The sequence below is a fragment of the Arachis stenosperma genome, chromosome 5, assembly GCF_014773155.1.
Source record: "Arachis stenosperma cultivar V10309 chromosome 5, arast.V10309.gnm1.PFL2, whole genome shotgun sequence".
Lineage (NCBI taxonomy): Eukaryota > Viridiplantae > Streptophyta > Magnoliopsida > Fabales > Fabaceae > Arachis > Arachis stenosperma.
The window spans coordinates 122,250,666-122,322,754 of NC_080381.1; the positions used below are offsets into that span (position 1 = coordinate 122,250,666).

Genomic DNA, 72,089 nt, shown 5'->3' on the forward strand with positions numbered 1-72,089 from the left:
TCAAACTTATTTCATATGAAAATTGGGTTCGTGAAGTTTATAACATTCGAAGAACGGATGAAAAATATTTTAAAATGAGAAAGTTATGCACGTTGGAAGTTTGGTGTGCAAAATTGAAATTCTGCAGCACTTAGCATTTTTACCTATTTTGCAGAACTTGTGTACGCGGCCACTTGCACGTGACGCGACCAACCCTTTCAAGTTTGGTATCTTGTGTACGCGAGCAGGGGCATGCGTATGCGAGCAGGGATCTTTAAGGGGTTGGGTACGCGACCAATTGCACGCGACACGACCAACCCTTCCGAGTTTGGTATCTCGCGTACGTGAGTAAGGGGGATTCGTACGCGAGTAGGGTAAAATGATCCCTTGCGTACGCAAGCAAGGTGCTGCATACGTGACCTCCCTGTTTTCAGCAAATGAGTTTTTTGTGTTTTAAAACTAATTTTGAATTTCTAAACCTCTATTTTTACTCCTTTAGCCCTAGACCTTAGTGGTATGCCTAGTGATAAGGTGAAGCTAGAAAGGGATGATAGCTTGGGGGAAGTAAGCTTGGAAAATGACTAATTAAGAATGAAAAGTGCGTAGATGTGACTGAATTGAGGGGTGAATGTTGAGACTGGCAATGACTGGGTATGGCCGGAATGGTCAAGATGGAAAGGTTTGGGTGCGAACCCGCTTGCGTGTTAACTTAAAAATGTGTTCAGATGGTAAGTTGAGGACGGAGGATTCCCTCTCTTGTCATGATGGGGATGTAGAGAAGGTGGAAAGACACTCTCCTTCGTATTATTTCTCCCACATTCTTCTCTGGTTGCAAGGTGGAAAGGCACACTCCTTTGATGGGGAATGACACTCTCCTTCAAGAAACCTCCAGGAGAAGGTGAAAAGGCACACTCCTTCGTTAAAGTTCTTCCTGGGGATGCGCAACCTAGGGACAAATGTTTGGGTTAGCTACCATATGTGTCGGGTTTTGGCAAAGTAACCGACACGTGAGCTCACGGCCAGTAGGATAGACTTTCATCATATGCATATGTATGTTTTGTTTGCTTGTGCATTAATTGAGCTTGCCTATGTGATTATTATGCTTACTTGCTATATTTGCTACCTGCTATATCTGTAATATACTTGTGTCTGCTTTGTCTGTCTTGTCTATTTGTGTGGTTCTACTGGTGTCTTGGAGGATGTGGAGGAAGGGGATAGTTGAGGGTTTTAGTGAGAATTTGGTTAAGTTTTAAGAACCTTAGAAAACCACCCCTGTTTATGATTTTTGTTCTAATTTTTTAAATCTTATAATCTAAGTATTGGAGTTTCAGGATTGTCTTTAGCTTTTCCGGGACCTTATATCTTATGTATACGGCACCATTATCATGCTGAAAACATCTGATTCTCATTCCATACAGATATTTGTGCTTTTCAAATGCAGGTCGCAAGGCACCTCGTTAGGCGTCTGGGGCTCTTGCAGCGAAGTAGGTCTTTTGGGGTATGAACATTTGGCACTGTCTGTAGGGATCTTATTCTGTTGGAAGCATGCTAATCAGAAAATCCATTTGATGATCAACTCAACCACTCCTTTTAAGGAATGGCATCAAGAAGATGGGCACGAAACGGATGACACCCCGCCTACTCATGAGCAACATCAAGTTCCCCCAGGTTACGAGAACCGTGAAGTACCCAATTCGGAGCTCGTAATGCTGGAGCTCAAAACTCTGAGGTTCGAAATTTTGGGGATTAAGGGATGACTACCATCATGCCGTGCTGAAAATGTGTCATAGAATGCAAGAGCTGAAATGCCATCAGGTTGAGTTAGAGCGTCGGTTGGCAGAACGATCACAATCGAGACAATTTCGGTCTCGAAGTCATATGACCAGGGGCCATGATGGTCATAGTTGAGAAAAGTTGTAATTGTAGCTTGACGGTTCACATATCGAGGGAAGTTACAACTGCACAAAGAAAATTAAAATTTTTTTTAAAGGTCTTTGCGCTTTAAAAATGTAAAACTCATTTATTTAGACTCAATCTCGTAAATTTTGACACTCGTGACAAAGCCCTTAAGTCAAGAGATTTAAATTGAGATACTGTTCTAAATAAGTATAATACTCATAATTACAATTAAATGAAAATCTAACGTTACTAAATAATAAATACGACACAACAATTAATAAAATTATTAACTCATAAAATTGTCAAATTATGACATTAAAAATGTATAATAAAAACAATAAATACTTAAAAAACGAAAAACAAGAGAATAAGAAAAAGAAAACTTAAAATAAAATTTAATACTTAAAAATATTATTGACCTAAGTATTAGAGTGATTTACAAGTTGTTCTCGTGACCTGATTTTGCAGCTAATTAAATTAAGATCTCCAATTTTTTAATCTCACACGCTCATATCCACTCTTAAAAGTACAAACAATTATATATCTCTCTAATAAAAAATGTTAAAATATAAGATAGGTACTATTTTAATTAGTTTTATATATTTAAAATAAATAAAACAATTAATTAATTAATAAGCCAGTCAATATAATTAATGCACCCCAGTCTAGTAGGAAGCGGGGGAAATTTATATTAAACAGTGCCAAGTGATTGGAGATTGAAGTGCACGAGCCAAAAGAGCGTTTGCATGGTGGGGAGTATTAAATTGTTTGTTTTCATATTTGTGCTTTACGTTTTCAAGACTTGGAATTTACTAGAAGGTCTCCATGATGGTAACCCATAAAACTTTATATCATTTCACAATATATAGTAACCTCAAATGGCTAGCATTTGCCTTGAGGACTAAGTTAATCATTAATAACGGAACTAATCATAAAAACGTTAAAAATTGGAAAGTTTTTATTATCGGTTCATTTTTTATTTTATTTAGTTGTTGTATGATCAAAGCTAGTATTTACTAGTGAGTGTTGACTACTTTTTTGTTGCTTTCTTGGAGCCTCAAAAGATAAGATAAATTGGCTTAGATTTTTGTTATTATTTAGAATGAATATCAATAACTAACATGAAATAGTTAAGTGTTTCATTTACTCGTCTATTAAATAAATAAATAAATATTAAAAATTTAAATTTCATCTTGTGTATGTAATAATTTATTAATAAATACAGATTCTTAAATAAAATTTAGATCTATAATAAATTAGTTTTTAATCTATTGCATTAAAAAATATCATAAAAAAAATATCATCAGGCGATGATAAATAGATGACAATGGTGTACCTTGATTTAATTTTAAGACAAAATTCCAGCAATGAACTTGAGATTGATTAAAATACATAGTAAATATCTTTGTCTTTGAAACCAAGTATCTTAAATAACTTGAGCCTTGAAAATAGAAAGAAAAGTCTCACTAGAAGATCCAATGGCTATCTCCCTTTGAATTCTTTATGCCCACATTATATTTGTTGAGCTTAGTAAATAATCGGTAAACTTAGAAAAATTGAAAAGATAGACTTACCTCTTTTAAAATTTTAATTAGTATGTGTAAGATATCTATTAGTAAAAATTCTTTATGCACTATATTGTGACCATAATAACGCCTGGTTAGAGGTTCAATTAACTTTCTTTATCCACATAGACTATGTGGATGAGAACTAACGAAGTTAAAGAAAGAAGAAAAGGGACATTTGGCCATAACTAACCACCAACGAGGTAAAAAACTATATATAAAAACATATAAATTAAAGCACAGTTCTCAAATAAAATTATTATCTTGTCAATTTCAAATAAATATCCGCCATGTCTCCATAAAATAAATAAGATATTTTAGTCCAGAATTATTGGTGGCACTGCACATACATTATGCATGGCACTGATGATATATGTAGTTGCAAGTTTCAACTTCAAGTCATTCTTTTGAAAATTAAATGATTGGTTTAATGAACAACTTTTAATTTTAGTGCTTCTGCTTTTTTAAAACTTTTTCCAATTAAAATCCTTTGCACTTAAGTTCTTGTTCACTGTGGGCTCAGTTCATCACTTAGCAGGTGCTTATCGGTAATGCCACATCAACGATCTTGCCTCCCATACATAGAAAAAATATATATATACACAAGACAATCATTTGAATATTATTAAAATTAATTACTAAAATTAATTATTGTTATAAAATATAAATTAAAAAATAAAAAAATATATATCTATATAAAATTATATAATAATTTATTTTTATAATTAATTTTAATATATAAATAATATTTTTGATATATAAATTGAGAGAGGTTAATTTAACCTAAAAATTAGTGTAATACAAATAAACTCTCACGTAATATTATAATTATTAAATAAGATTAATTCAATTTTAAAAATTATTTTAAAAAATAAAAGTTATCTCATATTTATAAATGAGGAGTGTTAGGGATTAGCACTTTTGTTAAATTTTAAACAATATTTAATCATAAAAAAATTGAATAATTTTACATCATTAAATATAATTTCACATTATTAAAAATAATATTGATGGTTAATTAATGACTAAAAACTACAAATTCCCTCAACTTTCTCTTTAGGAATTATATAATGATTTTATTATTGATAACGTAGTACTAATAATACACTCTTTTTAACATAAAAATAGTTATTTGGAATGTGAACATTAATAAGAATGTGCATATATATTGTATTTACTCAACTACGTTCTACAAATCTATGAAGCACAGATATTTCATTAAATTATTGTATTTACGTATTTGATATATTTTGGACATAATATTTATTGATATTTATTCAATATACGTGTCTATTATATCCAACTGTGTCTTAATAAAAAATAAAAAATTTTTATCCGAATATACTTGGACATACCTAAATACTATCACGTGTCAACGTGTCGACTGTGTATTCTGTGTTCAGTCTTATTATTAACATATATTTTTAAAATAAATTTAAATATAATATATATTATTATTTATTAAAACAAAAAAAATTAAATATTTAATATAATTAAAATAAAACATTAAAAATAATTAAAAAATTAATTTATATTTTAATATCAATAAAATATTAAAATATCATTACGATTTATTTAAAAAAATACTTTATATTTAATATGTATGCATGTTCTCGTATCTTATAAGATTTTAAAATTCACATATCAGTATGTTCTGTGTCGTATCGTGTCCCGAATCCGTGTCAATATCCATACATAATAGATACAAACACATTTTTCTTTCTTCTTTTCCGCTTCAACCATTCGAATTCAGAAAAAAAAAATAAAATCTTATCAAATCCAAGTGGTTGCAAACTAGATACGGAAGTCTGAAATAAACACAAGACAGTAGAATTCTAACAGCAACTTTCACTAAATAAATAACTACTACTTATAATAATACTACAAGACTCATATGTCAAGTATGTTTTCTAACCCTAACTAATACCTCAATTCAAGAGTAAGACATATCTAAGAATTAACATCGATCATGCCAAAAACTTTTAGGAAGACGGCTCAAGAGGTTATTGAAAAAATTTCGAGAAAGCTTTCTAATTAGAAAGAATGCCTGTTGAATAAGGCAGGAAAGCTTTGTCTTGTTAAATCAGTTATGGCTTCTATCCCGATTTATGAAATGCAAATTTCTCTTCTCCCAAAGTATGCATGTAATAAAATTGATTCCTTGTCTTGATGAGACAGTTCTTATGGAAAGGCCAAGCGACCGACAAAGGGTTGCCTCTGGTCAGGTGAGAGATCGCCATAACTCCTAAAAGAGCAGGAGGATTGGGTATTAGGGATACTACCTGTGCTAATATGGCGCTTCTAGAAAAGTTGGTATGGGATTGTCTAAATAATAGTGAGAAGTTGTGAGTGCAGGTTTTGAAGTATAAATATCTCAGGAATCAATATGGTATGAATGAAAATAGTAGAAATTCTTCATCAGCTACCTGAAAGAACATTGTTAGTGCCTATGAACATCTCAAGGAAGGGCTTCATTGGAATATTGGGAATGTCCACAAATCAGTTTGATATGATGAGTGGACTCCTTTTGGTAAGCTTTGCAACTTTGTTCCTTATATACATATTTCTGAATCAGATTTCATAGTGGTTGACTTGTGGAAATAGGTGTCTTGGAAGGTTGATAGTCTTACCACACCCATTCCGTATGAGATTAAGCAGTTTATTTGTGGTCTGAGATATCTTAGTTCGACTGAGTTGGAGTCACAGTGGAAGTGGTGGTTTGCAGCAACAAAAAAGTATAGTGCAAGGGAGGGTTATAGATGGTTATTAGAGAAAACATTAAATTGGAATGCCAATAGTAACTGGAACTAACAAAAAAGTATAGTGCAAGGGAGGGTTATAGATGGTTATTAGAGAAAACATTAAATTGGAATGCCAATAGTAACTGGAACTGGTTGTAGAATACAAACATTTCGGAGAAATTCAAATTTATTATGTGGCTTGGCTTACATGATTCTCTACCAATTGAGACCTTTCGATTCAAGTAGCATTTAGCTTCTTCAAATATATGTAAGAGATGTAACAAGGCACAGGAGACTATGGAGCATTGCCTTAGAGACTGTGAACAATCAAAGGCAATTTGGCATATGTTGGATTCTAGTATCCTAGATCCGACGGCGGGTACTGCTCTTGAAGAGTGGTTTCGGAAGACCTTGGCTAACAATGAGGCATCTTTTGGTGCAGAACTTTGGTGGATATGGAGACATAGGTGCAATGACATATTCAATACTGAAAACCCTTGGACAGACCACAAGATTGTTGCCTTGGCTAGAATTATCGCCAAGGACTTACAGGTTTACAAGAATCGAAACAATGCCTTTAGGTCTCTCCGAAATTGCCTGTGTTAGGAACCACCGGTAGGCAATAGTTTTAAAGTTAATTGTGATGGAAGCTTGTATCTGGATTCAAATTTAGCGGAATTTGGGTGTATTATTAGAGATTCTAAGAGAGATTAGATCTCGGGCTGCTCTGGAAGCATTCCCCCTGGTCTATCATCAGATGTGAATTATTTGCTGTTTGGAGGGGGCTAGTTTTAGCTTGGAATTGCGGTTTGAGGGATATTATATGTGAAACGAATTGCCTTGACATTCTGCCCATCATGCATGAGCTTACAAGTGGGTATTCATCTGAAGTAACAGATTTGGTTCACAAGATTCAGGAGCTTTTATCTCGTCCTTGGCTTGTTCACGTTGAAGGAGTGTCCCGAGAAGCAAATAGAGTTGCGGATTGAATGGCTAGATATGATGCCAAGAGTAACTCTAATCATGTTATTTGGTCTGAGTCTTATGCTAATCTCCAGCAAATCATTCGCTTGGATATAGGATAATGTTTGCTTTATTTTTTTCTATGTTTAAGCACCAAAAAAAACTCTTTACATTTTACAATAATATACACCTCATACCACACTACTTAATTGGAAGTTTGGAACTAGGCAAATTTTTTAGTGCTTTTTAATAGAAAAAGTTTAGTAACAAAAAATTTTCAGTTATAATTAGTCAAAAGTTTCTATAATTTACTTCATTTATATCACTTAATAACAGTTTTATTTTTTATCTCATTCTCTTATCGTTTTACTTATCATATTCTTATCAATTCTACTTATTAATGATATTAATTATAATATCATACTCCTTACTATTAGACATTCTTATAATCAATATTTAATATTCTTTTTATAATTAAATTTTTATATTTAAGAATACATTAAATATTAATAATAATAATAATAAGAATGGACAGTAATGATAATATACATTAATTGAGTTAATTACACTTGATTCTTTGTTTCCCTTAAGACATTTAATATCAATCAATGGAAATACGAAAAAATCATTAATTCTTTATTTTCGTTAAGGCATTTACTTGCACTTGATTCTTTGTAATATATACCTTCCATTAATTTAATTATGATCATTCAAAAATCATGACTCTAATACCATTGCAAGCACAATAATGTATAAGTCAATAAATTTTACAAGAAGTCGCGTTTATCGTTGCAAATAGTATGGCATATGAATTCGACCTTAATACAGTACCTATGGTAGAAGGTGCTGATGAAGAATTTGAACAACAGATGGACTCACCCGACGAGGTTATTGTCAGTTAACCAATTCTCGATAATATGAAAAACCACACTAGTTTTGATGAGGTATGGTAATAAACTGATTTTTTTTGTGCTTTTATATGCATTTATAATTATATTATATACTAACTAAGTTCATACACATAACATTCATACGTACATATACATAACATTCATAATTACATACAACTAACATCTAAAAACTAAATTCATGTTTATTAGATATTAGTCCATACACATATCATATTTTAGTTATTGCATATGTAAATATAAAGTTAACACAGATGTTTTTTAAATTTTATCATAATTGAATTTAAAAAAATATCAAATTCTTAAATTAATTTATTCAATTGATAAATTTACACATAACATCTATAAATTCCTACGCATAACATCCATAATTTCATGTTAATAACATCCATAATTTGTATTCATAATATTTATAATTTTATACCTATAATATTTATAATTAATAAATTTTTATAATTAATATTATCAAATTCTAAACTATACGTCACAACTAGAAAATGGATTAATACAGACAGATTTACAGACGGATTTAGTCTTTATTACAGACGGATTTTTGGTTACCGACAAAATTACCGACGGATTTTGTCCCTCTGTAAAAGCCCCGTCGGAAATTATTTACCGACAGATTTTTTTTCCGTCTGAAAATTACAGACAGATTTTTAGCAGTTACCGACGGATTTTCCCTCTGTAAATTTTCTACCAATTTCCCAAAGGCGACGCACTTTCAGACGGATTTTCCGTCTGTAATTACAGACAGATTTTCAGACGGATTTTCCGTCTGTAATTACAGACGGATTTTCAGACGGATTTTCCGTCTGTAATTACAGACGGATTTTCAGACGAATTTTCATACGAATTTTTCGTCTGTAATTACAGACGGATTTTCCAAACTTTGAATACAGACAAAAAATCCGTCTGTAAATCCATCAGTAAGGTAATTTTTTTTTAGATTTTTTCTTTACAAAATACACCTTTTTTCATACAAAATAAATATAAATTTAATAAATAAAATTTTTTATCTAATTTATATTCGAATATTTATAATATTTCAAAAAATAAACAAATTTATTATATTATCGAACTAAAAGAAAAATACTATAATCAAGGAAGCCAATATAATTCAAAAAATAAACAAAATGTATTGATACATCAACTATAATAATAAATAACTATACATCAACAAAATGTGTTGATACATCAACTATAATTCAAAACATATACTCAGTATATTGTTCTTATAGCATCATATAAAGAGGAAGAAGTTACATTAAATTAATTAATTATTTGACAAATGCATCCTTGCTGGGAGTTACATTATTTGTAACTCATTCTTGTATATTTTAATCTCAGCTTCAAATGGAGTAATGATGCTGTCATTTGGGAGAATATCATCATCCTTTTGATTTGCATGTACCCTTCTAAGAGCTGCTTCTGCCGCATATTGTGTAGCCAATGCACATTTCTTTTCATCTGTCAGTTTCTTGATTTTCAGATTCTGCATGGCAGTAGATTTAAAAACATGCATTTAGATATACTGAACATGATTTCAAATTCCATGAAATAACAGGACCAGACTATACATCACCTTTTGTTTGAGATGATCATCAGTAACTCCAAGCCTTTCCTCCAGTTTATTAACTTCATTTCTCAACTGGCAGACTCCAAAAGAATATGTTTTGTAATTATAATGCAACTGAAATACACAGAGACTAAAACTTAAATGCCAAAATTAGTTGATGATACCTTGAACATTATCACACTAGCTAGGATTGTAAGTGTTGTGAACATGACATAGTATATAGGAGAAACTACTGCAGTGTTGAAGGTGTCAAGAGCCTGAAATATTACAATTATGTTACATTAGTTAAGCATAGTTGATTTTAAATTGCGAAAATTGTGTCTAATTCTCAAAACAAATATGAAGTATGGCAATTATTCATGTTCCACTAAATAAAATTGAGACAACATTTTCAACAAGATATATGAATACAAACATTGATGTAAATAATGATAATTGATATTGAAATTCCAGGAGATCCCTACAAAAACAACACCATCCAAAAAATTCCCAAAATCAGAACACAACTAATAAAAAAATGACACATAAAGCTACCCCTCCCTCAAAACAGATTAAACATCAGATAAGAATTACGAATAAGCAACCGCACCAGCACACAACATAGCAATCTCAAATTCAAATGAATCTTGATCTTGATTGGCTCAACAGCTATGATCGCACAGCATTTCCTCATTGATCTTGATTTCTTGTAGGTTGGCAGTTAATCTGTAAGCCATTGCTACTCCTTGGGGCATGGTGATACCATTGCCATGACTTAGTGGCCAGCCAGCCTACCATACAGCCAAACCACTAATCTTTTTTGTACCGAAAAAGGGGCTCCTGATAGGAGAGTAGCACCTATCCTAGCCATTAACTGTAGGCTAGAAAACTAACCAGAAGCCTTCGAACAACATAACCAATAATAAAATAAGTGCCTCGACTAAAGCTATGACCGTGATAATTAAAGCACGTAAAGGCAAGATTTAACTAATTGAAGTACACATCACAGATTCTCAACTCATGCTGAAAATAGAATGTTTTAGTTTCACCTAGGAGCAAGCCATATAAACAATAAGATGAAAAGAAATTCGAAAAACCAACCTTGATTGGGTATTTAACTTCCCCCTAGCATTGGTCATCTTACAGCTTGCACTACCTCTACAACCTGTGTAAATAACCATGCAGCCAGAGGTTTGTCCTGAGACCTGCCAAATCATATAAGCCAACAAAACTAATCAGCATTTGCAATCTTTGCATGAAATGCATACCTCTTGTACCAAACAGAAAATAAAAACCTAAACCAAACAGATCCAAAAAGTGAAAATCAAATTCATTTGCAGTATATATACCAAAAACAAAAACACCTTCGAAAAGAAAAAAGGAAATAAATCATGTTCCTTATTAATTTGAAACCAACCTTAACGTGGTAGTGACATTATACTTGGGCAGCATCCTGCCACCAAAATAACCAGGTCAGTAACCAATTTCTATTTGACAAATCCATAGAATCAATCAGTGCACTAACCTGATATCTTTCATGAAAAGCTGTTTGGGCTTTTCCACCAAACTTGATATCATCCCGGAGTATCTGCTCCTCACTCCTCAGCCAAGTAGGTCATAGACAAAGTTAATTTTATTTTCCATTAATATTTAAGCTGAAAAGAAGGTCATAAAACAGAAGGAGAAAAAAAAGTAACCTTCCAATATTCTATCTTAACATATCACCTAACTACTTCTACAACTTCCAAATCACAGAAGAGAGAATAATACTGCAATAAATAATCCTAATAATACAATTTCTGCATAGATAAATCTATCTGCTGCAATAAGTGATTAAGAGAAGCCACAATCTAGAAGTTCAATTCAATTCTATATTTATAAGAGTTCAACGAATTTCACTGTATTGCTAGAACACTGATTAATGAAGAATGTGCAATTCTAGGGTTCCAAAAATAATTAACCAAACAGAATAAACAAACATGCATACAATATGAGAGGAAATAGATTAAACCAGTGTTACAATGGTGAAACTGAAAAAGTTTCAGAAAGCCTCTTCAAGCTATATATATAAAATTGAAATCCAAGTGTTTCGCACATTGTATAAGAACGAAAAATACTAAGATGAATGATTGAAAGCAATGCATTTATCTACACAAAAAAAAATCACAAATAGAGTAGAATCGTGGAACAAGCTCAGAACAGGTGATCGAATCCCTAAGCTGGAAATTAGAAAATTTTAAACAGAAGAAAGAGAATGGAAAGGGCAAAATCACCATCTGTTTCGAGATACCAGCATGTGATAGGAACTGAAACAGGAACAAGAAGCTCAATCAGCATCAACAACAACAAGAAGATAGAAACTGCGAGAAAAAATTGATAAAACTAAAATTGGTACAGAAAAATTGAACCCTAAGCAACAGCAAGGAGAGGGCTCGTGCGACGCAAGGGATGATAGAGAGAGATCGTGCGACACAAGCGGTGGCGGCAGCGGCGGAAGAAGACGAAAACTCAGAGGAACGATCAAACAATGGCAGCAGAGGTGGCGGCGGAGGAGGAGGAACGGAAGAGTGCGTGACGGAGAAGATCCATTGGAAGGGGTGTGACGGAGAAGATCCCTTAGAAGGGGTGTGACGGAGCTTCGGTGTGACTGAACCAAAGCTAAGATGCACCGCTGATGGAGGATATGGAAGGGATGAGCGTAGAGATTTGTAATCGTGATTGAAACGCAGAGTTTTTTGGTCACAACCCTTATTTTAATATTTTTTGACGGAAAATTTCAAATTACAGACGGAAAAATCCGTCTGTAATAATTTAATAAAATGCTATATTTTTGTTTATTTAGTTACAGACGAATTTTCCGTTGTAACCATTTTTTACGGAAAAAAATTAATTTTTCTGATAAAATTATCGACGGATTTTTTTTTCCGTTTGTAATTTATGCTAATTCATTTTTTTTGTTTTTCGACAAAAAATCCCTCTAAAATTCCCTCTGTATTTCAGTGGGATAAAATCCGTCGGAAATATTCATCTGTAATAACTAATTTTCTAGTAGTGCGTCTTATTGTATTTTTCAAATTATCTCATATGTGCGCTAATAGGCCATAATTTTAATTATTTTAATATTTTTATTTAATATTTATATGTATGCTTATTTATTGATTTTAATATGACGAGTTAATAATTATTTTTATTTTTTTTAATTTTTGTTTATATTTTATATTTTATTTTTTATATATTAATAGTCTATATGTAAAATATAAGTTGTATAGTAGAAGTTGTTAAAATTTTTTAATTTAATTTTCATATTTTTTGCAGAGAATTATTACATTTTAATGGATAATAATGTAATTGAGAGATGTTAGAGATTTGATTTGGAAGAAACTGAAATTAATTTTGAAAAGAACACTAATGACTCCAAAGTCCAAACATGCAGCAAAACAGTAGATGATAAAGAGTATAAGTGATAAGAAGGTGTATGTCACTTACTTATCAAGAGAATGAAAAATTTTGTGTAATATTCTTATATTGTAATTATTTTTTGGCTACCTAGCATCACCCCTTTTTAATTTGATACTGAATTTGTTGAAATTGTCTTTTAAAATAAATATTAAATATTTATAAACTATTTATTTTTATATTTTTAAATTAAATATTTTTTTAAAATTAGATAATATCATTTAAGCACCAATAATAACAATCATTTTGGAACTATCACATGGAGCAAAAGGATCAATGAGAGCCTTATACAATTATACAAATAAATACCATGCACTTATGCTAAGTTTTGATTATGACCAACAACATAACATATTATACATAACATGTATATTCTAATTTTATTCTAATTATTTAACATCTAGAATATTTTTATACATGTAGATTGATATATATATATATCAATCGATGAAAAAGAATGAACACTTAATCCAGTTCTTGTTCATTTCACAAAAAATGAGGTGACTCTTAACTTAAACATAAAGACAATTCAATCGCCTTTGATATTATTAATTTGAGACAATGAAAATTCTCTATTAAAAAATATGCAAATACTAATAAAAATTAATTTTATAGTGAGTTTATTTATAATATGTGAGGTTTAATTATCATCATCATCATTATAACTTTTACTACTTCTATATATTGTGTTACCATATTTCATTACCATAATTATCTTATCTACCACCACTGCGACCATGATCACCACCACCACCATGTATCAACATTATCATTCCTTATCTCATTAATTTCTCGTTCCACGCTATTTTCTTGTTTTTGAAAGTTTTTGTATTGCCTTACGGCATCATTTGTGATAATGATCATCATTTTCCACTAAATAATACCAATATAGTTTTTTTTTTTCAAAAATAAACTGATTAATAATTTATAAACTCCATATAAATCTCATCTATTATATATTACTAATTTTAAGGCCAAAATTTTTCACATATCATTCCCTCATTACAATTGAAATCAAATCTTTCTCTCAAAAATTAAAGAACTCTCCCCTATTTTTTTTTCTTTCTCTATCTCTCTCATTCTTTTACTCACTCTATCTCTCTTATATATCATTATCAATGACTAATTACAAATTTGACAATCAAAATATACAACACATCATTCTCTAATTGTATTTAAATTAAATTAAAATTAAAATACTAAAATTAAAATATAGCTATATTATATATTATATTTATATATTACTAATTAATTTAATAACGAAAATGTGTCACATGACACTCTCTTATTAAAATTTAGAGAAAATATTTTTCTCTAAAATTAGTAAGCATCCTTCTTATATTTTCTTTTCTTATCTACCTCTCTCTTTTTTCCTATTTCTCTCTATCATTCCCACTCTATTTATAATTCATATTTTATATTAGTAATTTGACAAATCAAAATGTGTCACAAGATATTTTTATTATAATTAAAATAAAATTTTTTACTTAGCTTCCAAAATTAACAAACTCCCTCTCTCATTCTTCTTCTTTATCTTTCTCTCTTTTTTCTCTCATTCTCTATTTTTCTCTACCTTTATGTTAAACTACAAGACACACGCCGAATAGCGGCGATTTTTTTATGAATTTGCGGCGGTTTAGATACCAGCGGTTTTAGAAACGTTGCGGGTTAGGGGCTGGAGATTTGATTTTGCGGTGGTTTGATGAAATCGCTGGCACAACCACTACAAAATCAAGGATTAGCGTTGTTTGATTTAGTGGCGCTTTATAACCATCGCTATTTCAGTGAGTGGATTTAAAAGAATAAATTGCAGTAGTTACAAATCCGCCACAAATTTGTGTGTTTTTTAAAAAAATTGCGACGGTTTTGAACCGTCGTAATTTTTTAAACGAGCTTGAAAAAAAAAACCTGACTAATTACAATAATTTATACCATTTTTTTACTATAACCTATTTTCTTTGCATCATGTTTATTAAACTTGAGATATTAATATAAAAAATACTAAATAAACAATATTAACAACATAATATAATTTAAATAAAAAATATTATTGTATACATATTTTTTAGTTAATTTTAAATTTTTATTAATCTTTTTAATATATATTTTTACTTCTTTTTTTTTAAATATTTATTACATATAATTTAAAAAAATACTAATATTGTGATTAAAAGTTAGAATCAAGATTCAATTGTTAAAAAAAATGAGTTAATTTTATAACTATTAATATAATTTTTTTATGTTAATATCTAATTATATTTTTATATATATAAAAAAATATTATTTTTAAATAGCAAGCATAAAAATTAATTATTTCTATTTATACAACAAACTTAATACGTAATCAAATATAAAAATATATATGCTAAATTCTTTCAAATTTTAGATAACAAATGTTAAAATTAAGTAAAAAAATTAAACTCTTTCATTTAAAAATAATAACTAAAAAAATTATTATTTAATTTTGTTTAAGACTCTGATCTTCTTAGCCGACAGGGACTTTTGTCCCTTACGACCATTTTATGAAAGTATTTTAATGTTATAAATTTTTCGTGTCATAATCTATAATACTAGGACCAACGTAATTTTAAAAGATTTATATTTCCGTAATCGGAGCCACTCACACAAAGACGCTTAAAACGTCTTTTTTTAAAGATGATTTTTAACAATTAAAATTAAATACATATAATCGATTAAACTGTGTTATTTTTTTCAAAATTAGATCAGACAAATTGATTTAGCCGAAAAATCGGTAAACCAAACGTTGAATCGACTAAATTAATTTTTTTTATAGAAAATGACTACAGTAACCTTATTATAGAAAATGACTAAAATATTCTTATTATATATATATATATATATATATATATATATATATATATATATATATATATATTCTTTTTTAATTTTGAGAATCCTAAATTCTGATTCTATGATAGCATAGAGACAAGAGAAGGGTTAAGATTTACGATTCTCAAAATTTAATAACAATAATAATAATAAGAGTATTTTAGTTATTTTTTATAATAAGGATATTGTAGTCATTTTTTATAAAAAAAAATATTAATTTAGACCGACTTAAGGTGTAGTTCACCGATTTTTTGGTCAAATCAATTTGTCTGATCTAATTTTGATAAAAATAGTACGGTTTAATCAATTATATGTATTGAATTTTAATTATTAAAAAATATCATTAAAAAAAGACGTTTTAAACGTCTTTATCTAAATGGCTCTCTCCCATAATAGTATTACAGATAAAAGTACTAGTATATTATAAATAACACGACATAAAATCAAATTCTGTTAATATTTAACGAAATTTTTAACATAAAAATTGCGTGATCTCAAAATAATAAAATTAAGAGCTGTGTTATCCCTTTTTTTTTGTTAAGGGTCATGTTATGTCTTTTGCGTGATGGACAAAAATCGAATTGAATGTTTACTCAGTAAAAAATAATAAATATTTTTATCTTTCTCTCTCTTTTCTTTCATTCTCTATTTTTCTATCTTTTTCTTCTACAGAAAATAAAATTAACAAAATAATATAATTTAAATAAAAAATATTATTATTATTGTTATTATATGCATAATTTTTTAGTTTTTTATTAATGTTAAATTTTTATACTGTTTATCTTTTTAATCTATATTTTTATTTATCTTCTTTCAAATATTTACTACATATATAATTTTGAGAGATTACTAATATTATAATTAAAAGTTAGAATCAAGATTCAATTATTTTTAAAAAAATTAATTTTGAGTTAATTTTATAACTATCAGTATAATATTTTTATACTAATATCTAATTATATTTTTATATACATAGAGAGAAAACATATTATTTTTAAATAGCAAATATAAAAATTAATTATTTCTATTTGTGCAACAGACTTAACGGCTAACACCTAATTAAATGTAAAAGTATACACGTTAAATTGTTTTAAATTTTAGATAACGAATGTTAAAATTAATTATTAAGAAAAAATTAGACTTTTTCATATAAAAATAATAACTAAAAATTTTATTATTTAATTTTTTTTACAGATACTTTGGTCTTCTTAGTCAGAGATTGTCAACCTATGACTTTTTTTTGTAAAAGTAGTTTGAGTTTATAAATCTTTTGTGTCATGTATAATCTATACTGTCAAAACAAAGTAAACTGTAATTTTAAAAAATTTGTATTTTCGTAATGTTATTACGGACAAAAATACTAGTTAGTTGTTATATATTATACACTTTTAAAAAGGATGAGCTTATTTATTTAAATGATTTAGATTAGCAAAAGTCAATTTGAAAGTCATAAGAAAATATTATATATATATTCTAATTGATTTTTATGGTATGGTATTTTTAGGCTATTAGGTTAATTTTTAATTTATTATAAATTTGAGATCTATTTAAAAATTTATTATTAATTAATATATTATTGCATGTATATACAGAATAAGATTATTTTAAATTTTTGACACTTATTTAAATAGAAGAGCTGTAGAATCACTTTATCTAACTCAAGTATATTAAGGCATTGAGACATTTATGGTTTGCTACCCTAAATCTCTTTTTTGGTCAAATCCTAAACTAATTTTTTTTTATCATACAACTTACAGACACTCCAGGTCCAGGACTCTCTTTTAATAAAGGTTCTCCACTGACGGGGTTTACGAGGCTTACAAATTTTCCACTAGCCTCGCCATCCTCCCAAGAGACTCTCAGTGTCGTGGGTTAAGCCATCTTAATGCTCTAACTATATTTTTAACTGTCTCCTCCTTTTGTTTAGTCTTGGTCAAGCCCATCAACCCTACCCAAACCTGCACACCCCACCGGCTCGAACTGAACCTGAACCCAATTCTCTATCCTTCTTTATTACCTTCCTCAATTATTGGAAGTATTGCTTTTTTTTTAATTTTTCAGGTATCTCTTAATTTGATTAGTTAAAAAATTAATCAGTTGTGAATCTGAACTCTATTTAAGAATTTGTTATTGGCTTAAACAGGATTTATTTATTTATTGTTAAACGAAAGGGGCCACAACAAAGCCCAATAAAAATGGTTACTTTTCTTAAGTATGGTCCAACTCAAGACCAAAAATATATTAAAAAAAGATGCAACTGAATCTTCCAATCGTTTTCCATTAAATTTGCTGATATTTTTTAGCCAAATGTATTATTACCAAGTGAACCCAATTGTTTCATTCCAACTAAAGGAAGCCCAAAAATTAAATAAAAAACTATATCATGAGATTATATTTAATTGCTTTAGCCAAAAAAAAAAAAGAAATTTTTTTACCAGGAGTATCTAAAGAGTGTCAGAGAGATCTGTTGTACTTATGTCACTTTATCAAAATACACGTCAGACTTACGTGTGGGACGCATAAGTTCCTCACATATAGACAAAAAAATTGAGTTTCTCACCGTAACAATAATCAAAAAATGATATTTAATTATTTTTAGTTTTATATACTACACTCCTCAATTATGACACTATTCTAAATCTTAATAACAACTCATAAAAAGAGTTATATCTGCTCTTCAAATTGTAATTTTTGTAGTGGAAAAAAGTCAAGCAAAATAAAATGATATCAAGTGTCAAACCTCATTTAGATAGAGTCCTAGATTAGTATCCGCTATCTCTCAAATACACCATTATTATTAAAAAGTAAAATTGTTTCATGTCGATACAATGTCATAATTGGATTGATAGGATGGTAATAGAGTGGAAAACAATCACATTTAATATAATGATAAAATAACTATCTAAATACAACCACTAAGATTCCTTTTAAATTGTTTTAATTGTTTAAATAACATACTCTTTTAAATATCGTAGAATTATTTCATATCCATATATAAGAGGTGATAGATTTATGGTTACTAATTTTGTAGCCTCTTATTTCTTGAATTTTCTCTTTGTGCACTTGTTTGCTTGTGCCCCCACTAAAGCACTAGCACTGTTCTTTCAATATCGTCGTACTAGAAGTTAAATATTCATTCTTTGTCCTTTCATTATCGTGGAGGAAATTAAATATTCATGCGTTATTTCTGGTAGTTCCCACAACAGCATTATACTAATGCATAGAGAAATGATTTTCAAACATTTAGACTTATTCGATTTGTGGAAGACGTATTGTGATTTTTTTTATTTCAGTGTTTATAATTTTATAATTTTTGGAAAGAAAAATAAAAATGATTTTATTTTTATTTTCAATTTCTTTAAAAAAAATTACAAACGATAAAATACTGAAAGCAAGAATAAAATATATATAAAAACACAAATTGTTGATCGAAAAATATTTTCGATATAAATGAGGTGAATCGAAAGAAGTAAAGTTTAGTCTCTCAAAAAGATATGCATGTGAGTATAAGGTTGGAGGTATTCAGCGCTGATTGGATTTCGATTGTGTAGTTGATCGAGTAAGCCAAATCGAATGGAAGTTTCGATTCGAAGAATTGAGTAAGGCCTTCGAGAAAGCTTATCGAATAGTTGTGGAAGCGAAAAAGTTCGTGGCTCATTTAATTGTAATCAAATTAACTGTTATGTAAGATAGTCTATAAATAATGTGAAGTGTTAGGGAATAAGGGTTGGAACTTTCATTCAGAAAAAATACTCTAAGCATTTTCACATCCCAGCAAATTCCTGAAATTGCGATCGAGTTACACTTTTTGTAGGATTTCTTCCACCTTCTTTATTCAATTTAGTTTCTTTGTAAACTTAACTTTTTAATTAATTTTATTCTTGAAGTGTTTTTTATGTTCTTTATCTAATTTATCTTTTTATGTTTACATTCCTCATGCTTAAGTTCTTTAATTTAATCGACGGCATTGTTATTATTTTTTTTTTAATCTTCATGCAAACCTGTCTATTTACTATTCATTGAATTTTCAAAATTTTAATTTTCAAACTGTATTTTATCAATTCTCAAATTTATTTTATTTTTCTGTCAAAATTTGTCTAATCGAAGACGTTTTGATACACTTCTAGAAAACTGGTACTCGTACAGAGGAGTATGTTTCGCTCCCAAACCACTAGATATCAAACCACCATCGATTTGCTAAAAATCGACAAAACACAAATAAAGCAAACTCTTAATTTCTCATATTCTATACTTTTATTAAAGAAAAATAATTATTTATACTCATGAATTTTGCAAACGCTGATAAAAGTATCTATTAAACAAAAAAACTAATATTATATCCATAAAAGATGGATTCCATGCAACAAAAGTACTAAAACTTTAATTTTTTGTTGACGTTTTAATAAAATTTTCAAATTATCTCACTCTTTATCTTCAACCTCCTTTCCGCCCCATCTCTTCTTTTCCAAATTCTAAAGTGAAGCTTGCGGCAATTTTGGGCGGCAACCTGTTAAACTTGTGATAACTCATCTGAATCCCTAAATAACACAATCATAATAAATACAATTGTAAAGAGGAATCAGAAAAAATAAAGAAAAAAAGAGAATGTGGATTTAACATACGAAAAATGTTTTGATGTTATAATGATAAAACAAATTAACCAGAGTGTCTTGTATCTTTTGAGAGAATCACATTTGTAGAATTCAACATGCGAAAAAATCTAAAAAAAAAAAAACCAAAAATTTAAAAAGAGAAGATTAGAGAAAAGAAAGATTGAATTTGAAAAGGGTACATACCACTGTGATATCTTCAAAATTTTTAGTTGGTGTTCCAATAAAATAAAGGCTAGGCTTGAAGTTACTCTTCTGCATCCAAAACTCTACGTAGTCAACATGCTCCGTTTTTTATAAAGGAGACATCGCTGCCGTCGTTGTCTAGAACCGCTATAATTGGCCCTCAAACTCCACTTTGAGAGTTGGAGAAGACGAAATGGTACGAAATTGAGGTTAAAGATAAAGGATGAAATAATTTAAAAATTTTATTAAAAAGTCAACAAAAAATAAAAATTTAAATATTTTTATTGTACAAAATCTATTTTTTATAGATATAACGTTAGTTTTCTTGTTTAATATGTACTTTTATTAACGTTCGCAAAATTTATGAGGACAAATAATTATTTTTCCTATTATTAATATCATTTGAGTTTACTATAACTCTCCATTTTGGCATCTGATTTAATAAACATTTTTTTTATAAGTGAAACTCATATTTTCAATGTCAAACAAAATTTAAAAGCCGATAGGATATATACTTAAAATAAAAACAAAATGCAAAAGCACAAACCAAACAAACTCTTAAAGTATCATATTCTATATTATCATCTAATATTAATATCAATTGAATTTACTATGATTCTCCATTTTAACATCTAAAGTTTTTTTTTTATTTTTTCCATAATATTTTTTAGAATTTAATTTTAATATAAAAATGTATAAAGAATTTCACAGGATAATCCAATTAGTTCTATCTATTTAAATAATTTTTTAAATAATAAATTTAAAAATTAATTATTTTTACTGATATTATAATACATTATTAAATATCTTTGTATACCTCTTTATACTATTAATCTATGAAATTTAATTTTTTTATAAATGAACATATATATTCTCAATTTGAAACAAAATCTTAAAAATGATAAGATACTGAAAATAAAAATAAAATAACTCCTAAAATTATGATATTTTATATTATCGTCGAATATTAATATCATTTGAAGTTACTATGAGTCTATGACTCTCCATTTTGACATTTAAAGTCTTTTTTTTTTCTCATAAACACTCTCTTTTTTTGAAAGTGAAACACATTTTCAATGAAACACATTCTCAATGTGAACACATTTCTCAATTTCCTAGTTGTCCGAACATTAAATTGTAGCCCATAATAAACGGACATTTTGACCCACAATTAATTAAATAATCATATGGATTACATAATTAGATATGTTTCTTTTTTTTCTTTTGTAAACATTAGATATGTTTGTTTGCACCTTCAAAAACTCACTAAATCACCAACAGTGGCCCATCACTTTCAATGACATCATATTTAAGTACTAATGAATTTTCTTGATCGAAAAAAAAAATTGAGCTGAGGAATTTTGATACATAATTGTCACACAGCATGAATCCCAATATTTGTGACCTCAGTTGACTTTTCCTCACAAATTTCGAGGATTTAATTAGCCACAGAATGTCGGATCAACTAGGCCGAAAAAATTTTATATAGGAGAAATTTGAGAGATATCCAACAAATAGGGTTTTTCGTGTTTTTCTAAAATATCGGAATAAAGAAGATGTTGGAGGCGAATTATAAATTTTTTTTTATTAATTTTTAAAAGTAAATTTGTTAGGCCGCATTGTATTTTTTTAATTTAGAAAAACAATTTGTTATGCTGAATTGTATTTTCTAAAACTTTTAAAAAATGAATTTGTCTGAAATGGATTGTAATTTTAAAAAAATGGAAAATAAATTTACTGTGAGTAAATTTTTTTCTAAAAAAATATTTATAAATGAAATTCGCTAGAAACGAATAGTAAAAAAATGAATATGTTAAAAGCGAATTTCAGATAGAATATATCCGCATAACACTCATTTTTTTACCATTTTCTGTGAAAACACATCTTCCATAATCATATCAAAATTAAAAAAGATAACTTATATAATCTTCAGTATATTAGATAAAATTCAGATCATTTTATCTAATTATATTCATTTTTATCATTCTTTCTAAAAACCAAAAAGAAAAATGCATGTAAATATTTTCTTATAAAAAATCTATACACTATACACACATTTATTAGTTTATTAATGATAGGCCGAATAAGTGACTAAAAAAATTAGGCCTAATAAAAAATCTTCTGTAATTCAAAATACTCTCACAATGGCAGGCATTATAATTAAATTAGGATGAAGTTCCTGTCCAAAAAAAAAAATTAGGATAAAGTTTAGACATGCCAATTAAAATTAATTATTTATAATTTTTGAAATGGTTTTTGAAACATCTTTTATAAGTCACTTTGGTCACTTTAAATGTTTAATGTCTCAATTTGATTCCTGAAAAATATATGATATGAGTTAAGTAGGTCATTTCATTAACTTCTTGTTGATACGTCACACTAATATGTGAGATAAAAATATGTCATGTATCACTTTATTAATATAATAATATGTCATATGGTACTTAACAATAACAAGTTAGAAAAATTAATTTCTCTTATATTAATCTATCTATTCTATTATATGAAAATCAAATTTCTGCACTTAATAATAGAACTGACGTGGCATATTTCTAAGAATATTTTTTAATTTATTTCTTTTAATTCATTAAATATAAATTATTACGATAAACTAACTATATCAACTAATTGATTTGATTAGATATTTAAATAACATATAATTTATTATAATTTATATCAATTTGATTTGATAATATTTTCTAATTCATTTATTTTAATATTCTGTTAGTATTTTTTAATTTAATTATTTTAATTTATTCAACCAAGTTTATTATGTGTATTAATTAATTAATTTAATTAATTTATTAGTCATTAAATAATAAATTTATGAATAAAATAGACAACTGAGATATTTTAATTAATAATTAAATTAAATTAAATCAAATAATATATATTAAGCTAAATTCAAATCATGTGAATTAAAGACTAAATTAAAACAAGATAATTTCTTACTTATTCAAGTTGAGTGCAATAAATATAAATTAATTTTATTAGATAATCATAGTTGTCTGGTCTACCATATATAGATGGCCATACAAAATTATAAGAATCATAATTTTCATTACTCTTGCTATTTCAACTCTTCTTTTCTTCTTCTCTTTTTTCTTTACGTATAATTTTTTTTATGTACAAATGTACCCAAAATAAGAAAGTACGGATGAGTGTTTTATTGATTGTTTGTTTGATGAATATATCTCAATTTAGGCATTCTACTAATGTGGATGGAAGTTGACATGTAGCAATTTAAAGTGGCCAATGTATTTTTTATAGTATTAGATAGAAGAATATTTGTTAAAATGAATATGTTAGTCGTGTAAATTCTTTGAACGCACAAGATAATAAAATATGTTGACTTTAATATCATTAGAAGCTAAATTTAATGGTTCAAACAAGCACCACTAATTATGTTAAAAAAGTAATTTGTAATAATAATGTGATTTACATATTAATTTTTTTGAGTAAATTCATTTCAAAATGTAGAAATTAGACTCAATTACGCTAAAATTTTAAAGGTAATATAGAATTTGTCAACAAATTTAATACTCATTAAGGAAATAAATTTATTTATGGCTATTTCCTAATTATAAATAATAACAAGACTTATAAAAAAATATTAATGTCATCATTCTTATTAATTAAATCATAATATTAGGTAATTGATAGTTTTATAGGCGAAAATTATTAAGTAATTACATAAAAATTAGCAACAAACAAGCAATAAAAATTTTAAAAAAATCTATTATATAATACCAATTTCATAATTTAAATATGTCTCATATCATATTATCATATATTCTATTTATTATCTATTTTATTATATAAAAATCAGGTTTCTGCATTTAATGATGGAGTTGACGTGACATGCATGCTTATGAGAGTGTTTAGCGATTTATTTTTTTAATTCATTAAATATAAGTTATTATGATAAATCAACTATATCAACTAATTAATTTGATTAGATATTTAAATATCACATAATTTATTATAATTTATATCGAATTGATTTGGTAGTATTTTTTAATTTATTTCTTTTAATGTTTTGTTAGTATTTTTTAATTTATTTTTTTAATTTATTAAATCAAATTAATTATACTAATTATCTGTATTAATTAAATAATTAGATTTATTAATTAATTATTAAAATAACAAATTTATGCATAAAATAGGTTCTCAATATATTTTTCACTAATAATAAAATCAAATCAAATCATATATATCGAGCTAAATTTAAATAATGTGAATTAAGGACTAAAATAAAATAAGATGATTTTTATAATTTTACTTATTCAAATTGAATGTAATAAATAAAATTAATTTTGTTAGATAATTATAGCCTTTTGGTCTTCTATATATAGATAGCCACACAAAATTATAAAAATTATTTTTATCACTTTTTCTATTTCAACTCTTTTTTTTTTTATGTATAAATATACTCAAAATGAGAAGGTATGGATAAGTGTTTCATTAATTGTTTGTTTGAAAAATATTATAGTCTGAAAATGTCTCAATTTAAGTATTCTACCGCTATCAATGAAAGTTGAACCTGTAGTAATTCAGGATGACCATGATATTTTTTATAGTATTATATAAAAAAATATTTTTTAAAATAAATATACCCATTGTAATTAATTTTCTTTATCAATCTGTTATCTTTTACCTAATAAATAATATCCATGTTGAATATATTATTTTCATCAGAAGCCATACATAATTGATTGATAATTCTATATATAAAAATACTCATGTGGTAACTAAATACCATATAATTATCTCACTAAAGTTAATTCTCCTATAATTATGCGAATGTGATTCTCCTATGATTATGCGAATGTATAGCACCATTAGATGAGAATTACATTTATGTCCAACGAGGTAGGTGATCTTTTAGGCCTAATCACGATCAGAGTTGAAAAAGGTTTGAAAAATGCTAACAATACAAATACTTCTTATTTTTAATACCCAATAATAAATATATAAATTAAAATTAATATTATTCCGTACAAAATCATAAAATACATGGCATACTCAAAACATATTCAATCCGTATTAACTGTCATTGTTTATCAGTTACATTATGACAAATCTGATTATTAAAAAAGATTAAAATTAACTTAAATATACACAATATTATTTTATGTTTTTTATTTTTATTTTATTATTATAAAAAGTCATACATATTATAAGAGAACCTCATCTTTTTACTAACGGTTCTTCTATTTAATGGTTTCTATAAAAAAAAACATAATAATATTGTGTTTGGCAAGAATACATGAGATTTTGAAAGGTTGAAATATAACTTTAGTCCTTAACATATTCGTAGATGAAGTGCATATTAGATAAAAAGATAGCTAATAAAAAAAAAATAAATTACCATTTGTATCCATAAAAGATACAATCATTGACAAATGTATCTATATAAGAATAAAACGACAATTGTACCCACGAAAGATAGCTTCCGTGTGCCAAGATAATTGTGTAACCAACGTCCGGGTACTCTTGGCACACGAAAGCCATCTTCCGTGGTTATAATTGAAAAGAAAAAAAAGTATCAGGACCTAATTGAAAATTCGGTGAAACTATAGAGACCTGCAGAGTAATTAAACTGAGAATTTATTGAGTGGTTAGAATAGCTCCATATCACAAATCAATGAATGTTAGCAATAGGGATGATTAGAAAAATAACCAAAAAAGGTATTTGCAGGGATTACTCGCATTTTGGGGATAGATGAGGACTCGTGAAATCTTCACGACCTACCACCCGAAAATGGATAGGGACTTGGGGTGGCAAACAGGCCAAAATCCGTCGGGCTAACCTGCATAACCCGACAAAAAAGGAGGGTTAGGTTGAAAATTTGAGACTGCCAAACTTAAAAAGCCCGCCTACTCCTCACCGCCTAATCCATGAGCTTTGGCGGGTTTCGGTGAGCCGGTGCAGGTTTTTTCGCTAGGCCAAGCGTTTATTTTGTCAAGATCATTTTTTTTACAAATTTTTATGATGTTATTAATCTACAAGATAATGAAGATGATAATTAAAGATGTTATAAGTTATATTTTAGATTATGCTTTTATGTTTGATTGATTATAAACTTGAAGATGTTTAATTATATATTTTGGATAATATTTGTTTTGCTTTGGATAATATTGATTTTATTATTTTATTTCAAAAAATTTGATTTATAATTATGTTTATTATATATTTAAAATTATAATTTTTTATATTTTTAGAAATTATAAATTTATTGAAATTATTGTGAAATTATATATATAATTTAACATTTAATGATTTATAAAAAAAAGGAGAGCCTGCCAACCCGCCAGCCTATCATTAGGTGGAGCGGGGGAGAAATTTAAGACAGCCTTACTAGGCGGGACGGAACAGGCTAGCCCACCAGATTGCGGACTTTTGGCGAAACAGGGCGGGCTTTCCTGTTTGTCACCCCTAATGGGACACAGACATAAATACCCGCACCATGGAATAAAATTATTAATTTATCCTAATTTATATATACATAAATTCACTTCTTGAATTTAATAACCCTAATTTCTGCCTCTAATTCGAATTCTTCCTTTTTCTTTCAGACTCATTCTCAGATTCGATCCTATCTCTCTCTAACTCATTTTCTCCGCCTCTCAAGTCCATCACTACGTCGCTCAGTATCGTCCCAAAAAATTATGTTATGTTATTATGTTGGAATATGTTTTTATGTTTTCTCCTTTTGAAATGTTATTTTTCATAACGAATATGTTATAAATTGTGTTGAATTTAATTGAACTGATTATTTTATAATTATTATATTATGTCTTTTTGTGTTAATTTTTTTAAAATTTTACCGAGGAGATCTGCATTCTTTAATGGGTAATTAAACAAGAACTTGCAATGACGGAGAAGGAACGGGGGCATTTTTTTTAAATAGGAGTAAGGGATGGGAAGGGGGTTTCTCACGCTCCTCTGAGTACTCATTACCATATCTAACTAGCAACAGAGATTCAATATGCGTCAATTTAAGAGGGGACGCGTGGACTTCATCTGCATTGGGCCTTTAAGGTAATGATCCTAAGTCGGATTTGGGACCCTAACAATGAATTTTAGTTGATCTTGCTTGCATTGAGGTCTTACTAGGCCCAAATATATCTTGGATTAATATTTTGAGTTATTGTTATAGCAAATACTATACTATTTAATATTATAACACTTAGTATATGTAAAAGTTAAATATATTTACAAGATATTTTTTAATTCAAATTAAAACAAATTAGTTATCTCTTTTTTAGTTTTAAATATTATTTTTTACTATAACGAAAAAATAAAAATAACAATAATAACTCACATAATTAAAATAGATAATTTTAATATATACATGACACTATATATATATATCAAGGATTATTATATATGATATATAATTTTTTTTTGTAATGACTATTTATATAATTTATTGAACAATTTTTTTATCTTAATATTTAATAAATTAACATACAAAATATTATTTAACATATAAAATATTATTTAACATACAAAATAAGTATCTTAAGTCATCATCTAGGACAATAAATATAATAGTGCAAGTATTTATTTATTTATTAGTAGTGAAAAATATGTAAATAATATAAACTAATTTTTTTTAGTATAAAAGCAATAATAAAAGTTATTAATTAAGTTAATTATCTAATTAAAAAATTATAAAAAATTATTTAAATAATAATAACAAATAAGATCACTATTTTTACATATTACAAAGTTTATGAAAAAAATTTTGGATAAATCAATCCTCAATAGATTATACATTAATTCTGTCAAAAAAATATATAATTAATACATTGGATATTATTATTTACGTACTAATATATATATATATATATATATATATATATTATTCATTATTAAGTTTATAATTAATTTTTAATCCAATTTTTAGTAATTAAAATTTAAATGAATGAAATTATTAAATGCTAAATATTTTACATCAAACCAATTTATTTTTTTATTGAAATTAAAAAATGAGACATTAATCAATTCTAAATTTAAATTTAAATTTGAGTAAGAAAATAAAAATATTTTAAATTTTATCTTACTAACTAGAATTAATTTTAAGACAAGAAATTATTTTGCACATCATATATATATTATGGGATAGTATGTCATTTGCTATTTTTTAATGGTAAATATTGTCAAATAAAATAGTGTAAGAAATTAGAAGAAAATGTATTTATAAATTTAGAAAATATTAATTTATTTTTTAATAGAATAAATTATATATTGAATAACAAAAGTTATTATTGATTTTTCTTCACACTAACTAATACTCAACGATGGTGTTTCAGTACACCATATTATCAATAAATATTAATCGATCTAATAACTTTTGTAATGACATAAGTTTACGAATTTGAAAATTTAAAAATCATTTCATAAAAATGTAAAATTTTAACAAGTAACAATGTTGATCATATTGTTTTGACTTTAAGAATGAATACGATACCAACAAATAAAATTGTCCTAAGTAAATTTCAACAAAGACAAAAGTCCATAAGTATTACTATTAATGAAAATTTAATCTATTTTAAAGACAAATACAAATTTTCTCTACGAATTTCTTAACTCGACAAGTTGAGGATTAATCCACCACATATTGATATACTATTTATTAAGGGTGAAATTCGAACTCCAAATACTTGCTTAAGCAGACAAATGAAATAATCATTCAACTAATCCAAATTAATTAAAATAAATATTAATTATTTTTAATATTTTTAAATTATAAAATATTTATAATAATAATAATTACTATATATATTTTTCATTTAAATTTTAATAAATTTTTTTTATATAATTTTATGTATTAAGAACACAGAAACTAGTATTTTTTAAGAATCCAATTAAGGTGTTGAATTTTTTAATGATCAAATTGATTCCTAATGATCTTTTAAGGATTAGTTCGAAAACTAACCTTTGTTTATCTGTATATCTCTTTTTCTTAGTAATTTTTAAAAAAAATCTGCATAACTAGCAAATATTATTATTTTTGGCACATAATAATTTACACTTATATTTACACGTTTTGCACATAAAAAATATATAATTTATACCTATATTTATTAAAGTTTTACATACATGAATCAATACAATTTATACATATATTTTTCAGAGTTTATACCCATGAATTAGTAAAATTTATTTGTTAAAAATAATTTCGTGTTTGTGCTAGCCAAATAATGACACAAAATATTAAAAATTGCTATCCTCAAGAGTTTCTATTGAAAAAAAAGGAAAAAAGTGATGGATTCTAATACATGTTATGTAATTAGGTCACTATCATGAGATTATATATACACAGCTTATCATACTTGTGTTTTGTGTGGAATTTGTAATATGATGGAAGCTTCAACTGAACAAGTTGAAAAATGGAAGGGCAAGGCCAAAACAGAAGTACTAGGATTCAAAGTAGAGCAAGTATGGCCTCTCTTGGAAGATTTCTTTGGCCTTGACAAGTGGTTCCCTACTCTCTCTACATGCCTTGCCGTCGAAGGCATCTCCGGCCGACCCGGCTGCGTGCGCTTCTGTGCCGGATTCAAGACCCCTGTGGATGAACAAGGCAAACAAACTATAAATTGGACTAAGCAGAAGCTTTTGTCCATTGACCCAACATTGCATACATTTAGCTACTCAATCATAGATGGAAATGTTGGATTCTACTCCTACATTTCGACCTTGAAGGTGACACCTAAGGAAGATCAGGGGTGCGAGATTGAGTGGCTATATGAAGTTGAACCTGTCCAAGGGTGGCGGCCGGAAGATCTCGATCTTTTTATTGGTTCGGGTTTGCAGGTGATGGCTCAGAGGATTCAGGGAGCTTTAGAGACCATGCAAGAAGCAGTTAAAACTTGAAGTAATCATGTGAGTGGCTACCAAGAAATGCAATAAAGCTACTACTACTTCTCTTCAGTTGATGTATCCTTTGTGTGTTCTAGTGTATAACTTTGTTATGAATAAGTACTAGTAGTAATTAGTTGAACATGAATGATTTGAAATTTATGCTGTTTGTTTGAAAAGTTGCAACAATAAAATACCTATTTGTTCTGAATTTCATATGGTGCTCATCTCTGGGTATAAGGTGCTACTTCACTGGAAACTCTCATTCTTTTTTATCCATCAATTTGAAGGAGTCCAAAGGTTGAGATTCCAATAAACACTTCCACTATGTTTGATGCTTTGATAGTTGGAAGTGAAACAGATTATTTGTGTCTCTTATTTTCTCTAATTTAAAAAAAATATATAGAAAATTGACATAAACCTTAAAATTGAGCACATATTCCTTGATAAAAATAGTAATGGAAAATACTATACTATATAGTATATATACACTAAAACCAACCACCATGTATTTGTATTTGTATTTGTGTGTATTACTTTATATATTTTTAATGTGTATTCTATTTTGTAATATTTAATTTATATGAGTAATAATTCTTTATATGCATGCAACATGATTGAATTAAAATATTGAGTAATGCTAATAATAATAATAATTAATGTTGAATACACTTAGTAATGTGAACGTCCTTTTAAACTGTATCCAAAAACCAAAATTATCCCCCGTATGCAAGACTTCGGAAATAGTGGGTATATAAGAACACTTTTGGCTGCTTGAACATAAAAATAATAATGACAATTGAATATGTCATAAACAAATTTCATCGTGAAAATACAATTTCGTGATGTTAGACATCAAGATATATGGGATTTCAATAAAGATTTGTCTCACCAATTTGGTCTTTTAGATGAAATGGAGTAGGCATCAATGGGTCTGAAAATCCATTTCATATATGTCGAAGTATTGTTTTAAACTTTTGAGATAAAAAAGTAAAAAAAAAAAAAAGAAATCCAAAATCAATCAAGATTAAGATCCAATTTAGTTACGATAGTTACATGGATGATATTTTAATCATTATCAAGTTTGACTGATTCATAAAACGATGCACTCAAAACGTAATTCATGTGACGATGGAGAACAAAATTGAACATTATTCCAGCAAAAGAAAAAATCAGGAAGATTTTACTACCATTATTATTGTTTGTTTGGCAAAAATCCAGACTATTGCAGCAAACTTGCTGTGTGTGTCATCAGTGTATGACACTCAATAAGATACCTAAAACTAGGAGAACACACAAACTATTTGAACTTCAAAGAAATTTGTTATTCTGACTTGAATATTCAAGTGAAATGTATGAAATTGAAATAGAAAGGATATAACAACTGAAATCAACATCTTTCATCTGGATATATCTATATATATTATGAAACCGTAGCAAATATTTCGAATCAACATCAAGGAGTCCAGATTTTTAAGAGACTACTTACCATCAATAGGCAAATATCTACTTTAAAACATTCCAATTCATGATTTCATTCGACATATAAGTATATAACTCAATCAAAAGCCATAAACATTTTAGAACCAGAGTACAGAGACATTTTATTCCCCCAACTAGGGGGTGTCAAGAAAATTCCAAGTTCTAACACAACCTCAACCACCAGTTGGAATAAGTAGGAGTGAACTGACCAGCCATCAGAAATTGACATCTTTTGATAATAATCTACTTAGTGGCCTCTTTCGAATCCAATGCGAGTCCTACCAGAACCTCCCTCATAACCATCCCGCATTGAAGATCCGGCACTTGCTCTCATTGTTCCTCCACTACCAACATTTTCCATTGCTTTCTTACCACTCTTGACGTCTGTCAAGAACTGATCCAGACCAAATGGATCAGCTTCATCTTGATTCTCAAATTCAAGAGGCCTGTCCCTGGGTCCAGACCTTTCAGAAGTCCCCGCAAATCCTCTATCAGGCTTGAATCGATCCGTCTTCCTAATCTTCTCTAACTGCTCATCTGCACCACCATAAGTCTCATTATCAACATCCTTCTTTGGCCTATAGAGGGTTGAGAGTGTTGGCTGTGCAGTGAACAAGCCTTTGTCATAAACATTGTACTGATCATCAGTGGCAAACCCAGATGATATTCCTTTTTCCTGGTTGAATAGCCTCTCATCATACATGACCTCAGTACCCGCCTTGGTAGAGGCCATACCAAGAGCAACTTTCTCACTTATATCACGATCCCTGTCTCTTGTGATCTTGCTTTTCTTTCCCATAGCAGCATCCTTAGCCTCTAATCGTCTCTCCCTTTCCCTTTCTCTTCGCCGTTCCTCACGGATTTTTTCCCTATGCAGCCGCTCCTCCCTTTCCTCCCTTGACTCCTTTGGATAGTTCTTCTCCCTTTCACCTCTTTCGCGTTCACGTGGTTGCTCATAATCATCTGCCATGTCAGCATCATCCATGGCGCTCCTCTCAGATGGAACAGGAATGGCAGCTGGAGGGGCTACACCAGTTCTCTCTGAACGTGCTTTCTGGGCCAAAGCCCTCAGCTCCTGTTCTTTCCTTTCCTTCTCCTTTAGAAGCATCTCCTTCTGAACCTTGGACCTCATTGCAACTGCTTCTCTAGCCTTCTGCTCTGCAACATATAATGCCTCTGAAAGCTTTGCAAAATTATCATTGATCTGAACATCCTGAAGACCTCTCCCATCAGCTGCAAGACGCTTGTCAAGAGGGATAGTATAACCTTTTGGATTCTTCCAATTAGAAATACAAGGAGGTATCTTCCAATCCTGCTGGTCTTTCACAGTAACTGGCCTCGGTGGCGAATGCATCACAGGCACTGGAGGGGAGCCAGATGCCTTGGGGACACGCTTATGCTTGAACTTTGGAGGCTCAAGTGGATCAACTGGAATCTCAACCATCCTAATAACCCTTTCTTTTGCCCCAGAATTGAAAGCCGCATTCTGCTGTGAAGGCTTATACTTAATATACTTTGTATCAGATGACTGCTTGGGAACATTTTTTGGCTGTGCTGCACTCAATCTCACATTAACTATCTTCTCAAGTGCAGCCTTAGTCTCCTGAGTTGTCTCCTCAATCTCATTTTGCTCATCCTCATCATCTTCCATGTCACTGTCCTCATCATTCTTCAAAATCTTTGGTATCAGATCCTTCTGTTGTGTGTACACAATCTTCTTAGCATTCTCATTCTGCTTCACTATTGCATCATATGCAACATTCCCATGAGCATCAACTGTTACCGGAAGGATCTTTGAACCTGGTTTTGAGGACTTATTCCTTCCCATGTCAAGTGGGTACTGAGCAACATGGATCTCAGGAAAGGCACCACCATCCCCAAAATCCTCCACCTTGCGAGGAACAAAACCGGCACGCTTCATATAAGGCGGCACTGGCTTGTGCTTAATGGCTGCGGCTTTTTCCTCCTCGGATGAAGAGGAGAATCTCTGCTTGAACCATGGATCGTTACTGTGATCATAGTAAGTTGTTGACGATGATTTTGCTGGAGGAAGAAGCTCCTTCAAAGCCGCCATAATTCTGAGACAGAAAAATTACCAAAAGATTATCAACTTTTTAAAATTCAGATTCACATGAGAAATTAAAACAATTTTTAAAACCCATCAAATTCACAATAACATAGCCTCAAGGAAAAGAAAACAAAAGAGTACCCTTAAACAGCCTCAGAATATATAAACTATAAAATTAGGTATAAATCAATATATAATGCAGCAGTACAGAGAATAGGTTTCGCAATTGAAATTCAATAACAAAACATAGCATCACTTAGTACACAAGGCAGAAGAAAAAGTTGCAAGGAAAAAGAAATGACAAAAAAATGAAGAATAAGCAGCCAACAAGTTCACAGAAACCACCAAAACAGAAAATTTTAAGAAGACTTATAGTTTTAGCGATTAGGACCAAAATCAAATAATCCTAGCTGTTTTATTTGCAACACCTTATTCCCCGCAACAAGAACGGAGCGATCACAGGTAAAGTCCACAGCAAACAATTGAGAAGGATCACTATGCCTTCTCCCTGCTTCATACTCTTCTCCAGTCCTACAACTTTCTCCTAATTAAAATTTTAAGTCTCTATCCTAATTACAAACATTTATTTCTTATTCTCAACAAAAATGAAAGAAAATTCACCAACCTCTTGGCGTGTAAACACTAATTCAAGAGAAAGCAAGTGCAGCAGCTTCTTGATCAGTCTGTATCCCTCTGCTCCAACAATGCAGCAAAAGCCAAGATTCTAAACAAAGTTGAGATAGAACATGAATAAAGTGATAAGCAATCTAGATTTTTGTCAAATATAAGTAACTATATGAGAGTGAAAAGAAAACTGCAGCTTCCCTCCAACTTAGTCAAACGGATATAACTTGGTAGCGAGGGCAATGAGGATGGATGGAGAAGGGGGTAAAAATCTCCCTATGGGGATGGTGATGGAGATCTCCCTGAGGGAAATTTTAGCGTGGGAATGGGACTACATCCCCCACCCCATGGAGATCCATATCCCGAAGATTATATTTATATTAATTAATTTAACTCATAGCAACAATTTTTTTTTTTTTTTATAAAGATGCTAATACTTGGTGTTTGGAATGTGATTCAAATGGAAATTGTACAACATCAACAACACTTGTTTTATCTTTAAAGTGTATTATACTTTGTTTAAAATTTGATAATTTGGCATTTAGACTTAATTTATAATGTGTTATTATATGGGATAATTGAAAAAATATTAAATTTATTTTATCTTATTATACTAGATTTGATCTTGTTTTTATTAAATAGGATAACCCCTATGGGATCCATGGGGTTATATATCGCCATGAGGATTGGGGATGGCTGGACGGGGAGGAAACTTTCGCTGCAATGGGAACAGGGATGGGGATGTTGAGAATTTGTATGGTATGGGGTGGGAAGTGGGATTGTCCCCCGCATCCGCTCCCTCACATTGCCTTCCCTATAACTTGGCACAGAAAGTGGAGGCTAAATAGAATAAACCCTTAGTTAATCAAATCATTAGGTATGACTTAATTGACACACATCCTCTTCAACTATCATCATCAAAGGAGGACACATGAACAAATTTGCAAGAGGAAATAAACTTGACAAGGGGAAATGAGATCAGTAGCATCAAATTGAGATAATGTTAAGAAACTTATAGTTAGTTGCCACATATTCCATGCTAATTCCAATTTAAGGCATTCCAACATAAGAAAAAGAAACTAATCAATGGCTCTCTTGGATAGTTTGGATGTCCAGGTTCCCGTTCCTAATCCCGGGGTACTCAGTAATCACATATAATAGCCAAAAAGACACACTAAAGAAATATTTTCAATGAGACTCTTTATCATTTAAAGCTACCATAGATTCACTACTGTGGGAGAAAAAAATAATAACATTTCATGAGGGGCATCAAGTGGAATCGGCATCATGGCAAGAGCCCCTACCACATAAGCAAAGAGCACAAGCCATCCACCTATTGAAGCTAACATTAACACAATAAAATATCAGCTTCAAAAGCACACCTAATTACCAAATTAGCAGTCATCAAAATAAATGCCCAAAAAAAAAAAAAACCCTAGATCGGCGAGATGCAATTGAATCAACAATTCAAAATCATAAATAAATAAAAACTACAACTTTAAAGTCAATAGCATACATTTGATTAATTAGATCAACTTTGCAGGTTATCAACAAAGTTAGTCTTGCTACCTCAAGGATGGTAGCGGCGCTGAGGAGAAGGAGAGAGGATAGATGAGGGGGATCCAACGTAGAATCGGCGAAGGAGAGAAGAGAGACGACGACGGCAACGACGGAAATGGGGTGGCTGTGCGGCGTTAAAGAGGTAGAGCAGAACGATGCGTGGGTTTATAGAGAACAAAGCTAAATCCACGACGATGAAGATACTGGATATTTGATAACTGTATATTTGATAACCCTATTTAGGAGACGGATTTCTTTTAATTATTTGAGGGACGGTTTATTGATGGCGGTTCAACCGGTTAAGTGTGCATCTGTTGGTTTTTTTTCCCCCTCAAAGTTAAGAGTGACCAGTAAAATTTTAAAAACCGAACCGATCAATAAACCGATAAAATTATTAATTTACTGATTTATTAGTAAATTCAATCAGTTTAATTAAACATTAAAAAAATTATTAAAAAATCTATATATGATTTTAAATATATAAATCCATCCTATAATCTTTTATCAATAGAACTTTTACCAATAGAATTGAAATGCTTTGAATTTCATACTTTCTAAATCCAAAATAAATAAATTGATAAAAAAAGTTTCAACTAAATAAAAAAAATTCTTCATCACAAATCATAATTAACAACAACTCAGGCTTAATCCAAAAAATTAACAAATTATTCCAAAATCATTCTAATAAACAACTTCTCACAATCATTATAATCAACAAAAACAAAATAAAAAAAAAAACAAAAACAGCAACTCACAATGGTTACAATCAACCAAGAAAAAAGGATTCAACAGCAACAAAAGTTCTGTCCGAAAATCAGACTCCAAAATCAATAGAAGAGCAATTCAGAATCTGAGGATCATTATAATCAACTCCAATTTCATAAACATTGACAACTCAGAATAAAATAACAAGTCATACAAGCAAAAAGGCCCTACAAGTCATACAAGCTCCCAGCCCACACTCCTTGCACACGCGCACTGAATTACTTTGAATGGAGCGTAACATTCACGCGCTCCACTTGACACTCGTGCTTCGCGAAAACCGCTCCTTAATGGCGCACTCTCCCACTTCTCCAAGCCATTCGAAGAAAACACAATCGTCCCATTTTCGAGCAACATTGCAAACGGCAGAGATAGCAATCGTCGCGAAGATTCGAACTCTCTATCAACACAACATAGAACTCTCGATCAAGAGTCTCCAGAAAAAACAAAGTTATAATACTCAAGGTACGTTACGTTACTATTTTACCCATCCTGTATATTTTTCACATTTCGAAATCGAAGAACTAGGTTTTACTGTTCTTCTACGTTGTTGTAGGTTTTACTGTTCTTCTACGTTCTTCTAGGTTTTACAATTTTTAATGTTCTACTTGTTCTAGTTTTAATGTTATTCTTGGTTCTAGGTTATACTGTTCTTCTTAGTTGTTCTAGGTGTTACTGTTTTTGTTGTTCTAGTTCTTCTGGTAACTGATTTTTGGAAGTATATTGCTTGATTTGGTGGGTGTATATGGAGTATTTTGTTGGGTGTATATTTCTGGACTGATATACTGTAATATAGTGATCAGTTGCAACTGTTCTAATATTTGCTTGTCCATCAGTGTATATTGCTTAACCTTGTAATGTTGCTTGACCTTATATGTTAATGCATGTTTGAGTAATATCTGACTGATATCTATGGGTGTACCTGACTCATATGTATGTGTGTATCTGAGTCATATGTATGGGTGTATCTGAATCATATATATGGGTGTATCTTATTGATATCTATGGGTGTATTTTTCATTTCAGAAACAATGGCAGGCAGAAACCAAGTTAGAAAAAATGTAAGAACAAATATATGTCTTAGACGAAATCAGTTTTATATAATAGAAATATATCTGACTATAATTTTTCTTTGTTTACAGCAAACTAAGGACCTTAAGTGTGCAACACATTTGTTAAGTGAGAAATTTAGAAACATGAGTGAGGAGAAGAAAACAATAGTTAGGGATTTGGGATTTGGCGACCTGATGCACATCCCGCCGCTGAGGGTGCATCACCAAATATTAAGGGAGTTGGCTAACTCCTTCAAATTAGGGGAAAACAAACTGGAAACCAGCTATGGTTCATTTAAAATAAGACTAAAAACAATAGGGGCTGCACTTGGCATCAACGCATTAGGTAACTCGCTAAAAATTATAGGTGTATATGAGCCATATTCAGTTGTATTTCAATTGATGCTTTGGTGTATTTGAACTGATTTTCATACTATGTTGTTTTCCTTTTTGTAGGAGATACATTTCATCAGAAAGTCAATTATAACAAACTTTCTGAAGATGAGAAACAAATTTTTAGAAGATTTCAGGGTAAGACCCTCAAAAATCTAACAGACGAGATGATGGCTATTGCCGTTGATAATGAACAGGATCGCTTCATGTTCAAGAGGATTTTTATCCTCTATATACAGATGGCGTTCCTATTACCAACGACAATAAACAAAATCTCACCTGTGCACCTGGCCCCAATTTTTGAGATGGACATAACAGAGCGGAACTGGGGAGGACATGTTTTGAGTTTTATCATCAAGGGCATAACAGATTACAAGGTGAAAAAGAAAAAAGGCAATTGATGGCTACCTCTTTGCCCTGATGATAATTTACTTTCATATTTCAAAAAATAAAGACAAGAAAAGGAAAGAAAGACCTCTAGAACCCTGGATTGCCAACTGGACTAAGGAACAGTTGGTCAAAAGAATGAGGGGAGAAATGGAGGACCATTTGGTAAGTGAACAAAATATCTTGGGTGTATTTTATTTACCTGAATGCTGCTAACTACAATTTCTAATGTTTCAGGGGGTTGTAAAGATGGGTGAAGCAAAGGAAAAAATGAAAAAAATAAAGAAAAAAGAAAAAAAGAAGAAAGCAAAAAAAAAAAAGAAAGGCAAGTTCAACATCATCATCTGAGATTGAAAAAACTGAAAGTGACCATTCTACCTCTGAGTCTGAGACTGAAGAAGACTCAGAGGATTCAACAAGAAAACAACCAACCTGAAAATCCAAAATGTAAGTAACATGCTTGGGTGTATTTTGTTTCTACATTTGGGTGTATTTTGTTTATCCATTTGGGTGTATTTTAATTCTCTATTTGCATGTATTTTGTGCATTCCTTTGGGTGTATTTTGTGCATTTCTTTGGGTGTATCTTGTGCATTTCTTTGGGTGTATCTTGTGCATTCATTTGGGTGTATTTTATCCCTTTAAGAATGTTTTTAAATAATGATTGTTTGTCTTCCAGAATGGAGTCCAAAAAAAGAAAGAAGATTGAGGAGGATTCTGATTCAGAATTTGAATCAATTGAATCTGAATCAACTGATGAGTAATGTTCTGAAATTATTACTCCTTTCTTTTGGGTTTATTATCGAGATTTCATGTATTAACAGAGTGTCTCTTAATAACTTATAGAAGCGAAGAATCATCACCAGTGGAGAAGCAAAAAACAAAGAAAAAGACTCAGAGAACACCAAAAAAGTAAGCACTTCTTTGGATAGTGTTCTGTGATCAGATTAATTTTGTATTTCTGATTCATACTTGTTTTTTTTCCCCAGGACACAATCCAAAAAGAAAAAGGTCATTGTGCAGGATTCATCTCCTGAGCAAACTTAATCCTATCATGAGTACAGTACTTTCTAAGCAATATTACCTTCTATCATCAAAATTATATTTCTTAACATGTTCTTTTATGCATGTACTGTCAGATCTGAAATTGGAACTCAAGAATTAGATGAATTCTTAAGGGAAAACAATGAAAAATCTGTTGCACAGGAATATGTCTTGTTGGGGTGTATATTTTAGATTTTAGGGGTGTTTTATTTGCTAAGAATTGTTTCTTGTTTTGCAGGGAGAAACAAGTTGACCTGCGATCGACCGAAGGTCATTATGTCTCATCTGAAACGTAAGAATCTTTATTTGATTAAATCTTGTTATCATGATTTAATAGTATGGTATTTTTTGTGAATAACATGTACTCTATTATGTTTAGAATACCGGATGTAAACTTGGGAAGTGATGATCCTTCCTCTCAAGGACACACAGAACAAAGTAGCGTAAACAAACTGACAGAGAGCGTGTAATTTCTCTTTCAAATAACTATTGCTTTTATTCTTTTATTACGTTCTACTTCTAATTCTGTATATATTTTAAAAAAAAAGCCCTTTATTGTTTTATTCGAGAAAAAAAAGGTAGGAAAAAAAAAAGTAAAAACTGCAAGTATGTAAGTTCTCAAAAAACAAAGGCTGTCTTTCTTTTAAATTGTTCGAGTGTATTTTTGATTTTCTTAGGGTGTATTTTAGGTTGAGTCTGTTTGAAGAGTCAGCCAGTGAGTCGGCTGAAGAGAATATGATGGTTATGAGAGAAGAGACACCGTCCGAAGTGCTTGCGATGTGAGTTTTTCAAAAAATTTTCAACCTTATAACCTTTTTATTTTCAAAGGCATTGTTAACCTTTTGTTTTTCTTCTTGTTTAGAGTTCCGATTCAAGTGTGTCTACCACTGTCTCAAACAACCACTACACCTGAGACAGAAAATGAACCAACCCCTCTGCTACAAATTGAAAGAACTACAAAAAGGTAAGAAATAGTGTTGGGTGTATATTTGGTTACAGTTTGGGTGTATATTGCTCGTGTTGGGGTGTATATTTTGACGATTGATCCAGGACTAATTTTTTTTACATCATGATTAAATTTATGTACCGTGCAGCACTCCTGAACCCCCCCAACAACATGAAGAAAGCATACCCACGCTTCCCCCCAGCTCCATCTAAAATGTAAGTTCATCAAAGCAAAATCAATGTTTGGTTATCATCCGTATATTCTTATTCTTATAATACGTTATACATAATCACGCAGTAATCCAGCCCCAGAAGACGCTGCTACGTTGATGATGATGGCACTGACAGCATCGTATGTTCCTAAAACAGATCCGTTGCCATCATTCAGCCTTGGCTTGACTGATTCAAGCCAAGAAGAAGCAGCAACACAAGAGGGGGCGTCAACGCAAGAAGGAGGGATGGAAAAAACTCCAGAAACCCCAAAGCTGCTAGAACAATTAGGGGATTTGGTGGAAAAATAGCAAACAGTGGGGTGAAAGCAGAAAGTAAAAGTCCACAAATTCAAAAGGAGAGTGGCGGAGAAAGTTCTAGGAAGTTTGAAACTCCTGTGAGAATAAATCAGAATACAGCTGAGATGAAAGAGAAGTGCTACATCTGGGGGACGCGATTGAAGAAATACGCAGATGGCAAAACTAATGAGTTTGACAACGTGTGCACTCTGATGGCCCAAGATAAATACATTTTGACAAGAATGCACATTGCATCACTCAAAGCAGAAAGTTATATAGAAGCTGAGGTAATATTAGAATAACATTAATATTTTTACACCAAAGTTAACTGCAATGTTTATTAATGTAAATTGATTTCAGCATATTTTTCTAGATTGTATCTGCCATGTGCTTCATCCTCAACCAGAAAAATGATAAAAGGTTTCAAGAAGAAGTATACTGTCTCCCTCCTAATATTGTGGTAAGTTTTACTTCTACGAATTTTGGGTGTATTTTCTGTATTTCTTAGGGTGTATTTTCTTTGATCAACTGGGTCTCTTTTGTACTCATTTGGGTGTATTTTTTACGTTCAATTAGGTGTAAGTTGTGTATTCATTTGGGTTTATTTAAAGTATTCAGTTAGGTATATTTTCAATATTTCATTTGTTGTTTCACAATTGTTGCAGAACATGGCCATTGCGAAGCATCCAAAGGGGGAATTCATATCACCTAAAACCAATAAAGAATTCAGGGTGGAAGACTACCCAATGTTTATTCCCTTCATAGATGCAAAAAAATTAACATCACATCGATATATAAGTTTTCATTTGTAAAATTTGTTAGTACCATTCTTTACTTATATGTCAAATAAAATAAAACACTTTTGAAATGTTGCCATTCTTCAGAATTTTGCACCTGTTTGCCACTCAAACCATTGGTGGTTATGGCTAATTGATACAAGAAAGCAGAGATTTTATATACTCAACCCGGTACACACGAAATGTCCAACCGATGACAGAAAGGAGCTTAATAAATTTATTGTAAGTTGGCTCTGTGTTCTTTATTTTAATAGTTAGGTGTATTTCAATTCAATATAAGGTGTATGTATGTTTTGCTTTGGGTGTAAGTATGTTCTCCTTTAGGTGTATTTCCTTCGGATGTATTATTGATTTGTTTTGTTTTTTAAGGGATATGTAATTTCAAGAATGAGAGTATATGCTGGCGGGGCACCTCTGAAGAGAAAGGAGAAGGAGAAGGAAATTAGAGCATCATACGTTAACATCTCAGGCCAAAAGATAAGGTATAAATTTGTGACTCTAAACATTAAACTTTCCTAAATAAGATTTGTAATTTATTTTCTTCGTTTTTAGCTATGACTGTGCTATTTACGTTATGAAGTGGCTTGAGTTAATTGAGCCCGAAAACATTAAAAGAGCGAAGTATGAGTGGGATAATTGGACACAGGTAACTGTCTTTAAAACTATATAACTCTGTATTACTTTACTGAATTAATCTTTTATTTAAACAGAATATACTTTTTAATTGTAGGACGAGGTGGACCACTATAGAGTAGAATATGCTTTCGGGATACTATTCAATGAAATGAATAAAGACAGAGCTGAAGCAATTAGAGGGAGTAATGCAATAAGACTGTCCAAGCCATCCTCAGTATTATTGAGTCCATTTTGTCAGATAGATTCTAATGATATAGAAACTGAGTAATGTAACTGCTAGCTAGTTTGTAAATTGAACACATGGTGTAAAAAATTGCCAATTATAAACAACTTTTTTTCAATGAAATTTTTTCCATAGTTAAACTGTCTGTGCTGTTAAACTGTCTGTGCTATATTCAAAAGCTCTGTATTACAGGTGGTAAAATATGAAGGAAAACATCAAATAATATAAACATATTATAAAATTTTACACCCAAGGAAAGTTTAATATACACCCAAGATTGCTTAATATACACCCAAACTTCTATCCCCCTAAACCCAAAACCCTAAAAACCCTAAAAACCTTAAAACCCTAAAACCCTAAACCCTAAAAACCAAAACCTTAAACCCTAAACCCTAAATCCTAAACCCTAAACCCTAAAAACCTAAACCCTAAAACCCTAAACCCTAAAACCATAAACCCTAAACCCTAAACCCTAAAACCCAAAACCCTAAAACCCTAACCCTAAATCCTAAACCCTAAAACCCTAACCCCTAAACCCTAAACCAACGAAACTACTATACACCCAAATCAGTAATTTTTTAACATAAACAGCAGATTGTGAAGTATATATATATATGTAAAATGTCAAACACAATAAAATTCACAAATACACCCAAAAGAACAGTTCTTTTACACTCATATTCTGTAACTATACACCCAAAGAGTTATCCGCTGCTGCTGGTACCCTGAACTGATAATTCATAACACGTCCTTGATATTGGCTAGAATTTGAATGCACTACTGATCCAGCATCAAAGAGGTTTAACTGAATATAACAAACTCACATATTAGCTAAACTATTAACGACAAAATTAAACTCAATTACCACATATTTAAAACATATCACTTTTACCTCATTTAAAGCTTTCATTTTCTTCTTCTTTGAGGCATTTTTAATCTGTTTGTCCAACTTTGAACCTAGCCTATTTTTTGGACGTCCTCTTGTTCGAATCCTTGGAGGGCCCTGAAGCTCGTTAACGGATTCCAAGTTGGCGTCTTCGTGAGATAAAGAAGATGTCCCCTTCCTTTTGTCTTTCAATTCTTCCATCTCAACCACGACGATATTGTACGCACGGTGCAGAATTGCAGTCAGCTCCTCCGATTCTGATGCAAATTCACAAACATTTTGCGAACGAAAAACCAATTCATCAAACCTCTTGCTTTTTCGCTCCAACAGTGGCTCGTCGTGGCTGCTCTTGATGTGTGTGTGTCGCCTCTTTACCTTCTTGCTCCATCGTTCAAGTATATATCTAGGTGACACTTGGCTTACTTGTTCAAAGCTTAACACGCTTAGTGCGTGATGGCACAATATCCCTCTTGACTCGAATAATAAGCATTGACATTTTATCTCGGCTGCTACTGAGTCGTAAGTAACCACAAACTTGTTGAATATTGAGCTGGAAACTTGTTCTCCAACTTCGTATACTGAATAGCCTAGAGCGGAATTCGTTAATCTAGTTATGCAATTCGCCTTTCCTCTGAATTATGCTTGGACTTCCCTAAACTTTTGATGAGTGTACACATCTTGAAACTGAGCTTCAATGGAGGATTTGGTTGCACACGGTATGACCATATAAAAATCTGTAGCATCTGATTCTCTCTCTGCTTGCTCCCTGCTTCCGAGGCAATTATCGTATTGTTTGACAAATTGAATAAGCGAGCTATTCCGGGTAATAAACTTGTTAAAAAATGAATGCATGCTCTCGCTCCTTTACGTACTTCTCATCCCTGCCCAGAAATGGTGATCCAAATAGATTGGAACCCATATATGACGGTCTTCATAGAGATCTGCAGAATACACCCAAAAACAGACTATAAATACACCCGACATAAATTTAAATTACACCTCTGCTGCAGATTTTAAACAAACATTACCTGAAAGCCACTTGTTGTCCACAAGACCAAAATTCAGCAGAAAATCATTCTAATTCCTATCAAATGAGTCTTTACTATGAGAGTTCCAAACAACTTGGCTCATTTCTTGTTCAATTTTTGCATGTCCCTTGTACCCGTTTAATTTGCTTGGAATATTCTTCATGATGTGCCAAATACACCAACGGTGAATTGTTGTTGGCATACAGGCCTCTAAAGCCCTTTTCATTGATGCGCATTGATCGGTGAGGAACCCTTTCGGAGCATTTCCTCCCATGCAACGAAGCCAACATTGAAATAACCATTTGAATGATTCAATTTCTTCGTTTTTCATCAAAGAGCATCCAAGAAGTGTTGACTGACCGTGGTGATTCACCCCGACAAAAGAACCACAAACCAAATTATACTTGAAACAAATTACCATAGTGCAGAATGGAAAATCATTAGATACACCCAACAAATGCTTTTTATACTCCCAAAAAACAACCAATATACACCTCTGCCGTGGATTCATAAAATTACATTAATTTAGAATCATAAAAAGGGACAGTTTGTTACTTGTTTGTATTGTAGGTGGTGTCAAATGAAATAACATCTCCGAAATACTCAAAGGCAGCTCTACTTCTTGCATCGGCCCAAAAAGCCAGCTTAATCGATTGATCCTCCTCGAGTTCAAGCTCAAAAAAGAAATTTTGATTCTTCTCTTTCATTCGTAACAAATATTTTCCGAACTCCTTTGCATCTTCTTGTTCAGAAACATTACGCACTTCTCTTGTAATGTAATTTCTCACATCCTTTTCAATAAAATTTAACTCGCGGTGACCACCGACAGTCGCAACAAATGATTGGTAAGTTTTGCTTAGTCTAATACCAGCATCCTCATTATTCTCTATTGTACAACGAATGGACATGCTTAGTTCGCTGTGCTGTTTGAGCATCTCTGCTTTACTTGGACAGCAAGGGTATGAATGATCCAGCATAACCTTTGAAATGATCCAAGCACCAACATCTTTCAATGTGTGTATATAAATTCTTGCAGGACAGTTTGAACCGGCTGTCGGATTCATCTTCTCGGTCGAAGATATTTTAGATTTCCATTTTCCCTCTCTGCAACATGTAATCAACTGATTCTTAATCTCGTTTCCCTTCCTATTTGTGCTCCGAACTCTTGTAGAAAAACCTGCAGCCTTGGCGTAGTTCTTGTAAAATTTTCCAGCATCTTCAAGGGTGGTAAAGGTCATTCCAACCTTCGGAACAAACTAGTCATCAACAACATAGATAGGCTGCAGAATACACCATGTCAAAAACTAAAAATACACCAAATCATTACTGATATAATACACCCAAATGGCAACAACTCAACTAAAATGATAATAAAAGCCATAAACTGTAAATACACAGGCTATAGAATACACCATGACAAAAAATAAAAATACACCCAATCATGTATGATATAATACACCCGAACAACAACAACTCAGCTAAAATAACAAAAAAATAATAAACTGTAAATACACATGCTGCAGAATACACCATGTCAAAAACTAAAAACACATCCAGTCATGTCTGATATAATACACCCGAACGATAACAACTCAGCTAAAATAACAGAAAAAGCCATAAACTGTAAATACACCCACACTTTCCGCAAAAATACACCCAAAAAGTTCTGATCTATACCCGAGCGTCTGCTATAAATTCCAGATAATCAATCAAAACTAATACATTAGATTCAATCCACAGATTTATGTTCACGCGTTAGTTTCACAGTCAATGTTCACGAATTATTCAGCTACACAATGCTATACAAATTACTGCAATAAAATTCAGAGTAATCGTATGTAAATCAAATATCAAGAACTTCGTTAGATTCAAATTCATAATCCACTTCGTCCTGATTCAGCTAACAATCTGAGGTTGAATCATCCATTATCTTCAAAACGAGTTCAAACTTTGATTTCGGAAAACAAAAAATCGAATAGAAAACGAAGCTGGAGTTACAGAGAGAGAAGAACGAGAAGAAGAAGAACGAGAAGAAGAACGAAGAAGGAAATAAGGAGAACGAGCAAATCTAGAAATAAGGAGAACGAAGAAGGAAACAAATCTTTTAAATTTGGTAGTTATATATACGCGGGATCTTTATATAGCGCGTGTATAGGATGTAACCCTTGCAGCGCGTTTTGGGTTTTTATTCGTTAATTAACTTGTAAAGCATACAAGCCCTAATGGCTTGTATGCAGAGCTTTTCTGATTCACAAAATCAGTAACACAAAATATATGAGGATCAATAACAAATTCTTTCCAAAAAATTTAACAAAATAAGCATAAGTTTCATAAACATTGGCAACTCAGAATAAAATAACATTCACAAAATCAATAACACAAAATATCTGAGGATTAATAACAAATTCTTTCCAGAAAATTTAACAAAATAAGCACAAATTAACAAAATCAGTAACTCAGAAGGACAAACCCTAAATCCACAACTCAATTATTAACAGTAAAATCAGCAAACGCAGAGGAGACGAGGAGGAGGCGGCGACACCGGAGAACATAGTATTATCGAAATCCATGTCACAGTGCTTACCGGCGGCGACAAGGAAAGGGAGTGACGGCGACGACAGAGGAGATGGCGACACCGGCGTACACAGAGAGAGAGAGAGAGAGTGCTCGAACAGAAGAGACAATGACGGCCACAGAGCTTCCACACGACGGCGAGGGAGCTTCCTACGATGGCGACACAGCTTCCTAGGACGGTGACGGAGCTTCCTACAACGGCGACACAGCTCCTGCGACGGTGACGGAGCTTTCCGCACGCGACGCCTCTACCCAGCGGAGACGAGTTCGGCGATGACAATGAGGCGTGGTTGCGTGGCTCTGGGGCCGCGGGACGTGGTGGCTGCGGTGGCTAGGGGTTTGGAGGGCTAGGGGTCTGGAGGGCTTTCAATTTAAAATTTGCAGTTCAGTTTCAGGGAGGATAGAAGAGGAATGGGGTTGGGTGTGTTGGGAATTTAGGGTTCTTTTATTATTTTTTTTATAATTTAAAAATGGCGCCGTTTGAACTTTGAGGGAGAGGGGATTCTGAACTGAAAATCTTGTAAAAAAATTAAAAAACCAATCGGTCTAGCAGTTCACCGATTAATCATCGGTTTGACCGATTTTACCAATTTTGATTCGGTTTTTAGAATTATGGTGACTAGTAAGACTCAAATTTGTAACCTGTGTATAGAAATGAAAAGACTATATCTTTTGAACTATGACTTGTTGGCATACATTTGTTGTTGATTGTATTATTATTTTATAATTTATAATTATTAATTTTATATAAAAATAATTACATATAAATTTTTTAAAAAATAAATTTAATCTTCATCTACTAAAAATATAAAACAGATTTTATATAATTATTTAATTATATATTATTATATTATTAAAAATAATTAATTTTTTTACTTATCATTTTAAAAATATTTAAATATATAAATTTAATTAAATAATTATATAAAATTCATTATCATTATATCAAAAATAAACTTTTGAAAAATTCAGTTTCAACGAATACACTTCGACCAGATTAGCAACCTTATTTTCACAATGATTTCCACTTTAAAATTATTTTGAAAATGGACATGATTACAAGCACAGACATAGTACTTGAAAGATGAGGTTTTATTGGTAGTCGGTAGAACAAATAATCTATTTTAGCTGCTTACTTTGACCATTAGATGAAGACCACAGCCCAACCTATAACTTCAATCATTAACATGGTCAAGCTCAAATCTTCAGAACAAGAAGTGCTTTAATTTGCCAATAAAAAGACAATTCATTTAAAAAATAATTAAAGATAAATAATGACACAAATACAAATACTTCTCTGTATACAACCTCCATATCACAAATTGCATTTTCACAAGCTGCAAACAGAACCGGATGAAACTAACCTGTACAAGGTATATTGTTGTTATTGCAAGTACACTATGTCCTAAAGTTATTCCCTGATAGTGGTCAACAGTATTATGAATTTCAAGTTATACCTTGATCATACACTCAGCAATCGACAAGTGAGACTTTAAAACCACACAAAATGAAGCCACTAAAATTCCTAGCTATAGGGGTTACTCATCAGTTGTTAGACTTTCTTAGACAAGTTGTAATTTTTCTTGAGGAACTTGGCGGCTACCTCATCATTCCTATGGCAAAGAACTCGCAAAAGGGTGTTTGGATCTCCCGGGCTCCATTGATCTGGTGTTGGAGGCATCGGAAGCCGGGATTTGACAGAAGAACCATACATTTCCATGGTGAGCTGAATGAATTGCTGAATTATGTGTTCAGTATCCGCATGGAACAAGGGAAGTATGGCTTGCACAGTAGCAGAATGTTTTTCTATCAATTCAACAGGCAATCCATCACCATTGGACCAGAATAACCCAGTCAAATACTTGAAATCTTCCTCTATTATGGCAGAATCTTGCAGAGAGAAAGCCCGTGGTGGCCCTCCGGCCAACAAAACCAACAAGAACCCATCAAAAGAAGCTTGCATTATGTCAACAATTACGCGTGTTCTAACTTTGTCGTGCACTGTTGATGATATGATCTCCAAGTATTGCTCAAGCTCATGAAGGAAAGGTTCAATCCTGGAGTATGAAACTTCTCCGACATATAGGCCATCCCATAGAACATGACCTAGATCATGGAAAACAATTTTGTATGCCATAAACTCACAGATTTGATGGATACCTTCTACAGCAGCAGCTGCTGAAAGCTTGAACTTCAAGTTCACCCCATAAATATCATCATTGTTAGAAGATTTAGAACTACTAAGATTGGCAAGTATCCTCTTTTCCAAAACTACCAACTCCAGGCGAACGCGCTGCATAGTATTGATGCGAACACACAACTGGGGTGTATCAAATGAGTTATCTCTTGTGGCTACAACTTGAGCTTTTCTCCTCTGAGCTGATTGTAACTTCTCTTTTTTCCGGAACACACCGTGAAACTTTGATCCAGTTGAACACCTCGTCAAAGGAGGCAAAGTTGGGGCGAAAGTATTACGGTCCCCTGCAGATCATGCAAAACAGAAAGGATGGTAAGATGAGGATTAATAAATGAGTTGGTAAATCCAATATCATGCTATGCATTAAATATATACCACAGCCAGCTTTGGCTTTCAAAATGTATTGCTGGAGTGATTTGTCAAGACCAGACATCAATTCAGGAACCAAAACTGCATGCATGGATATAGGCAACAGAAAGAAAGCTTCAAGAGTGTCATCTACAACCCGTAGGACTTCAACAGCTGAAGGAGCCAACCCCTCTTTGTTTGCCTGTGGATTCCATACCTACAGAAAGATGGTGTAACAAATATATCAAAACTTGCCATTGTCAACAATCATGTTCCTTGGTAGTAAAGGAATGAAAGCTTAATAAGTTTTGGATGTCACAAAAGAAAATCATAATTGCTTTGTTCAGAAAAAAAGAAATACCATGCTAACTTGATTAATTTAGAAGCAACCAATATTTCACATACCTCATGTTGCAGATTTCTGTTGACCCATTCCCCTAGTCTTTCTACTCTAATCTTTATCCATGACTTAACCAAATTAGCAATTACAGCCTCAGCCTCATAAGGTTGCATCTCCCTAATAACGGATTTTCCACCATCTTCACTGTCAACAGAATCTGCCACCGCAATCTGCACCAGATCTTTCTCCAATTTGTCAGCGGCCATTAACACTTCTATAGCATCAGGTGTCAGCTCAGTAATACTCTTTACATATTTCTTCAGTTCATCTCCATAACATACATGAAGGGTAGCAACGGCAACACCAGCAGCAAGAGGATGCCATCTCTTTAGATTCGGACTGAACATTGCTTTCTCATTATAAGCCAGTTCAGTAACATGCTGGGCGAGGATAGAAAGAGTGGGAAAAGCTCTATTCTGTTTTCTCGATGAATGCTTGCTGGGATCCAGTTTATATAATTTCTGCATTAAAGAGATTGAAAAGAGTTAGGATATGCTGATGGCCTCAAAAATACCTATTAGCTTTTTTGCAAATGATGTATGTATATTAAAACATGACACCTGAAGTGGTTGCTAAGGTTCTTGAGCTCCAATACCGTATAAAGATAATTAAATAGCAACATTCGAAATACAATGGAAAACTTGGTAAAGAGAATTTTCAGAATTTTTCACTATAATGGAGCATAACAGATGACTTTATCCTATTTCATTCAGCGGGTTCAAAATACACCAAATACGTTACAAATATGTCAAAAACTCAAAATTGACCACATGTAAATACTGCGATGGAGTAGTCATGTTTAGGGAGTTTCAAGGATGGAAATTACCTGAGCGAAAGCAGCCCGCAAAGATGATCTGATATAATTTTCAACTCTGGTATAGGCTACATCATGATCCCTCTTCTTCCGATTATACTCTGACAATATCTTTGCAGACAATACAGCAATAGAAACAATGCTTTCCATTGGTTCAATATTACCATCATGGAAAGTATCATGGTATGCAAGGAGCCTTTTCTCTGCCCAATTTAACATCAAACTCACTACATTGCTCACAACCTTCGAATAAAAAGGACCTTTCACAGTCTTAGCATCATTTTCAACTTCCGCTAACAGGTTACTGGATGCAAAAAGCAGATCATTTTCCAGTTGACCAGTGGCAACATACCGATGAAATAAGACCCATGAGAAACAAATATTATGCAGCATCTCGTTAATTCCAAGCATAACCCAGGTCTTCTTAATGAGCTCTAAGACCTCATCAACCTCTTCTATCACAGAAATTTCTTCATGTATATCAAAACAAGATCCTAAAAGAGTTTGATAGATCCAGAGGTTCAGCGGAAATCCGTCAGCCCAATGGCATGTCTCTGGAACAGATCCATCAAATGATCTAAACGCAAGAGATAGAACAACATTCCGGAAGTTTTGCATTGATTCACCTGTCTTTCCAAGATCCATGGGTTTCTCAAATGCTTCACGGATTATACGGCGAAGGCTCTGCGAAGAAGTGTCTGCCTTATCTAATGGAAAGTGAGGATACAAGAGGAGTCCTGCTTCAAGAACCTTCAAATTTCTCCTCAGCCAAGCCTCATAATCTTGTTGACTCGGAAAATCTGAACATTTGAACTGTTGAATTAGTTCTAGTGGAAGAACCACTGATTCCATGCGTCTTCCAAGCTATTTCATGAACAAAGACCTAGTAAGCTATCATTAGTGATCAAATAACTGTAAGGATCCATAATACATATTCATATTTTAAATTTTTGTCCACATCTGAATCAGTTGATGAAAAACAAGCAAGCAATACAAAGAGTGAAATGGATCTTCACATGTCAAAACGACAATACACATAACCAATGAAATGTGCATAAATGTAGGCAACTCATGATGTATATTAGCTTCTTGTTTTTGTTCTTTCTTTTATCTTTTCGGAAATCATTAACCATTCGTCATCAGGAAAATGCTTGGCTGTTCTTGTTGCCGTAATCAATCACATTGCTTTATTTAGGGTTGTGGTAATAGAGAAAGAAAAATTACCACTGTGGTTGCACTGCAATTACTACCACAGTTTACAGTTAAAATTACATTCTAGCCTGTTGACAACTTTTGACTAAAGGATTCAATTATGAAAATATATTTTGCATAAGCAACTGTCCATGGTTAATTTTTGCATCTTATGTTAAAACTAGCAATAAAATCTAGATAATCCAACACCAATTGTTCCTCAAGACAAGTGGCCTGCAATCTTTTTTAGTGTCACATGGGGCTTCCTATGACTGTAATCCTTGCTCTTAACAGTGTTAGGCATGAACGAACTTCTTTTATTACATGTGACAACTTGCAAGCCACACCAGTTCAACCAACGATTTAGAATCAAGTCGTTGCTTCTGGCCATTCTCATGAACAGTATCAATATTATCAAAAGGTGCTATTCACCATTTGGTGAATATCACTCAGCAGTGTCACCATACATCAGATAGTGAAAAGAATAAACAATTAGTGATGAATGACATGGATTTTAATACTTAGTCAAAATAAGTCTAAACGGTTTAAGCATAACTTTTCAGCTGCAAAAACAAGAACAACTATCACAGTATCATCAAACAAAAACCACACACATAACAATCTCTTTAATCCCTAAAAAAAATAACAAAAATCACAATTACAGAAATACCTGGCCTGCAGCAATTCTCAACAAGGCACGTCTAATCCTTGAATCACTCTGCTCCGAAATCTTCATCTGCACTCTCACCAACTCCCCTGTCGTAACCGCACGCTTCGCGCTCCTCCCACCGCCGCCGCCGCCGCCGCCATCTTTCCTCTTCGTTTTAAGTCCCAACGCCTTCTTCACCTTGCTAGCCGCCGTCGACGTCAGAGACCGGTGCAGCGAGGGAGTCGCCGCAGCAGAAGACCGATCCCGATCCCGATCCCCTCCTCTGTCGGAACTGGATATGAAAGTGAGAGGCTTGGGGCCGGAGCTTCGGCATGCGCAGACGAGTACCTCGTATGCCGTTTCTCGGAGCTCTGATTCCGACCAATTGGAAGGCGGGTCTCCGAACGGTGATGGAAGATCCTCCATTGGGTGCACCGGCATGGCGGTTTTTGTTTTTCGTCCCTGAAAGTTGTGGAAATTGGTGAATAGTCCCTCCCTTCCTTAATAGAAAGAAAAGAATGAATGAAGATTGGGATAACAAACCGATAAAGGGAGCGAGACTTTGTCGTTGCAGGTGCGACCTTTATTTATTATTTATTTATATTTACTTTCTCTTTTTGTTTTTGGGTCCCTGTTGGATTATTCTTGCTTCGGTTTCAAGGTTTCAAGTGTCAAGAGCTTCAGTAATCAGTAGTGTAATAGGGTGCGAGGACAAAGGGAATCTAAATTGCTACTAACTTCTAACTAACTATTTTTCTTATGGCAGTACTAATAATGATGGTAAATTGTTACTCTTATAAAAAAAATAATTAATTAAATAATTTAATATATTTAATTAATTAAATTAATATTTAATTTATTATCTTTATATAAAAAAAATTATGTGAATATTTTCCTCATAATAATAATAATATAAAGATATAATTAGATTTTATTAAAATGAACAACGAGCATTGAGAATAAATTCTTAGAGGAAATTATTTTGATATTTTTTTAAATTAGAGGATAAATTATATTATTGTATATTATCGTGTAATAATGTTAATTGTGCTGGTATTTAATATGCGAAATAAAACTTTTTGTATATTTTATTTGAATATAAAGTATTATATTTGTAAAAAATATAATTATTCATTGTCTTTTTCAGTTTTTTTATTAATTTAAACTAAAAAAATTATAACATAATATTAGAATTTTTACGACTAAAAGATTTAGAGTTTTATTTTATCCAAAAGAAGTTTTTACTTAAAAAAATATGTTATTATAAATTAGAGAGTGACTTTTTTTAATTTTTTTTCAATTACTTGGTAAAATATAACTTGTTATTATTTAATATTTTCTCTTACATGTGTTTTCGTGATCATATTTAAAGAGTGTAAAGTGAGAGATCACACTTTACAAAATAATTAAAAAAAATTGAAAAATTATATTCTCTTATAACAAGACTATTTATATAATTCTTTATATCAATTTAAACTTAAAAAAAAATAATTTCAGGATAACATTTAAGTTAAACTCTACACAAATAACTTACTACATCATTTTTATATATTCTCACAGGACTATAAAACTTGATAAATCTTTGCATAATCTTATTTAATGAATGTTCCAAAAACTTATTTTATCCAAATTTTTAACTGTGTTAAATTGATTAAATGTGTAATTATTTAATGTATTAAACTGTTAATAGCATACAAAACAAATCTTATATATATGTAACAAAGAAAATATAATTTACCATCTAAATAATAGAGTTAAATAATAGAGTTCTTAGATTTACACTTCTTTATATGTGTCTTTATTTTGTTGAACATTTACATCTTTGTTGTTAGATTAAACTTTTAATGATACAAATATATATCACATAACTGCATAAAACATTTGTGTATCATCAACAATTCCTTTTTTAATGCATTCAACATTAAGTATTTTATTTATAATTTTCTTTATAGTATGCACATGATTTTGTCTTCCTTTTCATTTGTGTTATATGTTTTGTAGGCTGCATTTAGAAAAAAGATTAAAACTGACAGAAACTAAAAAATAAAAATTAAATTAAATTTTTATATTATATTTAATATAAAATGTATTGAAAAAAATGTACTAAAATAAATTATATAGTCAGATCATATTTAATTTAAAATAAATATAAAAATTAAAAAATAAATTTAAAATTTAAAAAATTAAATAAAAATATTTTTTTAAAAAAATATTATTAAAATTTTAATTTTCCTTCCTAAAAATTAGAAAGCCATATGCCCATATTGTCTCTACTGGATGCCAGTGAATCTTACTAGCATAATAACCCAATAATAATTCTTATACGAGGTTTAATTCCTCTGACATGCATATGCATTGGCAATGGCATAATTTTTAGCTTATTTCAACTACAGTAGTTTAATATATGGTTTTGCCTTGTCTTTTATTTCAGGTCCTCATCAATAATTCAACTTTCTCTCTTCTTGTAGTTTTGTGGAGAATTTTGTCATTTACATATTCAAATATTTTATTATATGTTTAACACTTCAACCCTTAACTAATATATATACGCGTTTTCTTCTTTCTAGTTATGGTGTTGTTTAGTTTGTTGTTTACTTGGTAGATTTTGTAGTTAAAATATATTTGAGAACTGAAATGATTAACTATATGTATATTAAAATTAGTCACTAAAATAATTATTTATTATATATTTATATATAAATATATATTATTTAATAGTTAATTTTAATATACATTTAATATAATTGATAAATTGTTAAATATATTGAGAGTAAATCAATTCCTCTATAATCTGATTAATTAATTGGGTATCAAATCAATATTATATAAATTCATTATTATTTTTATTTTAAAAATACAATACAAATTGACTTTAAACTAATAAAATAAAATACAGAATAAAAGCATTCATTTGCCTTTTTTTTGGGTGACTTTTCATTTGCTTTTATAGTACACAGGAAATTTTCATTTGAGAATGGAACTTCTAATAAAATACAAGCAGCTAAGCTAAGATGAAGAAAGAAAGAATCAAAAGTTAAGTACAAATAGATATCATTAAATTCAGCAAATAGATAAGAACAGTTTATTATGATGAATAATACAAGATAACTTACTTCCAAATAATATATAAATATAAAATCATTTTTTAATAGAAAAAAATACAAGAAATTATATTCCCGGTAGGCGGTAGCTAGGTTGGTTGTGTCAAGAAAAGTATTGGTACTTCAAAATAGTTGAGTGGGGTGCCTAATCATAAAGTTGCTATTGATTGATTAATCTCTCTCATTATTATAATGATGTCCAGCCTTGCAACCAACTAACCTATCAATTATTATAAACCAATTACCAAGTATATATATCTGCACTAACTTCAATATTCAAAAATAAATAAAATTTAATTTTAATATACTATAATTGTAAAATAATTTTACATGTATACCTAATTACGTAATGTTACATCAACAAAAATAATTGTATTTTATATTAATCACGTAAATAATCATCTAAAAAAATAAATATAATTATATGATTGCGTAAAATATTTTATACTGTCATTATAACAAAATTATTTACACTAACTTTTCCACATGGAAGAGAAGAACAAGCTACAACATGGATATATAACAAAAAAAAATTAGAGATATGAACATGAAGGTAGAAAAAAGCCAAATTTTGCATGCTTCCACTACAAGAGAAACAAATAATTGTAGCGAAAAATTGTCGGCATTTTCTCAAATGGCCGCAAATTTACTGAGTAGCTGCGGTTCTTGATGTGTTATTTGTTTTCGTCAAAGACTGCTCAAGATAGGAGCGGTTTTGTGTATCAACCGACGCAGATAATATATTGCTCAAATTTATTTCATAATTGAAATTGGGTGAAGTTAGGGCCATTAATCTTCGTTTTTGCGTGAAACCAAAGGGGGACAAAGGTGCCAATCACCAGTTTCAAGACTCTTTGCCTCCGTATACCTTCTGTTCATCAGCTGCAGCCGTTACATCCTTCTTCGTCACGGATCTGCTCAAGTTCCCGCATAGCTCCCGTGCGCAAAAGAAAGATGGAGAGGCACATCCATTGTTTGTCCCTTTGCCATGCAAGTTTCAATGTCGTCGTGTGGCTTCTCAACCGTCCCGGTATCGTCGTCCTCAACCTTCTTCCCTTGCTCTGTTGTGCGCCGTTCAAACACATCCTCTTTTTGCTTTTTAGTTCGTTTTCTCCCCCTTTTCTTGTTTTTTCAATTTCATCTTTTGTCTTCGTTCTTTTGTTTCAATTGAATCATTTTAATTATTGATAGAATCTCTTTGCACCAATTTAATTTAATTACTTGTTCCCAATTTGGTTGCTATTTTGGGCAGCTGGTGGAGGTTAATTTTTTTAGATATTGGATAAAAATTTGTGTAATCCTTTAATATTGGAAGTTACGGTGTTTTACAAAATTCTGGGGTTATAGAATTCGCAGAGTGCGAATTGTTAGATTAATTTTTTTTAATTTATAAAGACAATATACAGACTGCGTATTGTATTATTTTAATATTAAATTACAATATGCAGACTGCGTATTATATTATTTTAATATTAAATTATAATACACAATCTGCAAATTATAAATACACAGATTACGTATGATTAATACAATACGTATTTTGTATATTGTATTTGCACATAGCAGTACTCCCAAAATATTGTAAAACTCTATTTTTTATAATATGTAAAATTCTCTTCACTCTTTCATATTAAAATAAAAAATCTGCTGGTGGATAGTTGCTGACAATCTTAAAAGTTATTAGATTAGATTATTTTGGGCTAAAAGAATAGCTAGAGATATAAAGAAAGCTTATTTATTTCCTATGCTAATACACATTTATTAATTAATAATTATAAAAATGTTATATGTTTGAGTGACGCCCTAATTACAATATTTTCTCTTTTATATTTATTTTAGACTCATTATTTTATCAGAATAAAATAAAATGGTCGAACCTTATTTAAAATAGGAGTTGTATTTTATATTATATTATATCATATTATATTAATAAAATGACTATAAAAAACTACAATCTTACTTAAATGGTGGTTTCTCTTTCTCAATTCCCTTCGATTATATTTTTTGTTATAAAATTATGTATTTTATAAAAGATTAAATATTGATATTTTTTTTTAAACGCTAAACAATAACTAGTTTAGGGTAAGATTGATAATAACCTATAAAAATCCTAACTCTAAAAACTTATCACATGCTAAAAGTTATCACAAATTTAAAATTAAGTGAGAATATAAAATAAAAAAATACTACATTCAACTCAAAATTTTAAATTAGTAAGTTAAGAAATTTTTCATATTATAAAATTTTACTATTTTTTATTTTTTTAATATAAGACTAATTTTATATATTCCTCACACTTCTAATATTAACAAAAACAACATACAAAATACAGAGATACAAAAATTAGTATTTTTGTATTTTGTTTAGTGATAAATTAAATACAAGATAGAATAAACAATAAAAAACCCAATTAACCTTATTTTTTATTTTTTTCCTTTCCATAATTTAAAAAAATATAATAATAAAAAATATAATTATAAAAAATTAATATTGACGATAAAAAAAATGTGTCTCTTCTTAGTATTTCTGTATTATTTCTGATAAAAAAATACAAAATACATTAATTCAGTATTTCAAAATACAATATCTCTCTATTTATGTCTTATTTGCTAAATATAATTTTATATCTCTATATTTATATATTAGTGTTCTATCTTTATAAACAAACATACTAAAAAACACTAAGATTTGCCACTAAACTAAAGTCTTGGCTGCTGTTTTTTTTTTGTTCTGTTTTTTTCCGTCTCCTCATGGGCTTCAATTATTTTTTCTCTTTTGGTCATGAGCTTCAATTCTTGATTATACAATTAAATAAAACTTGCTGACTCATTTATTGGGCTATTCATTTAGCATTTAGCAATTGCTATATATATATATGTCAATACCCATTTTAACCAAAAGCTCATCCGGCCACGTTTTGATAATTCTTGCTGGACACCAAAAAATTAAAGACACGTGAAGACAATCAATTCTGTGAGAAACCATTTTGTATATCTATATTTAGTTATTTACCTCTCTATTTAAATAAGTTTGTATTCCTTTATCTCTCTATTTATGTTTTCGAATGCAGCCGTAGCTTGAGGTTCGGGAGAATTGATTTTGTTGATTCTTCTCTGAGCATAATTTTATATATATTTGCACAACTCGCTGATACACTGCTGCGTATATATTTTTTTAATAATATATATTACTTTTAAATTCTAATACAAAAAAAATAAAAATTTTATACAACTCACAAGTTTTTTTCCCAAACAGTGTATCATAGCTCGATAAGTCAAGAACTAATCTGTTGTAAATTTAAATTTTATTTACAAATTTGTTGTTGGCTAATAATAAATTGTTACATATATAAGGAGGAATTCTCATTCCTAATACTTGTATAAGCGAACAAGTAAGTTGACCACTTGATGAAGCTAAGTTAGTTACTCACAAGGTCTTTTAACTTTATATATATATATATTTTAGTCTTGGACTTTAATTGTTTTTAACACACTCTCCTTCATCAAAGGGCAGTTTTGTCTTTGGACAGTCTTCGGCCAGGGCCAAAAGTATTGTGTTTTTTGGGCTTAAGTTTATAGGTCTTGTGGAGGTTTCGGAGGTTTAAATCCCGCCTTGTACACGCAGCAATCTATTGGCCAGCGGCAAACCCTTAAATGGAGCTCCAATCCGCGACGGATTAGTCATTAGCCTATCGGATTGGGAAATACCGTGGGCAACAAAAAAAAAAAAAACTCAATATCCGGTCAAAAACAAGTACTAAATTGTCTATTGGACAAACATGTTTTCATCATTGCATTAAATGTTGCCATAGACCAACTTACTTAATGTAACACAAAGTCCTCCAAATTCAAACACAAGGATGCCTGTCCAAAAAAAAAAAAAACTATCAGGATGAAAAACAATTAAAAATAAAATGCATTACCCCCAATAAAAAAAAAAGAAAGTGGCTGAGGCATGTGATGTAGCATCTGAAGATCTCTACTAGGGTTTTATTATCTCATTTGGAGAGCCAAATTTCTATTACCAAAGTTGCGTTTGTTTTTCTAGATTAAGACTGAACTGAAATTTGAGTATTGTATTTTGTGATAAAAAATTAAAACTAAAATTTAAATTTTGGGATATAAAATTTTAGCCTTTTTAATACTTTTAAAAAATAGAAATACATGATGCTAAAATTTTTAAAAACAAAGACAAAAATTTTATTAATATTTTTTTTAAAAAATAATCTTATTTAACTTTTTAAATTCTAAATCTACTCTCTAATATTTATATTTATACTAAACTAAACATGTTACTGAGACATAACTTGATTCAATATATTTTATACCAAAATAATACAGAAATTTAATTTAATTTTTATCTTTCAGTCTTTCTCTCTTCTCAGTCTTCATTCTAAACGCAGTCTAAGGATTATAATTTCTCAACCACCAAAGCCGCGTCGATTGCTGATCAACCAACAACGTCGACGACTACTCCCTTTTTGGCTTTGTGTTTTTTTTCTCTTTTATTTTTTTGATATCCAATTCTTCCACATGAGTCTGCTACCAACATCTCATCTACTTTTCTTACTATATCTCCACCATCTTATTCCATCGTCAACATTTTCATCGTGCTTCATCCTTTTTCTATGGCCTTCGTCTTGGTTCTCTACCATAGTCTCTTTTGTGGTTTTTGTTTTTCGTGTGGGAGAGAGAAGGGTGTATTTCCCAATGATGTGAGAAGAGAAGTGTTTAACTTCATTATGGGAGCTACAAATCGGAGGCACCGAGTTGTTTTATTTTTTTCCCAAACAATCACAAATCGGACGGTCCGATTTGTGATTTCGAAAATAAAAAAATTTTTAATGTTAAAATCGGACCGTCCGATTTCTATTTTAAAAAATAAAAAAAAATAAAAAATATAAAACGGACCATGCGATTTGTAGTTTTTTTTATCAAACAAATCGGACCCTCCGATTTGTTGTTTACTTTTTTCTTCAAACAAATCGGACCGTCCGATTTGAATAAAATACCATATAAAAAAAAATACCTAATCTTCCCATAACAATGTATTACACATATATTTATACAATATAAAAAAAATTAGCCTCTCTTTTGCCTAGTTCCAAATGACCACAAGAATAAGGGTTGAGCTCCAAAAACCCCTCAGGATAAAATTAGCAAATTTGAAATAGTGATAGATGTTATAGGCAAAAATTAGTGCACTTCAAATAAAATAGAGAGTGCAGTACTTTTTAAAAGTTAACTTATTATCAAAAGTTATCAGGTAAATTAAATTTATTTATTATTGTTATTATTTTTTTTTGGTCATGGGCTGAACAAAAAATTAACACCGAACAAAAAAAACTAATTCCTTCATTTAATAATAGGATGACCTTTGCACCACAAAAATACTCAAAAAAAAAAAACTTATCGAATTCCTCTATTATTCTATTATTACCGATGTGATGTCTTCAAGTATTTTTAGACGTTGTGGGCTTGTGGCTAGTCACAGATCTTGACGCTCTTGAATTCACTCCCTTCCACCTCTGTCATGAATAACCTTCAAAGTCTGAAAAATCGTTGCCATAGAGGAGGAAGAAGCCTGTTTGTGTCTGTCACCGCTGCTGATCGGCTAACTCTAAAAAGTCGTAGATTTGAGTCTTCCTATTTTTGGTATAAAAAAAAGTAATTCTTTCTTTTATTAACTTATATAATGTTTATTGAGTAATCGCAGTTACGTAAATTTTTTTGTCATAATATTTGAACAAAAAAATGTTATTTTAAGAAAAACTAATAATATATTTTTAATAATATTCTTAACACAAAATAATAAATTTCAAATATTCTTTTAAATAATATATATTAACTAAAATAATATATTCCAAATAATATATTTTAAATATAGCAAAGTAATATATTTCAATAAAAAAATTGTTAATAAAAAAATTATATAAATATTTTTTTAAATGAATTTTTGTTTCGCACTAAATAAAATTATTATATGTTTGATTGCTTTTTACGTTGTATATATATTTTTTTAAATTAAATTTATATAATACAAAATCTTTTATCATTCTGTTCATATTTAATGTTATAATTTTGTTTCCCACAAAATAAAATTATATATATATTTATTAATTAAATTTATATAACATAATTTATCATTGTGTTTATATTTAATATTATAATTTTGTTTCACACAAAACAAAATTTATTTAAATTTTAATATTATATACATAATATATATTTAATATTATTTTTTTAAGATTCTAATATATCTTTTTTTTTTCTGAATTTAGTACATGGATTTTTAATTTATTTTTCATGTATTATTTATTTTAATTCTAAAGCCTAGTAACTTTGTTTTGTACAAACATATTGCTTTTAATATTTATTATTATTTTTTTATTTTAGACTTCAGCCCAATATCTGAAACTTACAAAAAAAATCTAAAATTTATAAAAAAAATAGTTAACCTGATTAACAGGTTATCTTTTTAAATCTAGACCATTCAAATAAAATATAATAAATGAAGAGTTCATATTTAACGAATTAATAAGGTGTGCAACACTCCAAACTTAGTAAGGAGCGTTTAAGGATAAGCCTTATAAGTCATTGTAAGACAATAAAAAAAGCTGAGAAGGAAAGAGATGCATAACTTGTAATAATAATTCTCAATATGGACTGATTCAATTTCATCTTTTAATTATATTATATTAGAAAAAAGGATAATGCTACATGTATATCAAAATTAGCTACTAAAATCAGCCACTCGTATAAAATACATGTTGGAATACAAATACACATTAAAAATAAATTAAACCACACATGTAATTATATACAAATATATTGGTGACTGATTTTAGTGACTAATTTTAGTGTATAAATAGCGTTTTTGTAGAAAAAAAGGTTATGAAACTTTTAACAAAATATAAAACTAACAAACATAAATCATATAAAAAATTAATCATTATATTATATATTGTTTCGGGCCGGCCCGCCTGGGTCGTTATTTGACCCGACCCGATTAGCCGACCTAGCGGACCCCACGCCCAAATTTTGACCTGGGCACCTACCTCCTGACAGCCAGCTATGCGACAGCTGGGAGAGGAAGCTTCTAGGAAAGAGACCTTTCCTGTGGGACCCACCCTATTGACAGGGTATATATGGGGAAGGCCCTACCCCTCCCCCACGGTACGTCACTACCACCTTTACTCTCACTGCCATCTGTACCATTTCTGACTTGAGCGTCGGAGTGTCATTGCAGGTGGCACCTCCCTCACACCACAGAAGCTCGGGAGGTCGTTACCCTTACGACTCGCTCACCAGACGTAGATCCAGGCCGATTCCCACCATCTCACCCGGAGAATATCTCCGACCCGTCCGGCACACGAAGCCCCGAACATTGGCACCGTCTGTGGGAACTGGCCTGAATGGACTTTCTGTTGGGTCCTGTGGAGGCGGATGACGGAGGCGAACCACGCGGGGGAAAGATGGCTCCCCGAACCGGTAGGGTGGCCTCTGTGGCTTCCTCCCGCGAACGTACAAGGTCCCCCCCGCGATGACCCGAGCTACTCTCGCGCTCTCAGGAGAGGCGCCCCTTTGGAGGAACAGGCAGTGACAGTACTAGAATAATGCAGGAGCTGCGTCACAGGGTGCAGAACCTAGAACGCGAGCTAGCAAGCCGGGAGCGCTACCAACCAGCTCCTGGACAAGATTGCTCTCGATCTCCTCAAAGGAGAGGAAGAAGTCCCCGAAGAAGTCATTCCAGACGCACCCCGAACCCCTGATCAGAATCAGAAAGCCAAGAGGAAAGCAGGGAGTTGCCAAGAAGACGGCGAGATCCCCTAATTTACATCCGACCTCCGACGAGACAAACCGCGGAGGAGAACCGCGAAGATAGTAGAGAAAGACCAAGGAGAATGCGACGTCCCATAATCATGGGGACAACCCCTTTCCATCATTCTATCCTTGAGGTTCGGCTACCGAAGCACTTCGATAAGCCAACGGACATGAGGTATAACGGGACCCAAGACCCCCAGGAACATCTAATGGCCTTTGAGGCCAGGATGAATTTGGAAGGGGTAGGTGATGAAGTGAGATGTCGTGCCTTCCCTATGACCTTGGCGGGCCCGGCAATACGTTGGTTCAATGCCCTCCCCCAAGGCTCCATGACGACCTTTGCAGACATCACCCATGCCTTCCTAGCTCAGCTTACCACACGTATGATAAAGTGAATCACCCGATCAACTTGCTTGGGGTGACGCAAAGAAGCGACAAACCGACTAGGAAGTATCTGGATAGGTTCAATGACGAGTGCTTGGAGATTGACGGCCTGACCGACTCAGTGGCCAGTTTATGCTTGACGAACGGGTTGCTGAACGAGGATTCAAAGAAATACCTTACCACCAAGCCCATATGGACAATGCAAGAAATAAAAAATGTGGCTAGGAAGTACATCAACGACGAAGAGGTTAGCCAGGTCATGGCAGCCAACAAACGGCAGCCCACCTATAACCATGCTCATCAGCCCGGTAATGGGGAAAGGCCTAGGGAGCACTCCAAGGACGGAGCTCTAACTAAAACCTTCAAGCCGTTCCTCCGGGTAGAAAAGTTTACCAACTACACCCCGCTGGCAGCCCCAATTGTCGAAATCTACCAACAGATCACCGACAAAGGCATCCTGTCGAAGCCCCGACAACTCAAGGATAGAACTGGAGGGAACAAGAACCTCTACTGTGACTATCACAAGGGCTTCGGCCACAAGACACAAGATTGTTTCGACCTAAAAGATGCTTTGGAGCAGGCGATCCGGGAAGGCAAGTTGGCAGAGTTCTCTTACCTCATAAGAAAACCTAAAAGGCGGGATCGTAATTGATCTGGCGACGACAAGAGCCGTGTCGTGAGATAGAGACAAGAACCCGAGGAGGACAATGAGCACGGCCTCACCATTGTGAATGTTGTGGTCGGGAGAGATGTGGCTCTCAGGTCAAAGTCGGCATGCAGGAAGGATGCCAAAGTCTTGGCAGTGTCATCATCTAATCCCGTGCCTTCCTCCAGGAGGTTCCAGCCAATAACATTCGGTCCAGAGGACCAATGGTTTGACGACATACCGGAGAACCCTCCTATGGTGATCACAGCAAGGGTGGGGACTGGTCTGGTCAGGCGAATCCTCGTGGACACCGGAGCCGATTCGAACATCATGTTTCGTAACGTGTTTGATGCTCTGGGCCTCCGGGACACCGACCTGAGGACCCACCAGCACAGTGTGGTTAGCTTGAGTGATAAATTTATTAAGCCTGATGGAATAGTCTCTCTGCCGATCTCCATAGGAGGAGGCCGAGAGAGGAGGTCGATAATGGTGGAGTTCACTGTTCTAAGGGACTCCACAGCCTACAACCTCATCTTGGGTAGGAAAACCATCAATGAGCTCAGAGCAGAGATTTGTACAAAGCTACTGGTGATGAAGTTTGTTTCTGATAACGGGTCAGTTGGATCTATTAGGGGAGATTTGGAAACGACGATTGCTTGCGACAACGCCAGTCTCTCCCTGAGGAAGAAGTCTAAAGAAGCATCCAGGGTCTTCTTAGCTGACCTAGACACAAGAGTCGACGATAAACCCAGGCCAGAACTTGAAGGGGACCTTGAGAAGTTCACGTCGGCGACTCATAAGGAAAGTTCACCTTCGTGAACAGGAACCTCCCTCATGACTTAAAAGAACCATTGGTGGAGATTATCCAGGCAAACAGTGACCTATTCACCTGGACACCAGCCGACATGTCAGGGATTAACCCTCAGTTCATGTCGCACCACCTAGCTGTGAAGGCGAAAGCTAAGTCGGTGGCACAAAGGAGGAGGAAAATGTCACAGGAAAGAGCTAACGAGGTGGCCAGACAAACGGCCAGCCTGCTAGAAGCAAGGTTCATCCGGGAACTGGACTACTCGACCTGGTTGTCGAATGTAGTCCTGGTTAAGAAGGCGAATGGGAAATGGAGAATGTACGTGGACTATTTCGATCTCAACAAGGCGTGCCCCAAGTATTCCTTCCTACTCCCTAATATTGATGCTCTTGTGGACGCGGCCGCAGGATACCGGTTCCTGAGTTTCATGGACGCATACTCTGGCTACAATCAGATACCGATGCACTGGCCAGACGAAGAGAAGATGACGTTCATAATGCCAGAGGGTACGTACTGCTATAAGGTGATTCTATTTGGACTGAAGAACACAGGAGCTACATACCAAAGGCTGATGAACAAGGTATTTAGTAATCTTATCGGCAAGACGGTAGAAGTGTACGTAGACGACATTCTGGTGAAAACCACCAAAGCCGAAGACCTCATTAGTGACCTAGAGACCATGTTCGCATCTCTTCGGCGGCACGGCATGAGGCTTAACCCACTCAAGTGCGCCTTCGCCATGGAAGCCGGGAAGTTATTGGGTTTCATGATAACCTAAAGAGGAGTAGAAGCAAACCCGGAGAAATGTGAAGCAATCCTGCGGATGACGAGCCCAGGATGTTTTAAAGATGTGCAGAGGCTGGCAGGAAGACCCACGGCGCTATTTCGGTTCTTCAACTTGATGAAAAAGGGGATAGCGTTCGAATGGACCCCGGCGTGCGAGGAAGCCTTCATTCAATTCAAGACCATCCTCTTAGCGCATCCTGTCCTCGGTCAGCCCAGAAGTGGTGAGGTGCTATTCCTATACTTGGCGGTAACAAAGGAAGCTTTGGCAACTGTCCTGGTAAGAGAAGATGGGAAGATTCAGCAACCAGTCTACTTCGTGAACAAGGCACTGCAGGGGGCAGAGCTGAGGTATAGTAAGTTGGAAAAACTAGCATATGCGCTCTTGACCTCCTCCTGTAGGTGACGACAATACTTCCAGGGACACCAAATAATCATCAGGACGGACCAGGCGATCCGCCAAGTACTGCAAAAACCCGACCTTGCGGGCAGGATGATGACTTGGGCAATCAAACTGTCTCAGTATGACTTGTAGTACGAACCCAGACATGCAATCAAGGCCCAAGCCATGGCTGACTTCCTGGTAGAAGTAACGGGAAACCCTCCCGAGACATCGAGCACACGGTGGAAGCTCCATGTGGACGGAGCCTCCAACCAAACATTCGGGGTAGCAGGGATCATCCTAGAAAGTCCAACCAGGGTCGTATATGAGCAGTCGGTTAAGTTCGAGTTCCCGGTATCCAACAATCAAGCAGAATACGAGGCCCTTCTTGGCGGCCTAGTCCTGGCAAGAGAGGTCGGGGCCACCAGAGTAGAAGTGTGCAGTGACTCTCAGATCGTCACTTCATAGGTTAATGGAACATACCAGGCCAAAGATTCACTACTACAGAAATATTTGGAGAGGATCAAACAGCTGAGCAAGGAGTTCGACGAGGTCACGGTGCAGCACGTTCCAAGAGAGAGGAACACCCAGGCTGACCTCCTATCAAAGCTGGCAAGCACAAAGCTAGGAACGAGGAACCGATCTCTGATTCAAGTTTTAGTAAAGGAACCAACGGTGACCCTGCATATAACACGGGCAACTGACCCTCCCTCCTGGGTGGATCCCATCATCGATTTCTTGGAAAAAGGTAAGCTTCCTGATGCCGACAAAACGAAAAAGGTGCTAAGAAGAGAATCGGCCAAGTATACAATAATACAAGGCCAACTATTTAGGAAAGGGCTCAACCAATCTCTACTGAAGTGCTTACACCCTGACCAAACGGACTACGTGTTAAGCAAAGTCCATGAGGGGTGTTGCGGCCACCACATCAGAGGAAAAGCCTTAGCCCGAAAGCTCGTCAGGGCTGGTTACTACTGGCCCTCAATGATGGCGGACTCCAAAGACTTCGTGAAGAGATGCAGAAGATGCCAGGAGAATGCCAACTTCCACAAAGCGTCGGCAGCCAAACTAAGCCTACTGATGGCCTCCCGATCATTCTCACAATGGGAAGTCGACCTGTTAGGACCTTTCCCGGTCGGACCTGGACAGGTCAAGTACCTAATTGTCGCCATCGACTATTACACAAAGTGGGTAGAGGCCGAATTGTTGGCCAGCATATCTTCGGCCAATTGTTGGAAGTTCATGTGGAGACAAATAATTGCCAGATTTGGAATCCCAGAGGTCGTCATCTCGGACAATGGGACACAGTTTTCCAATAAGAAATTCGGAGAATTTCTGCCGGCTTAGGCATAAAGCTCTCATTTGTTGAGCACCCCCAAACTAATGGCCAAGTCGAATCAGCGAACAAGGTCATCCTACGAGGCCTCAAAAAGCAACTTGACCAGAATAAGGGAGTATGGGCAGACGAGTTAGCCTCGGTCCTCTGGTCCTATCGCACAACTCAATAGTCATCTACTGGGGAGACACCCTTCCAACTCACCTATGGGGTGGACGCAATAATTCCTGTGGAGATTGGGGAACCGAGCCCACGACTACTTTTAGGGGGAGTCAAAGAAGCCGTAGAAAAGGACCTGGTGGATGAAACTAGACAGATGGCTCACCTGTCGGAGACGGTGTTGAAACAAAGGATGGCCCTGCGTTACAATGCCAAAGTACTCAAAAGAGATTTTGAGTTGAGCGACCTAGTCTTATGACGCAACGACATCGGACTCCCGACACCAGGGGAAGGAAAGTTGGCGGCAAATTGGGAATGCCCATACAGGGTGAAGGAGGTGCTCGGCAACGGTGCCTACAAGTTGGAACGACTAGACGACAAGGAAGTTCCATAACCTAGAATGTGAGCAACCTAAGAAGATTCTATTCCTAGAAGCCAAGGCACACGCAGCGAGCAAGCGGTTTGCCGGTTTAACCGATTTAGTAAGACCCGTACTACTTTATGTTTATATTGCTCCCCATTGGTTGTTTATATGAATGACAATTTACTAGACTGATTGCCTCCCCTTGTTTCAAACTTCTCGTTTCAAACTTTAATACAATGACCAAAATTGTTCAAATTATTTCGCCAAGGTAACCAATTCTATAACGACACGGCATCGCGGAACTGATCACCCAGGAACCACTAAAATCGAAAGCGCTACAACAAATGGCTATTAAATAAGGCCAAGTTTCAAGCACTTAAACATAAGGCCATGATCTGGCTTCAATAATTACCAATGAAACGGTAAGCAAGTGCAAGCAAATAGATAATTAACAATAAAATGGTAATAAAACACAACCAGGAAGTCGTTAAAATGGTACACAAGCAATTTGTTATCCACCGACAAAATGGTAAACAAGTACGTTAAAGCTACAAGTGTTCAAAAACCTACACATTACAAAGTTCCAAACAAAATACAACAAGTGAGATTACATCACTTCTTTGGAATATCCACAATCCTGCCATCCTTGATGGTCTTAAAAACGCTAACGGCTGAGTGTCAAAGTCAGGAGCTAGCAACTTCACCTGAGCCTTGATGGCCTCCTCAGTCGCCAAGATGGCATTCTTACTATGCTTCACGGTCTCTTTATACATTTTCTTAAGCTCAGTAGTCTCAGACTTGGCCGTTGCTGCCGACAAGAGGGCCTCATCACGCTCCTTTTCCAGCTCTTTCACCCAATCCTGAGCGGCATTGAGTTGGCTCTCCAGGGTGAGCTCTCGCTCAAAAAGTCGCGCAACCGCTTCATCGAAAGACTTAACTTTCTCCTCGGTGGCAGCTAGCTGTGTCTGAAGCAACTTCACCTCAACCTTATACTTCTCATTAGCCTTGATTGAAGATTGAAGCTTGTTCTCCAATGACCGCGCCCCAGCTAAGACGGGTTCCGCCTTCCTCGTTATGGCGGCTGCTCGGAGCAAGGTGAGGTACACCCACTTGGCCTGCAAGGCGAGATCCCCACCTTGGAAGAAGTCCTCCATGCCGGGAAGCATTTGGGAATCAATGAAGGTCCCGGCATCGAAGTTCTTCTCCATCACCATGAGAACTCCCTCAGGGCTAGGAGACGGTTTCCTTTTTCTAGGATTGTCGACGACAATCACCTCAAACCTGTCACCCTCCACCTCGACCTCTGGTCGGGGACTCAAACTAGCACTAGTCTGAATCACCTCCCCTTGGATAGGTTGGGACTGAGCCTCGGCCTCAATAGCAGCATTACGAGGTACCTCGTCAGTATGGGTGGCGGAATTGTCATCGCTACCCCCGAGAAGAAATGTGTTGAACAAAGCATCAAGCCCAACCTGTTCACCGGCCATTGATACTGCAATAGACGAAAGCTCCTTAGTCAGAAAAACGGTTAATTAAGCAACAAAAAATTGCAAGTACGAGCAAAAACCAAAACGACCACACACCTATATAATTCCTAGCCGTATCCCGATCACCCATGAGGAGGTGGGGGTTAACATGGTTCTTGCCAAAAATAGCCAACAAAACGTTGGCAACCCTTTTGTTCTCGGGAGATAACCCTTTACAGGTCACCTTCGTGAAGGCGTTCGCCTCCGCCCCGAAGCTCCAATAGGTCGGGATACAACGATCCCCCTCCAAGGTCAGCCAAAAGGGGTGCCGACCTTCCATAGGGCGAACCTTAAAGTACTTGTCCTTGAAGCCATGGTAAGAATCCTCGAACAAGCTGAAGACTTTTCGACCTTGGGCTGCTCGGAAAGACATAAAGCCTTTTTTGGCCCTCCCCTCTTTGGAAGGGTTCGTTAAGATGAAAAGAAACAAGAAGACCTCAACGGAGACCGATAACTCTAGGTATTCACAAACCATCTCGAAACAGCGGATAGAAGCCTAGTTGTTCGGATGCAGTTGGGATGGCATTACATCACATCGGTTTAGCAGCGCCATCTGGAAAGGGGAGAAGGGTAGGCGAATGTCCAAGTTGGTGAACATCGCTTTGTACACCCAAAGCCAATCAGCAACCCGTGGAGTGTTCAAGTTTATGTGGAATATCCATTCGTGGTTGGCAGGAACAAAAACTTCATAGTTATCTTCCTCGTCACCGCCCCCGCATAGATACTCGGCTTGTTGGAACTCCATCAGTTCCTCTAATGTCATCTGGTTGGGGGTGGCCTTCACGTCTGAGGTCACCCAGGCATATCGGTCATAAGGTGCTCTTGCGACGGAAACTCTGGCAAATGGACGCAGGGCCATACCTACGGTGGGGGGACCACTCAAAGTCAGCCTAAGAGGTCGGAAAGTCGGTACTAACACCAGAAACTACAGTTTTCCTATCCAGTATCTACAGTTGAGCCTAAAACACTAAATCTATAGTTAAAATGAAACATAGACACCGATGACCCAGAATGGTTACTCCCTAGTGTATCTACTTAATACTGACGCCATCAAGCATGCAATTCAATCAAATAAATAGTGCGCATGCAGAATTAAACTAGCCCAAATAAGAGAAGGAAAATGAACTTATCAGGATGACAGTGATGATCAAAGGATGCTTAAAAAACTTGGGGAGATTTGGACGAAGCAGGTGATTCACAGCAAGGAACTTTGGGGAAGATGAGAGAAAATGAAAGAGATATGATGATGATAGGGGAGTGGAAATGGAAGTGAAAGGAAACTAAAAGGAAAATTGACGCGATGGAAGCCCGAAAGATGAGGGCATAGTGGACTTTTCACGCAGGATTCAAATAAGCCATCAAGAGCATTAAATGCTCGGTGCAAAAATTGAGGCGTCACAGGATGTTCCCTCAAGGCGATGAGCCTCACTCGCGCGTAGGGGGCATGCCCTCACCACAACTAGCGGCAGCCCGACTAAGCGACAACACATGAAGGAGAGCATAACGCGCCAACAACGGTGCTTACGGCCGTAGCTGGCGCGTCGGGGGCAATGTTTCAGCCTGGCCTGCCTGGGTTATTGTCCGACCCGACCCGATTAGTCGACCTAGCGGACCCCCACGCCC

At 32.9% G+C, this 72,089-nt stretch overlaps 5 protein-coding genes across 14 annotated transcripts; 2 read left to right on the forward strand and 3 right to left on the reverse strand.

The window, feature by feature from the left end:
- Nucleotides 1–9,174: 9,174 nt before the first annotated feature.
- Nucleotides 9,175–12,327, reverse strand: LOC130979198 (microtubule-associated protein 70-5-like). 8 transcript variants are annotated; one of them, XR_009086554.1, is made up of 8 exons: nucleotides 12,022–12,327; nucleotides 11,887–11,919; nucleotides 11,139–11,201; nucleotides 11,031–11,066; nucleotides 10,715–10,818; nucleotides 9,799–9,891; nucleotides 9,641–9,706; nucleotides 9,175–9,550 (listed from the first exon to the last, which is right to left on the reverse strand). XR_009086554.1 is itself a non-coding variant. In XM_057902575.1 (5 exons), exons 1-5 carry the CDS (start codon nucleotides 10,305–10,307, stop codon nucleotides 9,365–9,367), a joined length of 474 nt encoding a protein of 157 aa, XP_057758558.1. In that variant the 5' UTR covers nucleotides 10,308–10,679; the 3' UTR covers nucleotides 9,175–9,364. The 8 variants fall into 8 exon arrangements, 1 of the variants encoding a protein (XP_057758558.1); XR_009086552.1 differs by having other exon boundaries at nucleotides 11,139–11,211; XR_009086556.1 differs by having other exon boundaries at nucleotides 12,009–12,327.
- A 17,724-nt stretch (nucleotides 12,328–30,051) lies between these two features.
- Nucleotides 30,052–30,765, forward strand: LOC130982622 (lachrymatory-factor synthase-like). The gene has a single exon (XM_057906663.1). It carries the CDS (start codon nucleotides 30,086–30,088, stop codon nucleotides 30,599–30,601), a length of 516 nt encoding a protein of 171 aa, XP_057762646.1. The 5' UTR covers nucleotides 30,052–30,085; the 3' UTR covers nucleotides 30,602–30,765.
- A 1,206-nt stretch (nucleotides 30,766–31,971) lies between these two features.
- Nucleotides 31,972–36,541, reverse strand: LOC130980058 (SNW/SKI-interacting protein A-like). Of its 2 annotated transcripts, none has more exons than XM_057903658.1 (3): nucleotides 36,330–36,541; nucleotides 34,762–34,860; nucleotides 31,972–34,146 (listed from the first exon to the last, which is right to left on the reverse strand). In XM_057903658.1, the coding sequence occupies exon 3, from the start codon at nucleotides 34,140–34,142 to the stop codon at nucleotides 32,316–32,318; it is 1,827 nt and encodes a 608-aa protein (XP_057759641.1). In that variant the 5' UTR covers nucleotides 34,143–34,146; nucleotides 34,762–34,860; nucleotides 36,330–36,541; the 3' UTR covers nucleotides 31,972–32,315. The 2 variants fall into 2 exon arrangements, with proteins under 2 accessions (XP_057759641.1, XP_057759642.1); XM_057903659.1 differs by having other exon boundaries at nucleotides 36,277–36,535.
- A 12,227-nt stretch (nucleotides 36,542–48,768) lies between these two features.
- Nucleotides 48,769–53,739, reverse strand: LOC130980225 (protein unc-13 homolog). 2 transcript variants are annotated; one of them, XM_057903883.1, is made up of 6 exons: nucleotides 53,698–53,739; nucleotides 53,176–53,616; nucleotides 51,327–52,178; nucleotides 50,506–50,961; nucleotides 50,128–50,317; nucleotides 48,769–50,036 (listed from the first exon to the last, which is right to left on the reverse strand). In XM_057903883.1, exons 2-6 carry the CDS (start codon nucleotides 53,593–53,595, stop codon nucleotides 49,108–49,110), a joined length of 2,847 nt encoding a protein of 948 aa, XP_057759866.1. In that variant the 5' UTR covers nucleotides 53,596–53,616; nucleotides 53,698–53,739; the 3' UTR covers nucleotides 48,769–49,107. The 2 variants fall into 2 exon arrangements, with proteins under 2 accessions (XP_057759866.1, XP_057759867.1); XM_057903884.1 differs by lacking the exon at nucleotides 53,698–53,739 and having other exon boundaries at nucleotides 48,773–50,036; nucleotides 51,327–52,197; nucleotides 53,176–53,231.
- A 10,598-nt stretch (nucleotides 53,740–64,337) lies between these two features.
- Nucleotides 64,338–65,927, forward strand: LOC130981289 (uncharacterized). Its single transcript, XM_057904889.1, has 2 exons — nucleotides 64,338–65,042; nucleotides 65,148–65,927. The coding sequence occupies exons 1-2, from the start codon at nucleotides 64,338–64,340 to the stop codon at nucleotides 65,925–65,927; spliced, it is 1,485 nt and encodes a 494-aa protein (XP_057760872.1).
- Nucleotides 65,928–72,089: the final 6,162 nt, after the last annotated feature.

Coding starts and splice junctions, on each gene's coding strand:
- LOC130979198 (XM_057902575.1), bottom strand. CDS start 10,307: ATGAGGAAATGCTGTGCGATCATAGCTGTTGAGCCAATCAAGATCAAG. Junction 10,095..10,223: donor GATTGCTATGTTGTGTGCTG/GTGCGGTTGCTT, acceptor TTGTTTTTGTAG/GGATCTCCTGGAATTTCAAT. Junction 9,551..9,640: donor ATGATCATCTCAAACAAAAG/GTGATGTATAGT, acceptor ACTGCCATGCAG/AATCTGAAAATCAAGAAACT.
- LOC130982622 (XM_057906663.1), top strand. CDS start 30,086: ATGATGGAAGCTTCAACTGAACAAGTTGAAAAATGGAAGGGCAAGGCC.
- LOC130980058 (XM_057903658.1), bottom strand. CDS start 34,142: ATGGCGGCTTTGAAGGAGCTTCTTCCTCCAGCAAAATCATCGTCAACA.
- LOC130980225 (XM_057903883.1), bottom strand. CDS start 53,595: ATGCCGGTGCACCCAATGGAGGATCTTCCATCACCGTTCGGAGACCCG. Junction 52,179..53,175: donor TGAGAATTGCTGCAGGCCAG/GTATTTCTGTAA, acceptor TTCATGAAATAG/CTTGGAAGACGCATGGAATC. Junction 50,318..50,505: donor ACAGAAATCTGCAACATGAG/GTATGTGAAATA, acceptor ATCTTTCTGTAG/GTATGGAATCCACAGGCAAA.
- LOC130981289 (XM_057904889.1), top strand. CDS start 64,338: ATGTCGTGCCTTCCCTATGACCTTGGCGGGCCCGGCAATACGTTGGTT. Junction 65,043..65,147: donor TAAAAGATGCTTTGGAGCAG/GCGATCCGGGAA, acceptor GTCGTGAGATAG/AGACAAGAACCCGAGGAGGA.